At 37.1% G+C, this 62,884-nt stretch overlaps 3 protein-coding genes across 4 annotated transcripts; 2 read left to right on the forward strand and 1 right to left on the reverse strand.

Moving 5' to 3' along the window:
- Positions 1 to 14,396: 14,396 nt before the first annotated feature.
- Positions 14,397 to 15,344, forward strand: LOC137747816 (uncharacterized). Its single transcript, XM_068487957.1, has 2 exons — positions 14,397 to 15,231; positions 15,328 to 15,344. The coding sequence occupies exons 1-2, from the start codon at positions 14,397 to 14,399 to the stop codon at positions 15,342 to 15,344; spliced, it is 852 nt and encodes a 283-aa protein (XP_068344058.1).
- Positions 15,345 to 45,013: 29,669 nt separating this feature from the next.
- Positions 45,014 to 46,281, forward strand: LOC137747817 (uncharacterized). Its single transcript, XM_068487958.1, has 3 exons — positions 45,014 to 45,170; positions 45,392 to 45,605; positions 46,056 to 46,281. The coding sequence occupies exons 1-3, from the start codon at positions 45,014 to 45,016 to the stop codon at positions 46,279 to 46,281; spliced, it is 597 nt and encodes a 198-aa protein (XP_068344059.1).
- Positions 46,282 to 48,676: 2,395 nt separating this feature from the next.
- LOC137747101 (wall-associated receptor kinase-like 14) lies at positions 48,677 to 53,014 on the reverse strand. Of its 2 annotated transcripts, none has more exons than XM_068487111.1 (4): positions 52,717 to 53,014; positions 51,753 to 52,560; positions 50,533 to 50,622; positions 48,677 to 50,234 (listed from the first exon to the last, which is right to left on the reverse strand). In XM_068487111.1, the coding sequence occupies exons 2-4, from the start codon at positions 52,510 to 52,512 to the stop codon at positions 48,946 to 48,948; spliced, it is 2,139 nt and encodes a 712-aa protein (XP_068343212.1). In that variant the 5' UTR covers positions 52,513 to 52,560; positions 52,717 to 53,014; the 3' UTR covers positions 48,677 to 48,945. The 2 variants fall into 2 exon arrangements, with proteins under 2 accessions (XP_068343212.1, XP_068343213.1); XM_068487112.1 differs by having other exon boundaries at positions 48,678 to 50,234; positions 50,533 to 50,607.
- Between the last annotated feature and the right edge of the window lie 9,870 nt (positions 53,015 to 62,884).

A 62,884-nucleotide genomic window follows, 5' to 3' on the forward strand; every position in this document is an offset into this window, starting at 1 on the left:
ACGCTCTCATTTCACCAGTTTCTGATAAGATAACATAAAATAATTGATATAATACATATAATCACTTACAGATTTCAAAAGAGTAACAGGAGCATGCTCTCTTAGCTACGCTAGGCTTAGGGATTCAGTTTACTTTGAAGTCTGAATCCCCTTTTGAGCAGTTAATTAAAGATTTTGAGGGAGAGAAGAGAGGGGAACTGGTGAAACAAATTAAAGAGAAAAACCAGAAGAAGGATGGGGATGAGAAGAAAATTAAAAATGAACAACTTAATATTAATCCGGCAGTGGAAATGGGGAAGCTGACAGAAAGAGACATGAGCACGCAAAAGCAATGGCATACGCTTTATGGCAAGTGCCTCTGTGTGCTCACTCTCTTCTGTCAATTTCTACCCAAAGTCCCAACCAAATTAACACTCACCACAATAATATAACTACCAATTGCCAATTTCTTTTGATTAATAAGAAGAAAAAGTTTGTGAAGAAATCGGAACTCCGATTCGTATTGTTCATAGAGAAATCTCTGATCAACGATAGAACAAGATCCATTTTGCATCATGTCTAAGGAATTCCTTGGTTCGGGAAAGCAAGAAAGTAATAAAAAGACTGATAGAAACGAGTCGGATCTGAGAACACAGGAAGAAACAAAAATAAAAACCCATATAAGGAAAGATAACAAAATGTCAGAAAAATCTATGAGTAATACTATTTTGGTGGAAAATAAATTTAGGGTTTCGCTCAATGGCAAAAGATACAGACAACGAAGAAAAAATGGGAACAACCTCCACAAACCCCAATACCAAAAGAAGCTGTACCGCTGCTATCTACTACCCTCTCTATCTCTCTCTCCGTCTCTGTGTTACTATCTGTCTCTCTCTCTTCATTGACTGCTCTGATTTATGATCTTATTTCCTCCCAACCTTTCTCTTTTTCTCTCTCTATCAAGCAGAACGGGACGTACAGGTGTCCGTAACACGTAGCCAGAGAAGTGACCTGAGTGAATCCACAGTGCGGGAACGGCGAAACCCAGAACGGTCAAATAAGGGAAGTCCTCATGATTTGATGTTTTTAAAGGTTTGTGGTGGGAGGAGAGGAAGACAGAGGGATATGATTTGATTGGATTTTTGGGAAGACAATTCTATTTAGACAAATAAAGCTTTTTCGAATAAAAAGGAAAACCAAGTTTGAGACTAACCTAAAGATTAACCAAGGTAAAGAGACGACTCTTGGTTAGTATTTTGTGTGTCGAGATGAATAATTGGTTGGCTGAGATTGTTTCAGGATACGTGTAACGTACGTGTTCTTTACAACACATGGATGAGGTGAGAGTTTTCTCACCGCGTCTGTCACATCGTTATATAATATGTTATACTATTATTATGTAATATTATTATCACATATTATAGTATAATTGATATAGTTGATATTTTATTTTAAAAACTTAATTGGAATCTATCGAGTGTTGCCGATTCATATGCATAAATAAATATGAATTGGTAACACTTATGACAATTATCTGCTATATTAAAAAGAGTAATGCCATTGATACAGATTAATGTCACTGTATGTAAGTCTCCCTTCTTTTTACACTTTTACGAAACTACAGTAGTAAGGGTGATGAAATACAGCAAACACCAAAACACAAAAGCCGAAAATAAAATATGGCAAGAAGACATGAATAAAACCAGAACTAACTAGCGAAAACAATACAAGAAAAGCCGAAATGACTATATAAGAAACCCCAATCAGTCTCTATTGCAAAAATTCGACATAAAATTAGGAGCTGGATCCCACCAAAAAAACCTTGATCATATAGCACCATGGTTTAACAATGCATCCGCTGCAATTAAGCAGTGTAATGTGTTTAAACTTTAGCACCTATCAATATTTGATATTGGGGTTAAAAAACCACTATGGTGTTCCACATATTGATACAAGTTCTTAGTAAAAAGTTTTGATAGGGCAGTATAATTACGTGACTGCTACAAAAACATAGGATTTCTGTATATTGGTTTAACTAATTTCACCCTGGTTTCACCTCAGAGCTATCCGCTATCCTAGTGATGCAATTTTACTGAAGTTAGTTTCAACACACTTACGAATCGTTTGAAATTATTTTATGAAAATATTTTTAAAATAAAATTTTAATAAAAATGTAAGTAAATTATGTTTTTTATAAATATTTTCTTTAAAGAAGTCCTTAATTGAAATGATTTGTAGCCATTGATTATGACTTGGGGTTTGAGTATGAAACCAGCCGTATTCCCGGCCGTCAGATTGCAATGATCGTAGGGTGAGGTACTCTGGATGGGTATCTTCTTGGAAGTTGGGGTGAGTGGCAGATAGGACTACGCCATCGAGGGAGACAAGCGCCCTACCTTTGGTGCTTTTCCCTTCTTTGCCATGCCAACCGCCCACGTCCGCCATTCACTGTAGCCCTTTCCGAGGGCAATATTGTCAAACAATTGCATAAAACCCTACCCTTCCTCCTCCTTTGCTTTCTGGCTTCTGCTGTTTGCCGACACATGCCTGTATGATTCTTAATCGTCAATGCATGCGAGATTCACATTTATCAAGAATACAACCAAATGATCAATCAAGCACTAACGACTGTCTTTATCATTTTTAAACAGAGATTATACTTCTAGATCCAGATAAATTTGGCTCCACATAATCGTGGAAGAATTCCTACACAAAAACAGCTTGTTACCTATTTACTATACTTTCTACTTACAATGAATAATTATATACTTTCTACTTGCGAAGATAATTATTCAAAAGGAAAATTAATGATAAAAACTTGAAAATTTTGAGTTTTAATGATAAGCACAAAATAAAGAGTAAAGTGAATAGTACTATGATTGACTTTTTGGTGTAAAAATTGTTAAAGTTGTTGAGATTACCTAGCTGATAGGGTTAGGTTTTCCTAGTTTCTAGGTCGTAATAGTTTGCATTCATGCATAATAATCCCTAGTTTAAAGGGACGTGTTATCTTCTGTTTTGGACTTAGTCCTTCTCCACGATTCTAGGGCTGAAATATCGTGGTTGTTATTTCCCATTCAGTTTGCTTTGTAAGGCTATTTTAATAGTCATGTTTGTTCTCTATTGAATAAGAAATACTCTCCCTGCATATTGAAGTTGTCGTGCTTTTGTTTCTGTCCAAGCTCCTTGCTTTTGCATCTGTTCTTAACATCTGGTATCAGAGCCCCATCATGGGGCCTGACCAACCGTTTGTACCACTGTAATCAGCAAGAAGGAGCAACATGACAAGCGAAAGCAGCTTTGTGCAGCCGGCTATCCCACGATTCGATGGGCATTACGATCACTGGAGCATGCTTATGGAGAACTTTTTGCGTTCAAAGGAGTACTGGCATTTGGTAGAAACTGGGATCCCTGCAGTAGCAGAAGGGACGGATCTTAGTGAGGGTCAAAAGAAGGTGGTTGAGGACCAAAAGTTGAAGGATATGAAGGCCAAGAATTATCTGTTTCAAGCCCTTGATCGCTCTATTTTGGAGACGATTCTGAAGAAGGATACTGCAAAGGATATTTGGGATTCCTTGAAGCAGAAATACCAAGGGACAGCACGAGTCAAACGCGCTCAACTCCAAGCTCTTCGCAAAGAGTTTGAAGTGCTGCACATGAAAGAAGGAGAATTGGTGAATGACTACTTTGGAAGAACTCTTACTATAGCTAACAAGATGAGAATTCATGGTGAAAGGATGGAAGATGTGGTGATAATAGAGAAAATTCTACGATCCATGACTCCCAAGTATGATTATGTGGTATGTTCGATTGAGGAATCCAATGATTTGGATGTCTTATCCATAGACGAGCTTCAAAGCAGCCTTTTGGTTCATGAACAACGGATCAGCCGCCACACTGTGGAAGAACAAGCTCTTCAAATCACATATGGCCCTCAGCAAGGAGGAAGAAGTGGTGGTAGAAGCTTGTTCCGAGGAAGAGGAAGAGGTAGGGGTAGGTTTGATAAATCTACCCTAGAATGTTACAGCTGTCATGAACTAGGTCACTTCCAGTGGGAATGTCCCAAAAGAGCAAAGAGATACAAATGCCAACTTTGTCGAGACCGGTGAAGAGATGCATTTAATGGCATATGTAGATGGTGCTGATGCTGGAAGAGATGCTGGAAGGGACTACCTGTGGTTTCTTGACTCAGGATGCAGCAATCACATGTGTGGGAAAAGGGAGTTGTTTTCCCAGTTTGATGATAACTTCAGAGAAACAGTGAAGTTGGGTAATGACACAAGTCTTACTGTGCTAGGGAAGGGCAATATTCGCATGGAAATAAATGGGATCGTGCAGGTGATTACTGACATTTTCTTTGTGCCCGAATTGAAGAACAACCTACTAAGTCTCGGGCAGTTTCAAGAAAAGGATCTCACAGTCGTCATGCAACGTAAAAAATGCAAGATTTACCATCCTGAAAGAGGACTACTAATGGAGACCGAGATGGCATGCAACCGAATGTTCATCGTAATTGGTCGATGTTCATCAAAGGAGAAAAATTGTTTTTCCACAATAACTGCAGATCAAACACAACTCTGGCATCGTCGTTATGGTCATCTTAGTTGGACTGGTCTCAAGGTGATTCAACAGAAGAATATGGTGCATGGATTGCCTCAGTTGAAGGCCCTTGTGAACGTCTGTGAAAACTGCTTGGCTGGAAAACAACATCACGATCCTTTTCCAAAGGAAAGCGTGTGAAGGGCATCCGGAGTACTTCAGCTTGTGCATGCAGATATATGCGGACCAATAAATCCAATGTCGAATAGCAAGAAAAGGTATCTCATAACCTTTATTGATGACTTTAGCAGAAAAACTTAGGTTTATTTTTTGGCTGAAAAATCAGAAGCATTGGCAAGTTTTAAGTCCTACAAGGCTAAAGTTGAGAAAGAAATTGGTGCATTCATTAAGAACCTTCGAATTGATCGCGGAGGGGAGTTTACCTCACAAGAATTCACGCAATTCTGTGAAGTAAACGGCATTCAAAGACAACTAACAGCTGCATACACACCTCAACAAAACGGAGTCGCAAAGAGAAAGAATCGAACTATCATGAATATGGTGCGCAGCATGCTGTCAGAGAAACAAATTCCAAAGAAGTTCTGGCCTGAAGCAGTGAACTGGACAGTGCATGTTTTGAATAGAAGCCCAACACTAGTCGTAAGAAGCAAGACTCCTGAAGAAGCCTGGAGTGGTTACAAACCTTCAGTAAGTTATTTTAAGGTTTTTGGATGCATCTCTCATGTCCATATACCTGATAGCAAGAGAGTCAAACTTGATGCTAAAAGTTTGAAGTGTGTACTACTTGGCGTCAGTGAAGAATCTAAAGCCTACAGATTATTTGATCCAGTTGCTCAAAAAATAATTGTAAGTCGAGACGTGGTGTTTGAAGAAGACCAAAGATGGAACTGGGATGAAAGTCACAATGAAGCTATCTTAGCGGATCTCGAGTGGAAGGAAGAAGAAGAACAAGGTAAAGACTTTGGGGAAGTAAGTGATGAACAAGAAAGCATGGGGTCAGATGATTAAGGTGACTCATTCGAAGGAGGAGAGTCTTCAAATGATGGGAACTCTCTTCATCCAAGACGAAGTCGAAGACCACCAACATGGATGCAGGATTATGTAAGTGGTCAGGGCCTCTCTGATGAAGAAGGCCTCTTTGATGAAGAACACAGCAATATGGGTCAACTAGCCCTATTTGCTGATAGTGATCCCCTGACATATGTGGAAGCAGCAAAGAGTGACAAATGGAGACAGGCCATGGATGTAGAAATTAAAGCTATTGTGAAGAATAACACATGGGAACTCGTTGAACTTCCACCTGGAGTTAAAACGATCGGAGTCAAATGGGTTTTTAGAACAAAGCTCAACGAAAAAGGTGAAGTAGACAAATATAAGGCTCGACTCGTCGCAAAAGGATACAGTCAAAAGTATGGGGTAGATTATGCCGAAGTGTTCGCACCAGTAGCTCGTTTGGATACCATTCGAGCAGTCATCTCACTTGCTGCATGCAAGAACTGGACCATTTTCCAACTAGACGTTAAATCTGCATTTCTACATGGAGAAATAGATGAGGAAGTATTCGTGGATCAACCACCGGGGTATGAACAAAAGGGACAGGAAGCCAAGGTATATCGACTGAAGAAGGCACTGTATGGGCTCAAACAAGCTCCTCGAGCTTGGTACAGTCGAATAGAAACTTATTTTGGTCAAGAATGCTTTAAGAAATGTCCTTATGAGCACACCTTGTTCGTTAAAAGGGGCAATGGAGGTAAGTTATTGGTTGTGTGCCTCTACGTTGATGATCTTATCTTCACTGGTAACGATGAAATTATGTTTGAAAGCTTTAAAAAATCCATGATGGATGAATTTGACATGACTGATCTGGGAAAGATGAGGTTCTTCCTTGGGATTGAAGTGTTGCAAAGAGAGGATGGCATCTTCATCCATCAACGAAAATATGCTCGGGAGGTTTTAGTGAAGTTCAGTATGGATCAGTGCAATCCAGTGCACAATCCGATTGTTCCTGGTTCCAAGTTAACCAGAGATGAAGATGGAGAAAGAGTTTATGGGACATTCTACAAACAAATAGTGGGGAGTCTCATGTATTTGACTGCCACTCGTCCTGATCTAATGTTTGTCGTGAGTTTGATCAGCATATATATGGATCGACCTACAGAAATGCATCTGCAAACAGCGAAAAGGGTACTACGGTATGTAAAGGGTACAGTCAGCTTTGGAGTGTTCTACAAAAAGGGAGGAACTGAAGAACCTGTTGGCTACTCGGATAGTGACTATGCCGGTGATCAGAATGATAGAAAGAGCACATCTGGTTATGTTTTTACTCTGAGCTCAGGTGCAGTTTCTTGGTCCTCAAAGAAACAACCAGTTGTGACTCTCTCAACCACTGAGGCTGAATTCATTTCTGCAGCATCTAGTGCTTGTCAAGCTGTATGGCTAAGAAGAATACTGGAGCAGCTTAACCACGGATAGTGCAAACCAATAGTGATTTATTGCGATAACGTTTCAGCAATTAAATTGTCTAAAAATCCAGTCATGCATGGTCGAAGCATACATATTGACGTACGATTCCATTTTCTTCGAAATCTTGTTAAGGATGAAGTTATTGAATTAGTACAGTGCTCAACTCAGGAGCAAATTGCTGATATTCTGACGAAACCACTGAGGCTCGAAGTGTTCGTAAAGATGCGTGATCGCATGGGTATCTGTGAATGTCCAGGGGTAAGCTGAATGTTGATAGCATTCAGTTTAAGGGAGGATGTTAAAGTTGTTGAGATTACCTAGCTGATAGGGTTAGGTTTTCCTAGTTTCTAGGTCGTAATAGTTTGCATTCATGCATAATAATCCCTAGTTTAAAGGGACGTGTTATCTTCTGTTTTGGACTTAGTCCTTCTCCACGATTCTAGGGCTGAAATATTGTGGTTGTTATTTCCCATTCAGTTTGCTTTGTAAGGCTATTTTAATAGTCATGTTTGTTCTCTATTGAATAAGAAATACTCTCCCTGCATATTGAAGTTGTCGTGCTTTTGTTTCTGTCCAAGCTCCTTGCTTTTGCATCTGTTCTTAACAAAAATATGGTTTTTCGTTAAAGTGAACAATACCGTGGGCTTTTCGTTAAAACTCTCATATTCAAATTACAAAATCACAATATAAAAAGTCTCTTTTAAATAATAAAATTTAACATAGTTTAGTCATTGAAATCAAGTGTATAAAAATATATAGTCAAAATTAATAGAAGTATCTGAATCGTCTACCTAATCTACTACAATTGATTCATTGAATTTTAAATGATTTTCTGTTAAAAGTCAGAAAAAAATGATTTTAGCTCTCTAGGGTTTCCTAGGAGAGAATATTAAAAACAGGTGCTCGGTGACGATTCCTATTTCTATTCTGACGACGACAAAAAGGGTTTCTTGATAACAAGTTCTTTGGTGTGGATAGTTTTTCTGTATAGTTTTCAGGGAGGTGCAAGTTGTATCGGCGCTTGTGTGGAATTTGGGCCAAAGGCTATTTGGTTTGGTTTGGTTTTCAATGGAGGACATGGTATCTGGCTTTTCGAAATGATTAGTCCTCACAGAGGAGGAGCAACATTTTGTGGTAGTTGATAAGATAGAAGGTGTGTTATTAAAGACAACTAGGGTTTTCCTGGTTGGAAAAGTATTAACGAGGAAAACGTTGAATACTGAATGATTCAAAAGACAGATGCAGTTTATTTGGCGGCCTAGGGCTAGGTTTAGAATCGTGGAACTGGAGCAGAATTTGTTTTCCTTTGGTTTTGATTCGGCAAGGGAGAAGAGTATGATTCATAGAGGTGGTCCTTGGCCTTTTGATGGAGCGTTGTTGGTTCTCGCAGAGGCAGACAAACCCACTCACCTACACATGATTTCACTGAATTCACAAGATTTATGGGTTCAACTTAAGGGCATAACGTTGCCCTATATGACGAGACATATGGGTCATTTATTGCAAATCAATTGGGTGAGTATGTTGTGACAGATCATAGTAGGAAAGGTGAAGCCACAGGGAGTATATTATAAGTTCGCACAACAACATATATTACCAAGCCTCATCGACGGAGTGTCTGCCTACTACTTGAAGGGAAAAAGGTTGAAGTGGATGTGAGATATGAAAAGCTACCATTAACATACTTCTTATGGGGGATAATGAATCATTTGAAGATTAATGTGAGCTCTTTCAAGAACGAAATGATGATGATTTATCAAAACCTGATGGGAGATGGTTTCAGGCGGATGTCTGGCATAAAGAGTATTGTAAAACGACGGGGAAACGCTTTAGTTTAGATCCTTCTCTGGCCTGGTTTATCAAAGCTCCATCACTTAACGACGATGATGATCCACCAAAGCAAAGAAGGTCGTAGCGGCAGGAGAAAGCTCAAACAGTTGACCTGAATGAAGACCACGATAATTTGGACAATCATGATGAGATTGTGATTGGCAGGGTTCATGACCCTATTAGAACAAATATACTTGATTTGAATATGGTCGTGGATTCTAGTGATGAAGAGGTTGACTTGCTAGCATTAATTACTTTCCAAAAAGCTGGGTCGTTACTTGCCCAAGATTTACATGTTGAAAATATGGAAGTGGAATGTGATGTTGACATGCCCGACCCTGATATTCACCAAACACCAAGGTAGGCAGGTGATGGGCGACACCCGAAGGTGACGAAGCCGTATTAGGATGCATGAGGACTAGAAACAATTAATCGACCTAAATAAAACTTGTAAATTTAATTATAATGATTATGCAATTGTGGAACGTGTTCACGGCATACAACTAATCCGAGACACTAAAAAGGAATAATATTAAATTGAATGAACAAAAGGTTGGGTCTTACATCAAGAGGACTCGAAGATGCCGATGCGGGAGTGCCATGATGCCAAGATTGTATGCCTCGTTTCTAAGTCTTGAGGGGGCACAAAACAAAACATGAGTGGACCAAGTTGATATATAGTAATACTAAAACAGTTATTCATCAACGTACTAACCCCCAAAGTTTATGAAAACTCAATAGTATAATATGTAATAGGTTTTCCAAAACCCTAGCATTGCATAAAACCTTTCGTAAAACATATATCATATAGTGTTGTGCTTAGTAGTAGTATCACAATCGCCCGTAGGCATTACATCTTCCGGCTGAAGCCAATATATAAGTATCTTCCGGCCAAAGCCATCAACCAAATGCCCGATCGAAGCCCATGTAAGTATCTTCCGGCCGAAACCACCAACCAGACGCCCAACTGAAGCCAATATATGTATCATTAGCCCATAGGCAGTATCATAAGAATAACCACTAAATAAGCACATAAAACATAAACATAATATTTCTAATATATATATATATATATATATATATATATATCTCAAATTGGAGTTCAGTAACTAAAACATCATATTGTAAAACCATGTTCATAAGTGGGTGTATAGTCATCAATCATATATACCACAAAGAATGTAAAGTCGAATAAGCATGATAATGTTGGAAATATGCCCTGAAAGTCAATCTTTGGAAGAAACCTTTCAGGACAATGAATTGATGTATATATGACTCTTATACATCGGAAGGCAAAGATACTAATTAGGACTATCTCAATGAACAAAATATGTCCTAAATAGTGAATCCATGGACAATGGATCGATGGAAGAAGTAACCTAATGATGTTAGATTACAGAGACCTTCTTCTCATAACCATCATGTCCAAAAAGGTTCTTGGTCATAAGGATTGTCGGAGGGATACTGACAATCCATAGACCGGTACATACTATGTCTGCTTCAATTCGAAGGATGTAAAGTCTCATCCCATTCGTGTAGCGACACTAAGACAAGCATGTAGGTGCTCATTAAGGGAATGAGTTCACTGAACACAATCAAACGAGAGTACTTGCATGGAGGTCTACTCACATGTTAAGCAAGTAACTCTAATGGTTGGAATAATGTAAGTAATCCTTTGACCTGAGGCATCGTCGTTGTCTTGTGGTTAAGTACTTAATCTTTGATTATGTTAAAGTCATTCCATACGCGAGTGTCCAAGGCATCGTTGGGGTTAAGCCACTTAGCCATGAAGGCAAGTGAATGCGCAACAAGGAATCTCTAATCCTCGATAAGAAAGGATGAATACTCTAAGATATGATTCGGGAATCTTCGGCCGAAGTATCGAGTGTAATAAAGGAAAGCGTTCCTATACGTCTCAATTGAATCGTATAAGAAGGAATAATCACATTAGGGGTTTGACATTATAAATCCATACCCTAGTGATGTGATTGAGAGTATTGTTTTAGAGAAGGATCGAATTACATTGTAATTCCAACTGAATAGGTTCTCCGAATAAACTTCTACATTAGCTTGGGTAGCCATGATATATGTTTAGATGTCACTCATGGCTTGTGAGTTCTTCTAGATGATTAAATGTAGTCATCAAAGAAGAAGGTGAATTAAAAGTAAGTTTTAATTCACTAAGTGTATGGATTAAATATAATCAATTGGATTGGTGCCAATCACCTCACTGCCTTGCTAGTTAGAACCTAAAAGATTGTTCACCAATACACTCTTGTAGTGAGTAACTAATGCATGATGGAAATAATTAATTGGATTAATTAAGTGTTTTGATTAATTTAGAAAGTCTAAAGAAATCATAAAAGCGATAAAGATCGTTTTGGGCTTATAGAAACGTTCGGGTTTAATTAGGCCCATTGGGCCAAAACCCATTGGGCTTTTATTCAAGCATTGGATGACTTGAAATAATTAAAAGCCCAAAGCCCAAACCAAACACATATGGCCGGCCAAAGAGAGGGAGAGAGAAGGTCAATTGTTGACTTGTTTCTTTATGTAATAAAAGGAACATTATAGTGAAAGATTCATTAGGGTTTTGATGTGTTCTAAAATAACAAAAGAGAAAAAGAAAAACTCTCTCTAACAACAAAGGGCCGGCCACCATGGGGGAAAATTAGCTAATCATTTTATCACCCCTTTGGTTATTCCTTCATCTTTCTCATTACAAAGTGGGTGAGGATCTTTAGAGGTTTTCATATCTTTGGAAACTTGAAGAGAACCTAGGAGCACTTACTATACAAAGTGGAGGAAGCAAGGAGGGAGGCTAGGCTCAAGGAGTTTGAGGAGCAAAGATCTTGGAGGTGGTCCATCCTTGGTCTAAGATCTAGATCAAGAGGTATAAAACTAAACCTCTAGTTTGTTCTTCTTATAAATTTTGTTTTGATGCATCTTATATAAACCTATGCATCTTGAAGGGGATTTGCATGACTATAGCTTTGATAAAATGTATGACATGCTTCCGTTGCTTTCGTATATAAATTTTGAATTGTATATGCATGCTAGTCACTAGAAATCCCACATGAATCTCATAGATTTCCCTTCAAGTGGTATCAAGAGCCAAAGGTTTATGTATGATGTGTCCTTTTAGATTTTATGCATATGGGTTTTAATTTTATGTATGTCATATTATTGCCTCATTCAAAATATGTTTATCTTTTGTTTTTTCAAAGTGTTGAAAAATTGTAAATCAAAAGTTGAAAAGGATATGCAAGAAAAGTGTTTTTGATGCATGAATGAAGTTTGAGTTTAAATTGTTTTTCATTCAAAATATGTTTATCTTTTGTCTTTTCAAATGTTGAAAAAGGTGTATCAATAGTTGAGAAAGATATGTATGCAAAAATGTTTTGGATGCATGAATGAAAAGAGGGTTTAGAAACAAAAATTTTGGGGTTTTATTCCTTAAAGGGGGTTCGGCTAAATGGGGAATTTTTGTTAGTGTTTGTGTTTTGTTTTGAACCTCACACACACACCTTGAAGCTAGAAAGTAGTGATCTTGTCACTTTTGTTTTTTTGGGTTTGAAAAATCACCAAGAACATACAAATCTTGAAAAATATGTTCATGGTTTTGTTCTTGGTGTTCATGGTTTGGTTTTTGGGGAAAATGGTTTTACATGCATTGTTTTGTGGTTATGGATGATGTACATACCATCCATAGCCTACACCAAAATTTAAATTAATACCTAGACTTGTCTAGATATATATTTCCATCACCCTTTTCCCTAAAGTCCTTAAAGCAAAATTAAGTGGCAAACAAGATATATTTTTCTTCTTCTTTATGTTGAAATAATGCAAGGTGGGTGAGACCTACCCACTTCCCCCTTCATTTGGCCGGCCAACTCAAGTGGTTTTCCCACTTGAGGGTCCTTTTGTAATCATGAAAAGTTTGGTATTACTTTTAGTATTTATGGTTTGACCCCTTACTTTTTCATATTTGCATTAAGACTCCTACTATTTAAAAATTGAAATGTTTGATTTTAATTTTGTTTAAAGTTTAAACTCATCATTTAATTATGCCCATATGCACTAAATCTAATTGATTATGTTGCATTCCATTTAATTATTTAATGTGATTAAGTAGTTAGAAAATGGGTGACTATGGACTTATGCCTTAAACGATAATTGAGCTATGAGTTAAGGCGCTAAAATCAAATTGTTTGAACCTTGGGAATGTGTTTTAATTACTATTTCAATTGGACCTTGTCACGTTTCGACATTAATCTATCTCTCCCTCTTAGTATGTGTAATTTGTAGGAATTTGTACAAATCGGTTTGTAATTCTTATTACTTCTTAATCTCTTTTAGTTAGTTGATTCCCTCTAGTGCTAGACTAGAGTTTCTTTAACTATTGGTAAGGAGACATAACTAAAAGAGGGTTTTGACATGAGATTAAAGATTAAATGGGTCCAACGCCCTAATAAACAATGAATGATTGTCTTTCATTTCTAATGGCTCAATGAAAATGTTTTAATTGGATTGAAAAGCACGTAATTAAAATGACACAACCTCCCCGAGATCTTATTCAACAATGTTGGCTCGTTGTTGCAATAACCCAATAAGTCCATGGTCATCCAAGAGCCTAAGATAACTATAAAGTCCAATTTCAAAGGATTGCAAAAACCGTAGTAGTAGTAGTTACTTCCAATATTTAAAAAAAAATTCGTTTTTGATATTGATTTGTTTTTCTCAAAACAAATAGTGGGAGTATCATACGCTACTAAACTATAATGATTTCAATTAGTAGTTATATATATCTCCAATATTTTGAAAAATGTTTTGATATTGATTTGTTTTATGAAAACGAATAGTGGGGATATCATATGCTACTAATTTCATTAACTTTGGACTAGTAGTTGTAATAGGACAATTTATTTGAATATGTTTAAATAAATAAAATTGATGAGACCTTAAAATCCCTCAACCAACAAAGAATATTTAGTTGATAAGCGAGAGATGCTTTGAACATTTCTTCGTAGGCCTTCCACCGTGGTGGGCTCCAATCGTTTGTGACTCATGCACCAACTTCACCCTATAATGGGGAGGTACAAAGTATGTGCTTACATTCAGGAGGAGTCCATAAACATATGATGAGGTGAGTGTAGACAACGAGTATGACCAACATGATATAATTCTGAGGTTATGCTTGAACCTTTACATAAACTAAGCATGGTGGGAATAACTTAACTAAGTGCAATGGTGCCAACATGATATAATTCTGAGGCATTCATTCTCTAGAGGCCAAACTAGATGGGTAATTACAAGAGTTGTAAATGACTAAAGTGTTATTCTCTCATCATTATTTTTGCTAACCAACATGATATAATTCTGAGGTGGGCTTGGTAATGGTGAGTCTCCCATACCCCGCTAAGAGTTCAACGTAACTCTCGGATTCTATTGAGGGATATGGAATTTGCCAAAAATGGTGGGTGGTGTCATTCGGTTTAAAGACCCGAATCGTGTGACTTAATCAACAATCAAACTAATTTATTTTATTGTTTATGTATTTAGATATGGTTGGAAGCACGTTCGCGAAAATACTCGACAAACATTGCCTAGAGGGGCATAATTTCCCAACCTGGTATCGTAATGTCAAGATTCTCCTAACATTGGAGAAGATTATTTACGTACTTGATAAGCCTCTTCCTGACATACCTCTTGGCCCTGAGGCCACAGAGGATGAACGTGCTAAGTATGACAAGCATGTTGAGGATGATACACAAGCCAAGTGCTATATGTTGGCTTCCATGAATGAGGAGCTACAGAGACAGCACGAGGGCATGGACAGTGCATTTTCCATAATACTCCATCTTACGGAGTTATATGGTGAAGGGACGCGCAACCGTCGCTTTAACACTGTTTGTGAACTTGTGAAGACCAAGATGGTCAAAGGGGCTCCAGTGCATCAACATGTACTGAAGATGATAGGATTCATAGAACAACTGGAGAACCTAGGTACTCCACTTGACGGGGAATTGGCCCAGGACTTTATATTGGCTTCTCTTCCTGATTCATTTTCACAGTTCGTAATGAACTACAACATGAATAAGATGGATCATACTCTCTCTGAGTTACTAAACATGTTAGTAACTGCTGAGAAAACTATGATAAAAGAGAACGTTGTAGGGACTTCTGCAGTAGCCTACAACAAGCCATCCTCTTCCAAGTCTAAGCCGCAAGGCAAAGGCAAAGGGAAGGAGAAGAAGTCACCCACTCTTAAGCCGAAAGGGGGAGTGAAGAAAAAGAAGGCAATGGAGCCCAAGGGGGCTTGCCACCACTGTGGAAAGGAGGGACATTGGAAGAGGAATTGCATGTTATACCTTGCAACTCTTAAGGACAAGCCACAAGGTATGGTTTATGTTCTTATCTTCAATTCTAATTGTTAGATCTTCTAAATATTTATATTTGATATAAAGTGCTAATCACTTGTATAATTGTATATAGGTGGAGGAGCTAAGTAGAAGAGGAACAAGCAAATAAAAGAGTGGAGAAGGGTTCGGTCACCATGTTTTTGCTTACTACTTGGGAAGTTTGTTTAGGCATTTAAAGATTGTCTTTAAACTTTCTTATTGTGTTAAGAACTTATTATGTGGCTTCATATGATGGAAGACCACTATTAATGCCTAAATGTTTGAAGGTACTTAAATAAGTCTCTAAATGTTTAGAGATAATTCCTTTTAAGTTAAACATTGTGAATGTTTGTGTTATCATATTAATGTAATGTGACGAATGCCTTCTAAAATATTTCCTTAAAGTAAAGTTATGAATTGAAGATTGTCTTGTTGTATCCTAGATGAGATACATGATAATAATGATATTAGAAATAAGAAAAACGTTTCTTATATGGTTATCACTTAAACCACAATAATCAAGATCACTCTTGATTCAATTAGTAGTTTTGAACAATTAATTGGACATTCTTAAAATTGTTTTAAAATGTCAAGTGTGTTTAAACCAAAAATTTAAGTGTCTAAATCAATAAAATGTTTAAAGGTTTTAGTCACTTAATAACAAGACATCAACTTAGTGAAGAGTGAAACAAATGAGCTTGAAAGGTTTTAAAGCTACTACACAATGTCCTCAACCCGTATACTCCACGTTTATACAATTTTTGAATGTATGAAATGATTTCTCATTAAAGTCATGAGAAATAGTGGGAGGTGAGAAATTGGATATAAACTTGAATATGATTGGTTTATAGTTGTCTAAATAATAATAGTACTTGACTATTATTGAGAGTTTATAATTTTAATTGTTAAAAGACTCAAGCTCTACAAAACATTAATATTCTATGTTGTGTAACATTCTAAAGAATAGTCTTTGAATGTAGGTTTCGTCAACCTAGCATAAAATGGTTATATGTTGGGAGTTGTCCATCATTCTCTTTTATGAGAACAAGCTAAATTACAAAGCATATGGACAAGTTGATGAAACAAAAGGGAATAGTTTCAAAATGAGTCACAACATATAGTTTAACAACAAGACAATCCGAATTCGTCACCTTATGTAACTATAACGCTCCATGTAGTTTTTTGATAAAGAATTATATCAACCACCTAGAAGGAATGGTTGAGTTTCTATATCCTTAGTAGAAGCCTTGCTTTCACTAAAGACTTGGATAATTCTTATATGACTACATTAAAGTCTTAGTATGACTAAAACTTGAAGAATGGTGTATGACACCATTTAAATGATTCATTTAAATAACTTGTGTTAGCTAGTATTGTTGATAGTCTCAAAATTGTTGAGACATCATTAATAAGCTAATGGATCTCAATGATTGTCAATAGATCCAAAACAAGTTAGTGGGAGCAATATGCATTCAAATCAAGAAAAATTTAAGTGTTAAGTTTTGAATGAATGCTAAGTTACAACAAGCCCAATGGGAGTGATGTCATAATTTGAGCAACAAAATATGAATGAAGTCTATTTGATAGACTTGATCAAACCTAGATGTTACTCGAAAAATGACAAGACATGACACGGTTAATTTTAAGTATAGACTTGAATTGGACTTATTGATATAACAAAGGCTATCTCAAGGAAGTTATATGGGGAAATTAAATCTCAAATGTTGAAGATTTAAGAAAGCATTTTACTATATGATAGAAAATCACTTTCATAACCCTTATAATGAATGTGTCATAAAATCACAAAAAGGGACACATGTATGGACTTGTGAGTAGATATCCAAAAGTGAAAAACCATGGGTTATCACTTTAAGATATTACTATATCCCAGGATCAGAACCAAAGCAACTGATAGAGTATTATTGCCTTTAAGAAAGGAACATCAGAGTGGGACTTTGGAAGCGTGCATTCACTTAGGTTACGAACCAAAGTGAAAATAACCCATTTTAACAAATGGAACTTCATAATGGATGAAGAACTAATCATATGAATGTATTGTTAGTATCGTAATACAATGGTCTCAAGGTTGGAGCAAAGTTTGTATAAAGTATACAAACAAAATATATGTCGATATATTGTTTTAGAAACTGCTTCAAAAGGTGTTTTGAAAGGAAGGGGTTCTTTTAGAACCAATGATTGAATCCAAACCATAAGGTCGTTAGTAGGATACTAGGATATAATGGGGCGATAGCTCAAGCCATGGAATCAAGGTCTCATCAAAGTATTCGAACACAAGAAAGAGACATCATCAAAATGTTTTAGAAACATTTGATAAGTAAATCCCTTTTAAATTAAAAGGTGATTAATACATAACCAAGTTAACCTACGAGCATAAGCTCACTCAACTAGCATGTATAAGATACACTAGTGATTGACTTTAGTGCAAGTGGGAGATTGTTGGAAATATGCCCTGAAAGTCAATCTTTGGAAGAAACCTTTCAGGACAATGAATTGATGTATATATGACTCTTATACATCGGAAGGCAAAGATACTAATTAGGACTATCTCAATGAACAAAATATGTCCTAAATAGTGAATCCATGGACAATGGATCGATGGAAGAAGTAACCTAATGATGTTAGATTACAGAGACCTTCTTCTCATAACCATCATGTCCAAAAAGGTTCTTGGTCATAAGGATTGTCGGAGGGATACTGACAATCCATATACCGGTACATACTATGTCTGCTTCAATTCGAAGGATGGAAAGTCTCATCCCATTCGTGTAGCGACACTAAGACAAGCATGTAGGTGCTCATTAAGGGAATGAGTTCACTGAACACAATCAAACGAGAGTACTTGCATGGAGGTCTACTCACATGTCAAGCAAGTAACTCTAATGGTTGGAATAATGTAAGTAATCCTTTGACCTGAGGCATCGTCGTTGTCTTGTGGTTAAGTACTTAATCTTTGATTATGTTAAAGTCATTCCATACGCGAGTGTCCAAGGCATCGTTGGGGTTAAGCCACTTAGCCATGAAGGCAAGTGAATGCGCAACAAGGAATCTCTAATCCTCGATAAGAAAGGATGAATACTCTAAGATATGATTCGGGAATCTTCGGCCGAAGTATCGAGTGTAATAAAGGAAAGCGTTCCTATACGTCTCAATTGAATCGTATAAGAAGGAATAATCACATTAGGGGTTTGACATTATAAATCCATACCCTAGTGATGTGATTGAGAGTATTGTTTTAGAGAAGGATCGAATTACATTGTAATTCCAACTGAATAGGTTCTCCGAATAAACTTCTACATTAGCTTGGGTAGCCATGATATATGTTTAGATGTCACTCATGGCTTGTGAGTTCTTCTAGATGATTAAATGTAGTCATCAAAGAAGAAGGTGAATTAAAAGTAAGTTTTAATTCACTAAGTGTATGGATTAAATATAATCAATTGGATTGGTGCCAATCACCTCACTGCCTTGCTAGTTAGAACCTAAAAGATTGTTCACCAATACACTCTTGTAGTGAGTAACTAATGCATGATGGAAATAATTAATTGGATTAATTAAGTGTTTTGATTAATTTAGAAAGTCTAAAGAAATCATAAAAGCGATAAAGATCGTTTTGGGCTTATAGAAACGTTCGGGTTTAATTAGGCCCATTGGGCCAAAACCCATTGGGCTTTTATTCAAGCATTGGATGACTTGAAATAATTAAAAGCCCAAAGCCCAAACCAAACACATATGGCCGGCCAAAGAGAGGGAGAGAGAAGGTCAATTGTTGACTTGTTTCTTTATGTAATAAAAGGAACATTATAGTGAAAGATTCATTAGGGTTTTGATGTGTTCTAAAATAACAAAAGAGAAAAAGAAAAACTCTCTCTAACAACAAAGGGCCGGCCACCATGGGGGAAAATTAGCTAATCATTTTATCACCCCTTTGGTTATTCCTTCATCTTTCTCATTACAAAGTGGGTGAGGATCTTTAGAGGTTTTCATATCTTTGGAAACTTGAAGAGAACCTAGGAGCACTTACTATACAAAGTGGAGGAAGCAAGGAGGGAGGCTAGGCTCAAGGAGTTTGAGGAGCAAAGATCTTGGAGGTGGTCCATCCTTGGTCTAAGATCTAGATCAAGAGGTATAAAACTAAACCTCTAGTTTGTTCTTCTTATAAATTTTGTTTTGATGCATCTTATATAAACCTATGCATCTTGAAGGGGATTTGCATGACTATAGCTTTGATAAAATGTATGACATGCTTCCGTTGCTTTCGTATATAAATTTTGAATTGTATATGCATGCTAGTCACTAGAAATCCCACATGAATCTCATAGATTTCCCTTTAGATAATTCATAAAGTGTGAAACCAATTTACTCATAAATGTTTCATAAAACATAGACATAAAATCATGCTTTTCATGTATGCATTTCTAATAATAAAAATATGCATTTTAGAAGGGGGTCCACTCACAGATACTTCACCGTCGAAGAGGCATGCAAACAAGAGATGACGAAAATGTCATACACAATTGCACCTAAGCACATAAAGGTACCAATTAATAAAACCTTATCATAACGATTGAATTTCGGAAACCGGACGTCATAAAAAGATTCAGGATGTCAAGAAACATAAGAGGAGACCTCGAGTACCTCCACGTGCTGCATCATGTGTCGCCGCAAACACCGAGTTGGGTCGCCGGAAAGTTGGCCAAAAAAGTCGTCAGTGTCATCATGGTATCTGTTTGGACAGCAGTGGAGCACAGTACCTCCAGTGGAGGCGAGTGTGCTCCACGCGCCAGCCAAGACAAGCGCTCAAGCATTGGCCAGAGTTCTGGGTTCTGGGTTAAGCCAGGGGTTTTGGGCCGTAAGGTTGGGCCTGAGAAACTGGTTTTGGGCTTGGCTTAGTGGGTTAGGTCTTTAAGTTGGGCTTGGTTACATAGGCCCAAGGTTTGGGCCGGATTAGGGGATTTGGGCTGGGTTGGGTTAACCCGTTTTCAGGGCAACTTGGTTAGTTTCCATGGAGAAGAAAGCCGGAGTTATCTAAGGTCCGCTCAACTACAAAACGTGACTAAAACCTATCATGCCAATTTCAAGGGGTTTGTACCAATTTCAAGATAAATGGTGGTTGGAGTTGGTCAGAAAATGGCCTAGAAGCCACGATTTCTCGCCGGAATCTGGGTTTTCATACTTTCTTTATTCCTGAGCAAAACCAACATTTACCAAACACAATCTAGGTTATAGTTAAACCCCTAACATGAAAAAGTAAAGATCAAAAGCATCCCGAGGCTTACCTTGAGTTGGGAAGTTGAGAACTCGCTGGAAAGGGTTATTGGGTAGTCTCTATGCTTCACAGAGAATGAGGAAGGGAGAAGGCATATCACTGGTGATGGGTGATGGTGTTTGTCAGAGGGAATAATTGTATGCCTGTGTGTGTTGTGCTCGGGGAAGAAGAGGGAGAACATAGAGAGTAGAGAGGGATCCAAGAATGGTTAACGGGGAGGATAGGGAAGAGAGAAGAAGGAGATGGAAAGAAATGATGGGCCGGGGGACAAAACCCAAAGGGTGGGCCCCACATGGCTCACCAATTAAGACCAAATAGTAACCCAAATCAAAATATCTTAAACCCAAAGTGAAAATTATGAAAATACCCATCCGTTCTGTAAATTCCAGGACAGGTCATCATAATCTCGTCCTGAAATTTGAAATAATGTACTACACATAAATACTCGAAGATAGGAAAGAATATATGTATAAAGAAAAAATCAAGTCAGAGTGGTTGCATCAAAGAGAATATGCCACACAGTCGCAAGCGGGTAGTAAACTCCTATTTTATGCCTCCAAGCTCCTATTTTCTTCCCTCATCAGTATCAAAGTAAAAGCATACTTTATAAAGATATAAAGTCGAAATTGTATAATAATGTAAGGTCAAGAATAGATAAGTATGATGCAATAACGTCAAAATAGGTACGTATTAACATAGAGGTCGAAAAACTCGTACTGAACTTAACAGTGAAAGTGGAAATGACTCGACCAAACATTTGTAACGTAAAAAATACAAATATAACTATAATAAGGTAACTTAAAATACTTGTACTAAAACTCGAAACTAAAAATAGAAGTGGGTCTTGCCTAAGCATTCAAAACGTCTGAGAACAAATCTGTCTTTGGGTCGAACCCCAACAATACTAAATAGAACAACTATCACAGACGAGTCTACCTACTCATTTGCTTAACAAACCCAACAAATAAGCCATTGATATCATAGTCAGCCGCTCGCGATACCTGCAACATATTGTTGTCTCGATAAGTAAGTAGTAATTTCCTAAGGGTGCAAACATACCAATTTGTCCAAACTCAAGTTAACAACAACATAAGCACACAATTTCCTATAACGAAAAGATATCAAACATCCGAAAACCAATTCGTAAAACTCCATTGTCCAACTAGTGTTGCCAATAGAATCTATCAAACAAAGCACATAGTGCCATACTCAAACTGAAAATAAAAACTATCGTCCTAACTACTCCAAAAGAGATCGGTGCAAAATCTTATCATTCAGAAAACACAAATCAAAGAAATGCTATCTAGATTGTTTGTTCAAGACTATCTAATGGTTTGTAAATAAAAATGCGTTACAGGACAAACAAATTAGTACCCAAGACCTTCACGAAAACTTAGAAGTGAAACGCGCTTCACGATGAGGTACAAAAGTGACGATACACCGAGAACCAGAACAATGTGATTCACAACGCCTATGCGAGCTGATTCATTGAAATTTTTTCTTGGATTTAGCGAATAGCGATGCTGAGGAGGCTAAATGAACACTCACATTTTTAAGGTTAAAACAAGTCCAACAAATCTAAAGCATATGATAACTAGAGTGAATGTGTAGCTTTGATACAAGAATACGTGTAAGTACCTAACTTGATTCTTGTGGTGGCAAGTCGAAATGGTTGAGTGCGGACTCGACTCGGGTGGTAGTCAAAAGTAATCTGATTGACGGGAACTCAAACTTTTTTCTTATTCCAACTTTCACAACAACATGTTATAACAATAACTCAGGGATGATAATCTCAGGGATATTCAATCACCAGTGGTAATGATTCGCTCAATATGATGTTAATGGGTGATTGAACGACTGATGGTTCCAGATAAAACTTTCATATATGAGTGATTCTCCTAAACAGTCTGTCCACATTAGAAATGATACGAAGTGTCGTAGGGTAAGCATGAATCCAAAGTTGACTTAAATGCCTTCCAGTACCAGGAGGTGAAACTGGGATCACGGTCTTAATCGATATAAATTAAGACGTCAGCCTAAAGAAATCTAGAATTAAGAATTTTGCTAAACGGTTAAAGTATAGTCTTCTCGTACTAGTAGATAATACGACAAGTGAGTTGATCAACAAATATCGAAACGTCATCATAGTCTCCACGTGTACAAGATGGTTTGTACCAAAAATCTATGGTGACATTCACCTATTTCCATTCTCATCCTTACTAGGTCTCCGACAACCCAAAAAGGATAATCATGGGAATTTCTTCCCACCTCTAAACAAGACTAGAAGGAAATTGAGATAAGCCCAATGGCTTCTATCTCACCGCTTCCACTTACCAGTAAATCAGACGTCTGCTCACATATTCAGTGACATCCCATTCATAAAATGCCAGTAATAAAATGGATGAAAACAATGGTACAATTTAATATTGCCAGCATGCATGGCATATGCTGAAATGTGAACTAATAACACTCACTGTGGGTCAAATGCCAAAGTAAAACTAATTATTCAGAGAAAAAATAATAGCAGGATATAGATAGCTCGAATGGAGGTAAACTGTCCATTGGATTTCCAACTAAGAACATCAACTACGACAGTTGCCTGGCCATGATGGTACTAAAGTTACAAACAACTCACTAATGAGCTCCATCCACCTTTTTAGTTACAAACTCAACTATTTCTGTGTGAAAACACACTACAACTTCTTTGGTAAAAAGGATGCAACATTTCTCACTGAATAGAAAATATCACCATATTTTATAGCAAGAAAGATCGTTATCAGCTCTAGATCAAAGATACGATGGTTCACATCATGCGGTTCTAATCGTCAAGAGGTACACGCATTACTCGATCCTGCTGCATCAACGTGCATCCAACATTTAATAATACACCACCACAGAAATTTGAAAAGTGTAAAAGCTACGATCAGATGCGATAATACCCCGTTGTTAGAAACTTCGTTCGCCGTTAGCATCACAATAAGGTTGACTGGTTTCTTAGCCAAAAATGAAGTAGGTCTAAGCCCAAAGAATAGTTAAGAACTGCTAATAGGATTTGACAAGACCAAAGACATTTCTTACTTCACAACATCTTGTGAAGATTTTCAATTTCCAATGGTCGTAACCCTTTTTGGAAATTGATGAGAATAATGTCTGTTACCAAAGAAACTCCCAAGAAAAGTATCTACCATAAACAAAAACATCGTTCAAAGAATTTGACGAACAACTAATTGTTAATGTTTAGTGAACTTGAACTTGTGGTTGGAGTAAGCAAGAAGGTTATTGATAGAACAATTGTTAAGAATTACTTTAAGGGTCCATACGAATTTCCTTAGCTGGAACGAGTCCGAGAGTATTGATCTAATCCCACCAAACTACCACTTACTAAACTTCATAACAACTAGCGTTTACTCGCGTTCTCCAACACAAACTTTGAATGTTTTGAATAATTTTCATAACGATATGACTCTGCCCGCCATTCCTAGGGAACGCATGTCGCAGAGTGACATCACCGATTCAGGTCTTCCAAATTCAAACCACTTAGATTTTTCCGTTTCTCCACATTCCTGTGTAGATACGACTCTGCCTGCAATTCCTAAGGAACGTATGTTGAAGAGTAGCATAACCGTTTCGGGTCTTCAGCTAGTCTTAACCAACTCATACCATTAAAAACTTTCAGTTTCCAAACACTCATATGCAGATTCGACTTTGCCCGCAATTCCTAAGGAATTCATGTTGCAGAGTGGCATCGCCACTTGGGATCTATAGCTGGTCTTAACCAGACTTCCTTTTATTGAGATTTCTAATTTAAGTCACTTCAATGTAAAACCAACTCATTCATAGGGAATACATGTTGCAGAGTATCAGTTCGATGTTGAAAGTCATCTAACAATCGATTTCGTCGTTGATGAGGCATAATCCCGACACGAATCCTTGTATTTCAACCAGAATGGGAGAATTCATAGAGGGAAAAATTTGTACAACTACGCCGAATGGCACCAAATCTGGAAGTCGTGACATCCAAATGATGTCATGACCGACACACTATTACAGTAACAAAAGATCCTAAGTACACTCTGTACAAACCACCATCTGATACCAAATTGACATGCCCGACCTTGATATTCACTAAATACCAAGGTAGGCACGTGCTAGCCGACACCCGAAGGTGATGAAGCCATATTAGGATACATGAGAACTAGAAACAAATAACCGACATAAATAAAACTTGTAAATTTAATTATAATGGTTATGTAATTACAAAACATGTTCATAGCATACAACTAATTCGAGACGCTAAAAAGGAACAATATTAAATTGAATGAACAATGGGATGGGTCCTACACCGAGAGGACTCGAAGATGTCGATGCGGGAGTGCCATGATGCTAGGATTGTACGCTTCGTTTCTAAGTCCTGAAAGGGCGCAAAACAAAACATGAATGGACCAAGTTGATATATAGTAATACTAAAACATTTATTCATCAACGTACTAACCCCCAAAGTTTATGAAAACTCAATAGTATAATATGTAATAAGTTTTCCAAAACCCTAGCATGCCATAAAACCTTTTGTAAAACATATATCATATAATGTTGTGCTTAGTAGTAGTATCACAATCGCTCGTAGGCACTACATCTTCCAACCAAAGCCAATATATAAGTATCTTTCGACTGAAGCCCATATAAGTATCTTCCGGCCGAAGTTACCAGCCAAACGCCCAGCCAAAGCCACTAACCAAACGTCTGGCTGAAGCCACCAACCAAATGTTGGGCCAAAGCCAATATAAGTATCATTCACCTGTAGGTAGTATCATATGAATAACCACTAAATAAGCACATAAAACATAAACATAATATTTCTAATATATATCTCAAATCGGAGTTCAGTAACTAAAACATCATATTGTAAAACCACGTTCATAAGTATGTATATAATCATCAATCATATATACCACAAAGAACATAAAGTCGAATAAGCATGATAATTCATAAAGCATGAAACCATTTTACTCATAAACGTTTCATAAAACGTAGACATAAAATTATGCATTTCTAATAATAAAAATATGCATTTTAGAAGGGGTCCACTCACAGATACTTCACCGTCGAAGAGGCATGCAAACAAGATAGGACGCAAATGCCATACACAATTGCACCTAATCACATAAAGGTACCAATTAATAAAACTCTATCATAACGATTAAATTTCGGGAAACATATATCATAAACAGATTCAGGATGTTGAAAATCATTAAGGGGATCTTGGGTATCCCCACGCACCATCACGGAGTGGCAGCTTTGATGGCCACGAGCCGTCATCCATTGAGTTGGGTCGCTGGAAAATTGGTCAAAAAAGTCGTCGACACCGTCGTGGTCGCCGCTATGGATATTGGCGGAGCACAATACCTTCAAGGAAGGCGCGTGTGCTCTACATGCCGGCCAATAACGATGCTCATGCACTCCCATGCACAAGCCCACGGGGGGACCCACATGCTGGCCAGGGTTTTGGGTTGGGTCGGGGCTTTTGGGCCGCAAGGTTAGGCCTGGGCAACTAAGTTTGGGCTTGGCTTAATGGGTTGGGTCTCTAAGTTGGGCTTGGTTACATAGGCCCAAGGTTTGGGCCAGATTATGGGATTTGGCTTGGGTTTTGGTGGTTGGGTGGACCCGTTTTCAGGCTAGGTTGGTCAGTTTCAAGGGAAAAGAAAGCTGGAGTTATTCAAGCTCCATTCAACCCTGAAACATGATTAAAACCTATCATGCAATATACCAAATTGAAGCCCAAGGAACAAGGAAGAGGTTAGTACCAATTTCAAGACGTGTCGTGGCCGGAGTTGGTTGAAAAATGGCCTGGAAGCCACAGTTTCTCGCTTGAATCTGGGTTTTCATATTTTCTTTATTTCTGAGCAAAACCAACGTTTACTAAACACAATCTAGGTTATAGTTAAACCACCAACATAAAAGAGTAAGGATCAAAAGCATCCCGATGCCTACCTAACTCGTCGAGAACTCGCCAGAGAAGGTTGTTGGGTAGTCTCTATGCTTCATCGAGAAGGAGGAAGGGAGAAGGCCTATCATTGGTGGTGGGTGATAATGTTCGTCAGAGGGAATGAGTGTATGCATGTGTGTGTTGTGCTTGGGGAAGAAAATGGAGAGCACAGAGAGTAGAAAGAGATCCGAGAATGGTTAACGGGGAAGAGAAGGAAGAGAGAAGAATGAGAGGGAAAGAAATGTTTGGATCGGGGGACAAAACCCAAAGGGTGAGCCAGAGGGAAAGAAATGTTTGGATCGGGGGACAAAACCCAAAGGGTGAGCCCCATGTGGCTCACCAATTAAGACCAAATAGTAACCCAAATCAAAATATCTTAAACCCAAAGTGAAAATTACCAAAATACCTTTCGATTCCATAAATTCCGGGACTGATCGTCACAATCTACCCCCATTAAGAAAATTTCATCCCGAAATTTGAAATAACATACTATATATAAATACTCAAAGATAGGAAAGAATATATGTATAAAGAAGAAATCAAGTCATAGTGTTTGCATCAAAGAGAATATGCCACACCGTCACGAGCGGGTTGCAAACTTCTCTTTCATGCCTCCAAGCTCCTACTTGCTTCCCCCATCAATATAAAAGTAAAAACATACTTTATAAAGATATAGATAAGTATAGTACAATAATGATAACGTCAAAATAGGTATGTACTAACATAGAGGTCGAAAAACTCGTACTGAACCTAACAGTGAAAGTGGAAATGACTCGACCAAACATTTGTAACTCAAAAATACAAATATAACTATAATAACGTAACTTAAAATACTTGTGCTGAAACTCAAAACTGAAAATGGAAGTGGGTCTCGCCCAAGCATTCGAAATGTCACATACTCCGAGAACAAATGTGTCTTTGGGTCAAGCCCCAACAATACTAAATAGTAACTATCGCAGACGGGTCTACCTACCCATTTGCTTAACGAACTCAACAAATAAGCCATCGATATCAAAGTCGGCCACCCGCGATACTGACAACACATTGTTGTCTCGATAAACAAGTAGTAATTTCCTAAGGTTGCAAGCATACCAATTTGTCCAATCTCAAGTTAACAACAACATAAGCACACAGTTTCCCACAACGAAAAGAAATCAAAGATTAGAAAACCAATTCATAAAACTCCACTGTCTAACCAGTGCTGCCAATAGAATCTATCAAAGCAAGTCTCACATGGTGCCATACTCAAATTGAAAATAAAAACTATCGTCGTAACTACTCTAAAAGAGATCGGTGCAAAATCTAATAATTTATAAAACACAAATAAAAAAATGCAACACGTCCTTCAAGATCAAGATAGTTCATTCTAGATTGGCCAACAATCTGCAAATAAAAATGTGTTACAGGACAAACAACTTAGTACTCAAGACTTTCACGAAAACTTCACAAAACTTAGAAGTGAAACGCTCATCACGATGAGGTACAAAAGTGACGATACACCGAGAACCAGAACAATGTGATTCACAACGCCTATGCAAACTGATTCATTGAAAATTTCTCAAGGATTTAGCAAATAGCGATGCTGAGAAGGCTAAGTGAACACTCACGAATCTAAAGTGTATGATAACTGGAGTGAATGCGTAGCTTTGATGCAAGAATACGTGTAAGTACCTAACTTGATTCTTGTGGTGGCAAGTTGAATAAGAGACGTTGATTACTGGCGGATCACATATTTCTATGGTTTTTCAGCAGTTCGTGATAGGTACAAATCTTGGCAACTGTTTGATGCGTTGCGAGAAAATGGGGACAAACCTTGGTTGTGCTTAGGCGACTTTAATGAGATTCTACAAGCTAGCTAATAGGAAGGGGCAACCCTTGAAGAACATCTCAAATGGAGGGTTTTCAAGATAGTGTGTTGTGGTTTAATTTAAATGACCTTGGTTTTTTTGGCAATAAATTTACTTGGTTTACTACTAGGGATAGGGGCATTAAGGTCAAACTAGATCGAGCAATGGCAAACCATGTTTGGATGGACCGATTTTCGAGATTCAAGGTATTTCATTTAAATAAAACCACTTCGAATCATATTCCGATCTTGGTATGTTAAGATGGGCGGGTCCAGCTAGGAGAAAGAAAGTATCCAACTATGAAAATTGGTGGAGATCTCAGGAGGGTTGTGAAGATTTTGTCAACCAAGGATGGGCATGTTAGGTGCAGGGTGTTCCAATGTTTCAGATTACCGAAAAAATTAAAGCTACTCGGTTAAAGCTGTCTCAGTGGGCTAGACAAAATGCATGACTGTGGCCTAACGAGATTAAAGAGATTGAGGATAAGCTTACAAGTCTTCTTGGTCAACCATTCACGAGAAGAGTTGATGGGTAAGCTCAATATGTTACTTGAACAAGAAGAAAAGTTGTGGCGGCAATGCTCGAAGGAAAATTGGTTGAAATCGGGTGATCGTAACACAAGATATTTCCATCAAAAGACTAATCGGAGACAAAGAAAAAACTTTTTGCATGTGCTTCAGAATGGGAACGGTGATCGGCATGATGATAAACCAATAATGGAGAAAGTTATGGTGGATTATTTCTCGAGATTATTTGATACAAATGGGGGAGAGAATACGGCCGCATTACTTGAGAATATTGCACCTAAAGTCACACCTGAAATGAATGAGGATCTTATGCAACCTGCAACGGATGAGGAAATCACGTCCGTAATTTTTCAAATACACCCTACGAAGGCTCCTGGTACGGACGGTTTAACACCAGGGTTTTATTAGAAACATTGGGGGATAGTTGGTGTCGACGTTTGTAATGGAGTCAAGTTTTTACTGCAATCAGGGAGGATGCTTGGGAAAGTGAATTTTACACATGTGACTTTAATTCTGAAGATTAAAGATCCAAAGGATATAAGTCATCTTTGGCCTATCAATTTATGCAATGTATTATACAAGATTATGGCCAAAGTACTTACGAATATGTTGAAATGTATTCTTCCTCAGATTTTATCGCATTCCTAAAGCGCATTTGTTCTGGGAATAAAGACCGTTAACGATGTATACGATGCAATGTTTCTTACTTCCAAAAACCTTTTGTGAAGAGCTAAACATGATGATCGCTAAGTATTGGTGGAACGGTGATCCAGGGAAGAGGACAGTGCATTGGTTAAATTGGCGTATATTATGTAAGCCCAAGATTGAAGGTGGTCTTGGCTTTCGAGATTTTTATGCATTCAATATCGCACCACTATCCAAGCAGGCTTGGAGATTTGTCCGGGGTATGGAATCTCTTGCGTAGAAGGTGTTCAAGGCAAAATATTTTTTAATGCAATTGTTAAAGCTAATGCTTCATATTGCTGGAAGAGCATGGCGACAACAAGGAGTGTTATACGCAAAAGTTTGAGATGGCAAATCTGTAGTGGGAAGGAGGTGAAGATTTGGAAAGATAACTGGATTCCTATGGAAAACTTCTTTCGCATTATTATCTATGCCCAGCAACTTGGGGATTAGAGACCACGGTGGATCACCTAATCTACCCTGTTACGCGACGGTGGGATCGAGACCTGCTGGACACTGAATTTAACGTGGAGGAAGTGGCATTGATTCTAAGCATCCCATTTAGCTTTCAATCCACTTGTGATGGAATTATATTGTATCATGAGAAAAAATGGCAAATTCTCGGTACGTAGTGCTTATCATGTTGCTCGATAAGATGTGTGTTTAATGGGTGTTGAAGCTGAGCGTTCCAGGCTAGTAGAGATAAGCAAGTTCTGTGGACTGCTACAAGATATTGAGTATGCTTTTTGTAAAAGCAAATGTTGTGGACTGCTACAAGATGTTGAGCGGCTATGAGGAGCTCAGGTTCCTGGAAAGGTTCAAATTTGTGTGTGGCGGGGACGTCAAGCTAGTCTCCCCACATATACAAAACTAGCAAGAAGAGGATTGCTACAAGATGTTGAGTGTGCTTTTTGTAGAAGCAACCCGAAAACCATTGAACATGTGCTACAAGACTGTGATTTTGCTGCTGCGGTGTGGTTGGTGGGATTAGGGCTACGAGTTCGTGAGGCACCTGTAACTAGTTTCAGAGCATGGATTTTGAATGTTGCAAAAAACGTGTCAAAGTAGGCATTCGATTTATGTCTTATGTTGGTGTCAAGTACTTGGGGTGCAAGGAACACACTACTTTGGCATGGAAATCTTAACCCATTCCCCAATGAAGATTTTGATCGCAACCGAGAGTAGGCTTCAGGAGTATCACAAATGTCATTCTCCAAATGGATCAAGAAAAGCTCAGACATGACAACGGTGGACTAAATCGAACTTAGGAGGGTTGAAGTGTAATTTTGATGGAGCGTGGCATGAATGGTTCCATCAGGGAGGATATGGTATGGTTATACGTGATTGGGTGGGCAGTTTTATTGCTGCAGTTTCTGGGCATTTTTGCCATGTTAATTCACCCCTACATACTGAGTTACTTGCGGCTAAAAGAGCAACATAGCAACTAATGGAATTCCAAAGTGCTAGTTCGAATTCGGTTTTGGAGGGAGACTCAAGTGTTGTGCTTGCAGTTGTGAATCGTGATGATGATTGTTCATTATTGGGACCTATAAGTAAAGCCATCAAAGGAGTTTTACGCAGTATGGAGGGAGCATTGTTGAACTTTATGCATCGGGAAGCAAACAACGTAGCACACAGGCTAGCTCGTGCTGGTTTGGGTGTTTCTAGTGAAGATAGGTGGGTTAAATCTCCCCTAGTTTTTATTTTGGATGCCTTGTTAGAAGACAATCAAGTGTAACCGTTTACGTTACGGTGATGATAACTATTTGTGTAGGACAATCTTTTTCCCTTAAACCGAGTTGAAATCCCTAGCAAGGTATTTATTGAGGCCCATTTAACACCCTATCCTCTCTTTGTACGTGCTTTTCGTATTTGGAGCCTTCACGTTCATTCTCTGCATTGTACATAACGTTCTAGCGTCACGTACGTAGCGCTCTCGCTCTTCTTTTGTTGTTTTGATGTGTGGCGGGCTGTGTTGGCTAAGCAATTTCTCATTCTACTTCTGTGGTGTGGACAATTCCATCACTACTAATTGACCTGACTAACAAATCTCCCAAGTACAAAGCTAGCTTGACTGAGACTCACAAGATGGCTTATCAAAAGCCTTAATCTGCTAACAATTTTTTTTTAAATCACTTTGTAAACTTTATTACACAAGCTAATAGGTCTACATGGACATTGGACTGGGAACTTTAGGAACCAAGGCAATAATTGTGTCATTAAGAGTCTCCGGAAGAGAGACAGCTCAAAACCAGCTTAATAATGTCATCCTCACAACTATTCTAACAATTATGGAAGAAAGTAGCAGGGTACCTATCAGGCCCTGGGGCCTTAAGTGGGCCAATAGAGAATAGAGCATCTTTAATTTCTTCTTCAGACACATTCTTACCTCAATTCAACAGGCTCAATGATAGAAAATAATCTAAGTAAATCCACAACCATGGAATCAAAATTAAGCTCAAGAAAAAGGTAAAGTATTCCAGAGCTAAGTTATTGATAAACTCCTTATCATTAACCCAAATTCCATCACTAATCTTCAACCTTTCAATCTTGTTTCTTCTTCTCCTTAAAATAGTGGAAATGTGAAAGAACTATGCATTTATGTCCCCACCTTGTAACCAAGGAGTTTTGTTTCCAAAACAAGTTCTCCTGATCCAGAAAAATTTCATACTCCTTCTGATAATTATGCTTTAGTTGAATTAAGAAAGGAGAATATCTTCTACAAAGAGCCATCCCTTGCATTATGGCCAAAATCCTTTTCTTTTTATGGACCAAAAACTAATTTATTCTATTTATACAACTTCCTAGACAAATTACTCAACTTGGACACAATGTTCAAGTCAGAATCATTCCACTCCTCATCAACAACCTGCTTAAAATTATCATTCCACTCCTTATCAACAACCTGCTTAAAATTATCATGCTTAGTCCACATAGAAAAAAAAACCTAAACGGTTTGAGCCTAGGATCATGAATTTTTTCACAAACAAGGCTAATAACTAGAGGGCAATGGTATTTCTTTCAAAACCTTGGCTAAGTAATCACCATCGCTAGCTGACTCTCTTTCAATTGGTGGTGTTGGCAAAACATCCTTAGAAGAAATCACTACAAAGTACAATAGCTACTTGAGGGACTAAGAGGAGCCAATAGACCGTAGGCTATTAGGGGAAGCCCAAAGCCCCCAGATAACCGCCGCTCAACCAGAATAAAGAAGGACCACAAAGTGGCATACATATATGGCCAATCAAGAACAATTACATCACCTATCCCGGCTCAAATTTAGGCAATCCAAAGCTATCTGGATCTTCCATAGCCTTCTCAAGAATATATATTTGTGAAAATGAAACAATCTTTGTGAGGTTGGATAGCCTTAATCTATGTTTGGGCTCAGGCCAAAGACATCTCATGAAGAATTAGAGGTTCAAACCATGCCGATTCCTCGATTCGAATCATTCTTTCTTTTGATAGTAAGCATGATTGGTTCAATCGCAAATCCATGGTAACCTTGTGTGTGCCTCTTCCCAAGACAAGAGTAATATAAGGCAAGTAAGTTATAGGTGTAAAGCCAACAAGTCTCTTTTACACTAGAAAAGATGACTGGCAATACCTATCATTCGCCTTCTTCTTGTTCAGTAGAGTCATTTTCATCCCCCTTTACACAAGTTATAGTGCCTTGTAATCAAGTTGGATTCCCTTTTTGTTTCATTCTTCCTATTAGCTGAGTAGTTTAAAGTGTAAATTGCAAACAAAATAGCTAAAAAGTCAGTGTAAGAAAGAGAGTAAGTGGGATAATCAATAGAAAATATCCATTAATTCGAACTCCCAGTAAAAAAACGTATTCATATTGCTTTATATTGGGCCATAGCTAGGAACTCACCGTACCAAGTGCATTTACCTCAGAAGGATACCATTTTTCTATGTTAACCAAACTAGATGGGACGAGATTAGTCCGGTTAAGAGATAAAAGATTATCATCTAGCTATAGCTCTTATTATCTTAGTTGCTTTTTAGTCTTCACATGAAATGTGCTATTAACTAGAAATAAGATCAGTACAAGCAAGACTTTCATTTTCCTTTTATTATCCCATGAGCACATTCTATTTTAGAATAATTAGTAAGACTAATTCAAGTAAGCAAGTCTGGTGTTATCGATTACAAGTGCCTTTTTCACTGTTACCCAGGGCCTAATGGGTACCCTGCTACTTTCTTTTATAACTGTTGGAATAGTTGTAAGGAGGACATTATCAAGTTGATTTTGAGTTGTTTCTCTTCCAGATACTCTCAATGACACAATTATTGCCTTGATTCCCATAGTTCCCAGTCCAATGTCCATGCAGACCTATTAGCTTGTGGAATACTGTTTGCAAAGTGATTTCTAAAAAAAATTGTTAGTAGATTAAGGCCTTTGATGAGCCATCTTGTGACTCCCAATCAAGCTAGCTTTGTGCCTTGGAAATTAGTCAATTGGGTCAATCAATAGTGCTGGAATTGTCCACAATACAAAAGCAGAATGAGAAATTGCTCAGCCAGCACAACCCGCCACACACAAAAGCCGCAAAGGAAGAGTGAGCGTGCTACATACGCGAGCAGCACATTACGCTAGAACATTATGTACAATGCAGAGAACGAACACGAAAGCTCCAACCTCGTGGCATCGAGTTCGCTTGCATATCTATCGCCCCCTCAATCGCTTTAAAGGGCGTGCTTCCATAATGCTTGACCCCTTTAATCATGAAAGAAAGTGAGTTAAATTCGTTCTTCTCTTCTCTATTGGATTAGCCTCATTGGATGTCGCAACCCATGCTTCAATTTGGTCAAGGCATTGGCATTGTTAACCAAAGACTGAACCGAACCGAGCTCTGTTGCATCAAACTGACGCTATTCCAACCGCTTACAAACACTAATAGGTAGCTTTACTAACTGCATAGTATATATAGGAATGGAAGATGTCACTAATTGAATCAAAGTAGCTCTCCCAACCAAAGATAAAGATTCGACTTTCCAAGGAGCAAGCCATTTTTGGCTTTTCTCAATAATCTCCTTGTAGGTGGACTTGGAGACTCGAGAATGGATGAGGGGCACCCCAAGGGAGATACTTAGTCAAAACCACAAACATTACTTATTTGATGGGCAAGACCATAACCAATATTAGGAGAGCAAAATATCTTGGACTTCTCAAATAAATTTGTTGCCGCACAAAACCAATCCAAACAAACTCGCTTTTACTTCCTCCATAAGCACAAGTCTGCCAAGAGCAATTATCTTACTTGGTTTATAATGATGTTTATTATATTGGATCGTGTTTACAGTACACTTGAAAATGTCTCCAAAAGTGGAAGGCATAGATTTTGGTGGATGCACAATTAATAGTTTAAAATCTGTTTAGTTACATTACTACTTTTTTTAGTGCAGGTGTATTACCATGGATCCTTAGTTATAAATTTAGGGTTGAATTTTCTTGTTATAAAAACCCAACAATATATTGACCATGTATAACCACCAAATCGTATTCTGACTCTCTTTCAAGTATATCAATGGCAATCAAAGTGCGGCTGGTTTTGTATTGCATGGTCTTCATAACCATGTTGGCTCTTACCAAATGTAAGTATTTTTAAAGGAAACGATTTCTTCGCGTCTTTTTTTTTGTTTTTCTCTATGCAATTTAATTATTGTTTTTATTTATTTATTTATTTTGAAAGATAACAATTATAAATATATGCATGCAGAATAAAAATTTTAATGTGCAAATTCATATCAATATATATATATATATGCATGCCAATTGAAATTACATGTTTTTTTTTATCTTATTCTTTAATTTACAAATTAAGTTTATATTTCTTTCTATTCCGTTTAGCATTACAACTAAACAGGCAATGAAGGCATTGGTATTAGTAGCAGCAAGTACGATATTGTTGTGGTGAATTTAAGAGTGAGAGGTGATGTTGAGAACTTAACATTTTGCTCATAAGAAACTTGTAGCTCAAGCACAGAATCGGATTGATTAGGAGAGAATTAGAAAATTGGTATTTGGCTTTCCAGAATACCGCACATTCCCAATAAGCATCGATAACTATAAGAAAGATATACAAAGGACCAAGAATTTGACTGTCACAAGAATCAATATTTAAAGGAAAATTTTTTAATTTAAAATTGGGAAGAAATAATGAAAATTCCAATGTTCTACGGGAAAAAAAAAATTAACATTTAGTTCTAACTATTGAAATCGTTTGAAGGTTTGAGATTAAAAGATTAGGTGTAACATCCCACATCGTTCAGGGAAGTGGATCTTGTAAGCCTTATATGTATATTCCCATCTCTACCTAGCACGAGGCTTTTTGGGAGCTCACTGGCTTCGGATTCCGTAGGAACTTCAAAGTTAAGCCAGTAGCGCGCGAGAGCAATCTCATGATGGGTGACCCACTGAGAAGTTCTCTTGTGAGTTCCCAAAAACAAAACCGTGAGGGCGTGGTCAGGACCCAAAGGGGACAATATCGTGCTACGGCGGAGTCGAGCCCTGGATGTGGTGGAGCCCGCCTCGGGATGTGACAATTTGGTATCAGAGCCTAACCCTGGCTACGTGTGTGCTGACGAGGACGTCGGACCCCTAAGAGGGATGGATTGTAACATCCCACATCGCTCAGGGAAGTGGAAGCCTTATATATTCTCATCTCTACCTAGCACGAGACTTTTTGGGAGCTCACTATCTTTGGATTCCGTAAGAACTTTGAAGTTAAGCGAGTAGCGTGCGAGAGCAATCCCATGATGGGTGACCCACTAGGAAGTTCTCTCGTGTAGCTTCACCACGTGCCGCTGAGGTGAAGCAGGCAGAAATCAACAACTGCTCAAGGCACCTCTGCCCGTAGGAAAAGTCAAAGGTATTTATGATAAAATAATCCCTTATTCTTATCATAAATGCACTCCTAATTAGAGAAGACCTCTTTCAAGTAAGTTATCATAATCCCATTTATTTATGATATTTACCTAATTATTCTAAGATATCTATTTACAAAAATATCTTAGAATATTCTCGCCCGAATTCCACCCTAGGGTCGGCCACCTCTAAATCCTAGAGGGCCAGCCCATGTCCTCTCTTTCTCTTATAAATACTCTATTTATCTCCAAAATTTAGGGAGTTTGAGCTACCCCTAAAGAGGCTTTTTGCTACCCACAAACTCTCAAACACATTCTTTTTAAAATTCTAACTTTGACATTAGAAATTCTTCGGCCAAAGCCCCTCCCCCCAATTCATCGTGTGCTCATAAGGCTTTTGGCCTTAATCTTATGTGTTATTATTTTGCAAGTGTAGATTCGTCAATCAAAAGAAGGTGAAAATTTGTATCCACATAAACTACATGATTACTTTTTTAAGGGTGTTAATAACATTTTCCAGAACATAATCACAAATATTTAGTCAAAGGCACATCAATCAAAGTTCAAAATGCAACGTGTCAAAAGCGTTTCAAAATGCACAAATATCTAATAACACTCATTATACTTGGTAAAACTATAAAGATTTCAACTATGCATATCTATTTAAATTTTATGACACTTCCAAAAGTATAAGCGTTATTATTAAATTTTAAATCTCCTTTTTTAAATTTATTTTGTTTCCAAAAATACCACACATTCAGAATAAAGATTGATAAGAAAAAAGGAAAATTAATGAAAATGGCTTGAAAAGTTTTAGTTTTAATCAAAAACCATGTTATAAGTTTTGTTTAATGATTAGTACAAGGCTCATATTAAAGTAGTCCAACTAAAAATGACCCAACTATAATAAATTATGATTTGTCGATTTTACCCCTAACTTTTTTAGGTTGAGTTCTAGATTTTCGTCATTAATGGAGTTCATCGTTGTTTTGCAGACCTTCTTCTTTTTCTTTGAAACAAAAATATAGATCATCATGCTATTTAATTTATATTTTGTATTATTTCGTTGAAATGTGATCGTCGTTATTATTCATAGTATATTCGAGATACTGTTTTTCAATTTTTCTTCGTCAGTGGAATTCATTGTTTATTTCTCTAGAAAATAAATTTGAGATCTTCATGCTATTCAATAATAACGACAGGTCACTGTTTTTGAACTGTAAAAATAAATTGTTTTTGGTTTTTAAGTAACACTGTTTCTGTAACCTAAGTCACTGTTTCTGGAATCTAAGTTACTATTTCTGGAATCTAAGTCACTGTTTCTAGATCCAAATAAAATAGACACATTGTTTCTTAAATGTAAGCTAGAAAAGAAATAGTGAAATTCACTGTATTTGGATTCAAAGCAAAATAAGCACCCTATTTATTAAATATAATCAATTGATGCATGAAAGAAAAAAACAGTCAAAAGTTAAAACATAAACTGTTTCTGAAATTTAAGTCACCGTTTCTAAAATTTAAGTCACTGTTTCTGGATTTTGGTTCTTTTCTTTCCAAATATAGTGTTTGTTTGTGCACAGACAAAACAATTCTGATTTTTTTTTTTTTTCCAGAAACAACGTTATGTTTTGGGTTCTCCAAAAACAGTTTTGTGATTTGATTCCTTTTTTTTTTTCAGACACTTTTTCTCCGGTTTATGCCATTAAACTTCTCTGAACTTGTTTTGTGGGCTTCGTTCCGATGAATCCTTCCTTTTTCAACTTTGATTCGAACTTTGATTTGGTTGTTTTTTAAATGGGGGAATTCGATTTGATAGGAAGACAGGAAGTTATTATAGCAGTTTCGTGCTGGGTTGAGGTTGGTGAAGAGTCAGGACAATATCAAATCATTTATGAGTATTTACGGAAGTATAAATTTGTAGTGGGTTGGGCTTGTAAGTTTGACCCATGAATAATAATTTTGGATGATTTTTTATTAAACTTTGAGCATTTTTGGTTAAATAACATTTTGGGATAGGTTTTGGTTAAATATTTGTTGACCCAAGCCCTTTTCATTAAAACTCCCAAGATTGTGCAAAATGCGGGAAGACCATAAAACTATGTACGATTTGCTTTTATGATGGTAGATGTTGGGTCAATGGATTTGATTGCTTGGCTCATTGCGAAACGCTTCGTCCTCTAACACCGGCTCCTAGTCCAACCATCACCTTCTAACCTTTGCATGCAAGCACCTGATGGTAATATGTAAACAACAATAAGACTTGTGGGAATTCAATGTTATAAATTGGTGGGTGTATTGCTCTTTTGAGTTTCGAGTAATGAATAAGATATTGATTTTCTTGGTATTTTATATGAAACATCAAGCCATATTTTGGGGAAGAATTTTGGTTAGTAGATTGTTTTAGAAAATTAAATATCAAATATTACATTATTTATTTTTATAATTGTGAATGGAAATTAAAATGGGATCGATTAAGAGTTGGGACTGGGTATAGATGTGACTGGTTAATTTTGATACATGATGTAACTCTTCATCTCCAATTGTTTCGTTGAAATGGTAAATGGTGTTTGATTATTAGAATTATTAATTAAATAATAGTTCCATTCCCAAATGCAATGGGAAGTGACGGATAATATGAAATATTTGAATGGTACAAATTAGCCTGGACGTTACTCATTGTGTTTCATTTTGATTTTTGTACCATATAAAGTGATAAGCAAGTTTGATCGATGTATGAACACTCAAAACATATATTGGTACAGACGCATGTAGCTAAAGTAACGAGATCATATATCAACTACAAACATGTATGCAACGATAAACGTACCTAACAGACATCAAGTTATCATCCATGAATGGATGTGCCGCCCTTGAAAGACATTTTGTCTTCCTTGCTTGAAATAGTGATGTCAAAATGATATGTTATTGTATAATGATTCAAAACTTGTTATAAATGTTTCCTATTATATGTTGTCAAATGCTATGAATTGTACAAAAATGCTATAAAAGCTATAATAGTATTTTTCTAATAAGAAAATTGCTATGGAAAGTCATTATAGCATTTTGAAATTGTTACAGTAAAGTTTTCATAGCTTTTTTTTAAATGCCATAAAAGGTGCTTATAGTATATTTGTATAGCAATTAAAAAATGTTACAAAAAGTTAGCACGATCGAATATGGCATTGGAGAAAATGATATGAAACACTTCCTAAAACATTTTTGGGCTGCTATAAAAGTAGTTTTGTAGTGTGGTGCTTTATATAGTTACTCCAACCTACAACTTATATGTGGCCTTATTTGCAAAATTTAGGAACATATCTACACTTCAACGATAAAATAATTGTGGAAAAGGAGGCATTATATATCGGCCCTCCAAGTAAAGTATTCACACGCCTCCGTCCCTCCCAGAAAACATATATATTGTCATGATAAACCCCTTAGTCCAATCCGTTTAGGAAGAGTGAGGAAATAAGTTAAGTTTATAATCAACTTAGGAGTCGATTTAAATTATAGCATATCCAAGAGTAAATGTCAAAAGTGAAATGTTAAACTTCAACTTGATACTCCACCTGAATGGCTGAATGTCAAATAAAATTTATTTATTTAAAAAAAATGGTTGAGATGTAACAATGTGAACAAAATTTAATTGTATTAAATTGTAAAGTGGTTAAACCATCACAAGTGGGATAAATTTTTCAGTTTATCAAGAATATTGTCCAGTATACCAAGTGTCATAACATAATTGAAAAGAAGTTTAATTGTTTAGGTGTCCAATCACTTATATAACGACACTTAGTGTATCAAATCATGTTCTCGGCACACTTGAAAATCTCACAAGTGGAAGGCATAGAGATTGCATTAATGGATGCTTAATTAATAGTTTAAAATCTTTTTAGTTACATAACCACTTTTTTTTAGTATTGTTGGATTCTAGGTGTACTACCATGGATCCTCAGTAATAAATTGAGGCTTAAATTTTCTTGTTATAAAAACCCAACAATATTTTGACCATGTACCACTAAATTGTATTCTGACTCTCTTTCAAGTATATCAATGGCAATCAAAGTGTGGCTGGTTTTGTCCTGCTTGGTCTTCATAACAATCTTGGCTCTTACCAAATGTAAGTATTTTTTAAGAAAATGATTTCTTCACGTCCTTTTTTTCTTTGTGCAAATTTACGTTTTATTTTTGTTCATTGTTTTTATTTATTTATTTAATTTGAAGGGTGACAATTATAAATATATGCGTGCAGAATAAAAAAAATGAATGTGCAGATGTAAGATCCCACATCGCTCAGGGGAGTGATCCTTATATGTGTATTTCCATCCCTACCTAGCACGAGGCCTTCTGGGAGCTCACTGGCTTTGGGTTCCATGGAAACTCCGAAGTTAAACGAGTAGCGTGTGAGAGCACTCCCATGATGGGTGATCCACTGGAAAGTTCTCGTGTGAGTTCTCAAGAACAAAATTGTGAGGGTGTGGTCGGGGCCCAAAACGGACAATATCGTGCTACGGTGGAGTCGAGCTCGAAATATGGTGGGAGCTCGGGCCGGGATGTGACAGCAGAACTCATTATTCATTACATGTGTGTGTGTGTGTGCGCGTGCGTGCGCGCGCGCAGATATGCATGCCAATTGAAGTTACATGTTTTTTTTTTAATCTTCTACTTTAATTTACAAATTAAGTTTATATTTCTTTCTATTCCGTTTAGCATTATACTAAACAGGCAATGAAGGCATTGGGATTAGTAGCAGCAAGTACATATTGTTGTTGTGAATTTAAGAGTGAGAGGTGATGTTGAGAAGTAAACATTTTGCTCACAAAAAACTTGTAGCTCGAGCACGAAATCAGGTTGATTAGGAGAGAATTAAAAAATTGGTATTTGGTTTTTTAAAGGGAATTGTTATTAGCATTTCAAAAATCTCATTATACATTCCTTACAAATGTATTTTTCTTTCTAATTATAGAAAATTTGGAGTGTGAAATAAGATTTTAAGAGTACTAATAAAAATTCCGTTTTTAAAATACCACACATTCTAAATAAGCATCGATAAAGATAAGAAAGTGATATAAAGGACCAAAAATTTGACTGTCACAAGAATCAATATTTTATGGAAATTTTTTTATTTAAGATTGTGAAGAGAATGCGAAAAATCCAATGTTTTATGGAAAGAAACAAAATTTAGTTGTAATTATTGAAATCGTGTGAAGGGTTGAGATTAAAAGATTAAGCATTAAGAGGAAGTTGATTAAGAGAGGAGGAGACAATTCGTTTTTTATTTCCTACTTTAAAAAAAAAATAACTTTATTTTCCAAAATACCACACATTTCAAATGAATATTGATATAAAAATGATATAGAGGTCTAAAATTTTAATTGGAGTCCATAATGAGAATTTTGGAGTACCAATACAATTTGTATTTAATTTATAATATCTTTAAGATAGTTCTCTCTTCTATCCAATAGATGACACATCTTGACAATTGAATGTCAACACATGGCATGGAAAACCTACATATGTGGTCAACCCTAACTCTATAAATACCTTATTCTCCACCAAATTATGGTAAGCTTTCACTACACAATTAAGTCATAAACACTCTCTATTTTAAGAGAAACCTATTGGTCAAATCCTCCCACGCCGTGAGAGCGTGGCTATGATCATTGATCAAAGAAGTTTAATTACTCTATAGATATAAATTTGTCAAAATTGAAAATGCAAATTTTTACTACGACAAGTATCTCTTATTTTTGCCGCCCAAATATTTTGTTTTTCAAAATACCACACCTTCCAAATAAACATTAAAAGAAAGTGATATAAAGGTCCATGAGAATGAATTGTAATGTAAATCAACATAGATATCTAGGAATAGATTGCATCCTCTAGTTTGTAGGAATCTCCAAGAATATAGGTAACTTATCTAAGATCAGGTTTTCATATCTTGCGAAACAAAAATGATCAGTCTCGGTGAAGTCAGCATACTTGGCCTACCTTTCCTGAACACAAGATGTGGAGGCATCACTGATCTGTCTTTGCAACTTAGTCTAATAGAAGTTATTATGTTCATTACGGAACTTCTAAGATATTCATATTCTGATTTGTCTTACTCTAGCTCTGAAAAATCATGGTCCCACAATGCATTTCTGCAAGATCAAATTCAAAATTTTATGTAATTCAGCAAGATCGGTTTTGAAATTTATGCACTTTTACAAGATCCATTCAAAATTCCACTAATTCTGCAAGATCGATTTCAAAATTCCAACAGTTTTGTAACACCATGATCAAGAAGAAGAGGAGGAGATAGAAATATGAAGAGAGAGGTAGGAAGAAAGAGGAGAGAAAAAAGAAAGAAGTATTGGGGAAAAAAAGAAAAAGAAAAAAGAGGAGAGCGAATACAAGAGAGAACTAACGATATAGAAATGCATCTTCGAATATTGGGGGCATCCAAAATTCCCTTAACTCAATCTGCAATTTCATTTGGAAGGCCACACAGTAATCCCATCAGTTCTTAGCAAGCTTAAGGTTCCGAGGAAATACGTATTGCCACACCCAAAAAACAAGTCAAATTATTTTATGTTTTAGTTAAAGGGTATATTAATATTTTTACATCATGTTTTTTCATATTTATAATAAAATTAAAATAATGGCTATAATTCAATATGGAGTCCGAATTTTTGTTATTTTCCAAATTTCATTGTCAGAAGAATCCAATACTTAATGGAAACTGAAGAGAAAAAAGTGTGAACAAGATTAGGAGAGAAGATGAAAATTCGTATTTAGTTTCTTACTTGAAAAAAATATTTATTTAGTTTCCCAAAATACCACGCATGCATCCCAAATAAGCATTGATAAGAAAGTAAAGGTCTAAGAATTTGATTGTCACATACATTAACATAGATATTCTCTCTCAAACATAGTGGTCATGGCAGCAACCAACTTATTTGCACTTTCTTGCATTGTCTTTATAAATTCTCTTTGCTCAAATTGAAGGTGAGTATCTCTTATTTTTGCCACACCAATATTGTTTAAAAAATAAAAAATAAAAAAATAAATTTGCTTCGCTCGTCAGTCTACAATTTCAGGGGTTGGAAAGACTCACGCATTTCAATCTTATCAATAACAGGAATCGAATCTAGGATAAGCCATGTGAAATACGGGTCTAGAATTCGTCTCCAACCACTGGTCCCTCCCATGTTGGTTACACCAATATTGTTTAAAATTTGACACTTTTTAACATAGTGTGACAATAAGACTGAATTTCGGTTTATTTGTGTTGAAATCAAGGAAGTTTTTTTATGTCGATTTGTTTCGCAACAAATTTTGTTTAATTGATATATTATTTGTTTTTCTTGTAATGACAGGCGATGAAATCCCTGGTCCTTTATGCAAGGGATTTATTGGAGGAATGTGCACAAAATATTGCGGACAGAGCGTATGTGCGGTTTGCGCTATTGATAAAAAGTGCTGGCTTAATTTAGACGACTGCTTGGCTAATTGCCACCCTCCTTCACCACCGATTCCGACCATCACCTTCTAACTTTTACATGCAAACACCTGATGCTAATTTGTACACAACAATAAGAGTTGTGGCAATTCAATCTTATATATTGGTGGATGTATTGCTCTTTTAAGTTTCGACTAATGAATAAGACATTGGGTTTTTTGTTATGATATAGAAGGTTGTTATTGCCGTTTCAAAATATTTTCAATATTAAGATTAAGTCGATCAACATTTATTTTTTTATTTTTATTTATTTTTTTGTTTTAAAGAGAGGTCAAGCATGAAAAATTTTAGTATAAATGTATTGACCACACATTTGTTTTAATACACGGATATACTTACACTAGATGTAATGGGATAAATTGGTTTGAACTCACCGATCATGAGACTAAAATCCTAAGAGCAACTTCATCCCTAAAGATTTTGCGTCAGCACTCAGCGCATTTATCCACTCAAGTGAACAGTAATAGACCCTAATGAATAGTAATAGGCCAAAGCATCTCCACCCCTAAAAAAATGTGCTGGCACAAACGATCTCCACCCCTACAAAATGCACTGGCATCCAGCCCATTTAAAATATTTTAAAATTATTTATAAAAGAATAAATAAATAAATAAAATAGTTTTAATTTCGGATAAGATTTTTCACCAATCTCGTAACGCCACGTGTCATTATCCGAACGTACTATTTTGTGAATAGATTTCCGCTAAGATTTGCAACCAATCCCGATACGCCACGTGTCACTATCTATTTACAATAATTTAGCCAAGATTATGATAAGATTTTCAACCAATCTTATTACGCCACATGTCATTATCCAAAGTACTATTTTGTGGATAAATTTCCGATAAGATTTTCAACCAATCCCGACGCGCCACGTGTCACTTCCTGTTTGCAATAATTTAGCCAAGAACCTCATCCTTTCTTTTTTTTTTTTTGTCCATATAAACCCTACATCTCTACATCCATCCTCACACCAAACTCAATCCTTCTTTTTAGCTCAAAATCCTTCTTTATCGTTTTCAAATCTTGAGTTTTTTTTACAATGTCTTCTTCAAGGAGAGTGCATAAACAATTTATGGAGCAACAGAAAAGATTGTTGGCACAACAAGAAGAATTGATCAATCTCCAGGAAGGTGGAGATGGAGATGAGGCTTTCGCAACGGAGGAAGACTCGGATGATGACCATAGAAGGCAGAGGGCCTCACATTCCCGCCATGTCATGGAAGCTGTGGGTCAGATAGCCAAATCCAGACGTGCCGCAAACTTCGATAGAAAAAGGGAAAGACGAGATAAAGATCTCTTGGAACATTATTTTATTCCCAATAGCGTATTCCCTTATCATGTTTTTAGACGCCGTTTTAGAATGCAACGAAGTTTGTTCAACAAAATCATGAGTGATATTTGCAACCATGATCCATATTTTGTGCAAAAAGAGAACTTTTTCGTGTTCTAGGTCTTTTTCCAAAGCAAAAAATTACGGCTGCCTTGCGAATGCTTACATATGGAGCACCTGCATATCAAGTGGATGAGATCACGATGATGGAAAAAACAACTGTTCTGGAGTCCTTGATGCAGTTTTGCTCTACAATTAAAGCCCTGTACACCAATGAGTACCTCCGAACACCCACACCAAGGGACATGCGAAGGCTTCTGAGGAAGAGGGAGATGTAAGGCTTCCTGGCATGATTGGAAGCATCGACTGCATGCACTGGACTTGGAAAAAATGTCTAAGTGCTTAGCAAGGAGCTTATGTCCATAGAAAATGACCCAAAAGCATCATTTTGGAAACGGTGGTTCCATTTGATACTTGGATTTAGCATGCTTTTTTTGGTGTTCCAGGAGCTCAGAATGACCTAAATGTCATTGCTCAATCTCCAATGTGTTCCACGATCTGTTGCAAGGAAAATCGCTGAGATGCACATATTGGGTTACTGGCACTAAATACGACGACCCATACTACCTTGTAGACAGCATTTACCCAAGGTGGTCTACATTTGTCAAAACAGTGCCACATCCACAGACTGAAAAAGAAAAACACTTCGCAAAATGTCAAGAGGGTGTAGGAAAGATGTGGAATGCTGTTTTGGTATCCTGCAAGCTCGTTAGGCGATTGTCAGGTCTGCTGCTAAACTGCTTGATGTCAAGGCTCTTCGGTCCATCATGATGACGTGTATTATTCTCCACAACATGATTGCGGAAGATGAGTATGATTATGATGCCGTCGATGAATATGAACCAGATCCGATGAACAACTCAAGAACACGTATCTACTATGTTCGTGACCAGATCGAAGACCCGTGCAACACGGGCCGTTGGAACGGGATGGACGTTACAATGAATTGATCGTTCAATGGTACACTGATGTGTAAGAGCCATACTGGCACGTAACTCGCCAGAATGACTTGATTGAGCACCAGTGGGGATTGCAAGAAGGTGAAGATAATTAAAATGAGCTTGTGGTTGAAGAATAGTGTTTTTTTTTTTTTTTTTAAGTTTATGTAATTTTATTTGGTGTGTTTTTTTTTTTTAAGTTTATTTGGTGAGGTTATGTAATCTTATTTGATGTGTTTAAATAAAGTACAAAAAAAATTTTGAAATTGCATAAAGTTCTAAAAATAAATAAGAAATTACATAAAGTACTAATAATAAATAAGAAATTATTCAAAGTACTAATAATAAATAAGAAATTACATAAAATACTAATAATAAATAAGAAATTACACAAGAAATTAAATAAAGTACTACAAATAAATACGAAATTATACAAAGTCTTTGGAGTTAGGATATATGGTGCTAAGATCTTCGTTGCTAGGATTTGTGTAACCCCCTCGACTTGTTTCCGCATCTCTTTCACGCCTCCTTCGCAAGACATCTCTTTTTTCCAATGTCCAAAAATATTTTGAATTCGGAGACAATCCTACTAGAGACTTGTTCATAATGTCACGATCTGCTTGAGCTATCCTTTCTTCTCTAAGCATCTTATTTTCTCGATTAAGTGCTTCTCTAATCATCTCGTTCTCTCGATTAACTATTTCTCTTTGTCTCTCAGCCACCGCATCACATCTCTCAATAGTTGCTAATCTTGCTGCCATAGTAGCAGCTTTTTCCTCATCTCTAGCCACTTCCCGCGTCATGTTCAATTCACCTTGGTGAGCAAGTTTCTCCATATATTTAGTGTAGTCATTTTTGGAAGAACTACCTTTTTTCTTTGATGCCTTTGACCTTGAGGCCTGAGGGATTAACGAGTCGGTTGGGTCTCCAACACTTCTTCAGGCATCATTTCCGTGTCTTCAAATGTGTCACCTTCTTGTTCTGGCATGTCTGGTTCTGGCGAACTGTGTAGACCCATGCCGTGCATGATAACTTCTGGATCGGTTGACACAATTTTGTATCCGGGGCAATCTTTGACAATTTGCCAACATTCTCATTTGCTGAATGATTTGTTGTGGCTCTTCGCATTGTAGAAAGCTTGTGCTTGTAGTGTCTATAAATGTGGGATAAGACAGTATTATAAAAAAATGTGGGTGTAACACAAATAAATAAATTAAAATATTGATGCGGGTGGAATACATATAAATAAATGAAAATATTGTCACTTGATCCGCTAAACTTGTCCCACTACGTAGATTACCGGAAGCATGAGAGATGGCTCCAACAAGTAAATGATGCGTTGAGTTTTTTCCAACAACCTTGAAGACCTTGACTACTTCTGGCGTCTTTTCCATGTACATCGCAAAACGCTTTCGTAATTTTACTCCACATTTCTCGCTTATCCATCTCATTACCCATAATCGGGTCATGAGTTGTGTGAACCCAACATTCACACAATGTAACATCTTCAATGAGTTTCCACATAGACTCTTTTTTTTCTCTCGAAGTGTAGAAAATATTGAAATGTAGAAAGTGTAGAAAGTGTACAAAATATTGAAATGTGGTGTAAGGTGGAAGATGAAGGTTAGGTATTTATAGAAAGAAAAAAATTTAATTTTCTGTATTTTTTAATAATTTTTCTGCATTTTTTTCATAATTTTTAATAAATTTAAATGTAGTTAATTAATCTAAACCGTTGGATTTGAAAAATATCCAAATCCAGGAGCCAAGGAGCTGCCACGTGGCCAAAGGTCATAATTCTGACCGTTGGGCCTTTTTTTTTAATTTTGGGGAAAAAACATGGACCATTGATCTGTGATCGGACGGTCCATTTTAAAAGTAAAATTTAAATTTTTTTTAACCGTTGGATCCAACGGTCTAGAAAAACTAGCCGTTGGAAATCCAACGGCATTGAGAAGGCCACGTCGCCTACTTTCGAGTGAAGAACAAGTGGCCTGACAGCGGGCCTCGCCGCCTGCACCCATGTCCCCTACTCGCGCCCACTCGCGAGTGAATTGCACTCGTAAGCCAAATAGGCCGATCCCTGGGTCTGTCAAAAATGGGATGATCTGTTGCCTGACGTGGGCTGGGTACCAAGCAAGTTTGTGGGCTGGAGTGAATGGACTGACCCCCAACTTGGTTTTTTGACTAGGTGCTGGTATATTTGCACCCCGGTGGAAGTGCTCTAAGATGTGGAGCCAAAAATAATCTCAGAACATAAAACACAATAGAGCTAGCTGTGAGATTAGATACTAAATTTCAATTAGGGTTTTTTTTTTTTTTTTTTTTTTTTTGGTCAAACGATAGATTTTGTTAGATTAAATGTTAGACTAGCAACTGACAAGATTTGAACTCATGCCGTCATGCAAAGGCTCAAAACCTTTCCACCACTGTGTTAAAGGGTCACTTGCAATTTCAATTAAGTTTTAGATTAATTAGTAATTTGATATAATTTTGTTTTTAATTAGTTGCTCTGGTGCTGTGGTTGAATTTTAGTGGGATGCATACAAAAGAGAGCACCTTGTAAGGAAAATGTAGGGAGGCAGCAAAAAGATAGAAGAAATTAAAATATAATAGTCAGAGTTTGCAACTTGTTTCTTCTTCTTTTTCTCGTTCGTTGATTTTTTTTTAATGACGTCACTTAACTACATTGCCCAATAAGCTGTTTGTTGAAGGTGAACTCTGTTCACTCAACCAAGGATCATGTACAGACACTGGGGAGGTATCCTTGTCCTCTTCCATGGAAGCTAGAGAACTATCTACCCTCAGTGAAACTATTGATCTCTGGCTTCGTATACCGGCCTTCTTCGCCATCACGCCTCTCGACGATTTCTCACTTCCATTATACGGTGATGAACATGACGACGCCACTGATGATCCCATGCATATGTTCTCCTCCATTGTTGCCCACCCGCTGCGCCGGACGTACTCTAGTTCTTCTGCCACCTCTGTCATAGAAGGCCTCATGTCACTGTGAAAAGCAAGGCATCGAAATGCAAGCTCAGCCACCTTGTTAACAGAATAAAGAGTCCATGCGTCCCTATTTGGCTCCAGAAAGGGATCAACTATCTCGTCCAAGCTTCCCTTCCCAATCCTATCGATTGCAAGTGCAGCCAAGTTGACATCAGATTGAGGTCGAGCGAAATCAACCACCTTCATCGCGGTTATAATCTCTACTAATACTACCCCGAAGCTGTAAACATCACTTCTATCGGAGAGGTGGAAGTTTTGATGGTATTGAGGATCCACATAGCCCGGAGTCCCTTGTGGAGCCGTTGATACGTATGACGATTCTGTCATCCCAAGTCTAGAAAGGCCAAAATCCGCTACCTTTGACTTGTAGTTGTAATCCAGGAGTATATTGTTGGATTTGATATCTCTGTGATAAATTGGTGGATTCATTTCAGAATGGAGATAAGCTATAGCATTCGCAGTTTCAGAGGCGATGGTGAGCCTTATGGTCCACGGAAGTCCTTGGCCCCTCTCTCGTTGAAGATGTTCAGATAATGTTCCATTAGGCATAAATTCATAGACGAGGATCTGTTCACCTCCCTCTATGCAGCAACCTAGGAGGCGCACCAGATTCGGGTGGCTCACAGAGGAAAGGAGCTTGATCTCATTCATGACTTGATCAATGCCATTGGTGTCTCGACGGTTGATCTTCTTTATGGCAACCCACTCATCGTTGTGGAGTTTTCCTGCATAAACTGTACCAAAAGCCCCCGTTCCCAGCCTTTGTTTTTCAGCAAAGCAATTAGTGGCTCTCTCTATTTCTTTATAGGGATATAATGGAACACTAGAGTTGCCTGCTGCTTCACTTAGAAGGCGCCTTGCACTCATTTGGTTTCTCAAGCAAGTTGAACGATGTCGAACAAAGTAACAGATGAAAAATAGACCGGCCATTATGAAAGCTCCAGCAATAACCCCTAAGACAAAAACCAATGCCGCGCAAGTATTTAGAGAAAACACAAGATAACCAAACATATGAAATTTTATGAAGTCCCGGTCATATTTGATCAATATATCAGTTAAGCAACAAGGCCATACGGCATTGTATCACCAGTGGAATTACAGTTCACGCTCTTATGTTTTTAAGAGTTATCATGTCTAAAAATGAGATGTGGAGAAAGAAGAAGCGGAAACAACTGAAGCAGGGGGAAAAAAAATTAACATAGCTGAGCATATGATAAATTTTGAAACAAGTGTAAAAAGTAGAAAATTTACCTCCAATAAGAACACCAACTCTTGTTGTTCCCCCACAGCGACCAGACATATACTTTGAAGGATTGCACTTGGATGCTAGAGACACGGCAACTAGTATAAAAACAATTAGAACAAAACGAAGCCAGCTTGAGATTGTGATACTATGCACATTTCAGTTTCAGAATATTAATAGGTCAAGCAATTGGTAAAAGTTACAGATGCATTTCAATTCACATAGATAAAAATGGAATGGAAGCAGAATTCAAGGCTCGAGATCAGAGAGTAAATCACCCGCGAGTTCTCACTTCCTATGTATGGTATATTCCAACTATAACAGTTTGTACAGGTCATTGCAAGCTTTTATTTATTCAACAAGAACTCAGTACAAATCCAAGTTTGCTACATCCCCCGTGAGGAATTAAGATGCGAAATAGGAATTCAGTAGAACTTGTAAGTTTGAGAGACTATCAGCCTAATTAAACAACTTGTGCTATCAAGGTTTACGTTAGTTAATGTTATAACTTATCAGGTCCACAACATTCGGATAGCAATAAACACGAACAGTTGCACCGGAAAAACTTGTGATGTAACTTTACAAGTCTTCTCTCCCCCCCCTAACTTGTATTGATCCAAGGTCCTACATATAATACCTAGTAAAGGCATGTGCTTCACCTAATATCCTCTATAAACAAACAGGGGAAATTGCACAAAGGCTTTGACTTTCGGTGAATTCCTTCGTTGGGATAGCGACCATTCGACTCAAAACAATAAGAAAACATTAGAATAGTGCAGATTCATTTCAACAATGCTCAAATTATGCTCAAAATACTCAGATATATTCATAAACAATTTAAGCCTCCAGCTTTTCGGCCTATCGACATTGCCACGACCAATTCAAATCCAGTGTGGCTGCCTGCAAAGTCCTCTTATGAATAATTGAGTGTAACAAAATCAAACTAATTGACATTCTGTCTCTACACATTACCAAAATTAATTGCAAATTAGACCCTAATATAGTAATGCAAGCCAATTTTATTTAATTCAACCCCATTTTTCCCTAATTAATTGACCTTTTGGTTATCTCGCTAAACAAATCCATAGAAAAACATAAATAGTGACGTGGCAGCACATCATTGGCCAAGTCCAAAATCCCCACCGAAACGGAATTGTCTACTTTTCCACTGCTCGTCAAAGACGATGACTAAAAGTTTACAAAGACTAAAAATAGCGCGTTGACTAACCTCTCCGGCAGCCCGACCCGTCATTGAAGCCGTCGCCGTCGAACCCATCGACGCATCTGCATCGGTACCCGCCCGGCGTCCTCTCGCCAAGCTTTACCCGGGTACACGTGGCGTTCGGATGGCAGTTGCAGGGTCCCTCGACCCACCATCCCAACTCCACCGTTTCGAACTCCAGCGAGAGCGGCGACTCCCCATCCGACCGAAACGAAATCGACCCGAACAAGTCCTTGCACCCGGTCCGAGTCAAGTCCTCGAATCGCATAACTTCTGACTGGTTGTGCGGCTGAGACAGGCAGCTGATGTTATCGGCGCTGGACTTGCAGCTCTCTAAATTGAACTCCTTCCGAACGAAATCGGCCGGAATGAGGCAGCCATTTTGCGGCGCCGAGCAATTCTGGAGGAGGAGGCTGTTATTCCGAGTCGGGCCGAAGTTCGGGCCGAAGAGTCCAATCACGGATTTGAACCGACGGTTGCAACTTGCAGGGAGGTTCACGAAGATGGCGTTTGGGGTCACCTTTTGGACTCTGAATTCGCCGAGTGTGATCTCGTTATTTTTAGAACAGTTCAATGGGATTTTGCAGCTGGGTGAGAATCCAAATGGGTAGCGAACCGTTTTGGCGGATTTTCCCGATCCGCACGTGAGCATGCGGCAGCTTGAGTTTTGAGCTTTGGCTATGGCGGATGTGGAGGTTGAAAGAATAAGGACGGTGACGACAGTGATCAAAGTCAGAGACTTTCGGTGGAGGATGTGGAGAATCATATCCAATTGAGTTCAGATTAAACTGGGTTTTCATCAGTCATGGACTTTCTGCAAATTCAAACATCAATTGGAGTGACAATTTGAATAAAAGAAATTGAAATTTTGAGATTCTGGGTTTTATTAAAGAAGAAGAAAGCTTGAGAGTTGAGAAATTAAATATGGCAGATGGGAAGCCATCTGCTTCAATAAATGCAAAATCTTTACCTCTCTGAGAGCTTCTTCTTCAATGGTGGTTGGATTAATTGATCTGCCTCTCCTGTATGATTAACTGATTTGATAAATAAAATTGCATGAAATTTAATGGACTCTGCTTCTTCTTAACTCAGCTATGTTGAATTTCTGAATTTGCAGCTGTCCGCAACTCCTAAAACGTAAAATACAGGTTGGGTTCTCCAATGCCTTCTGCCTCTTGATGTTTCTGCAACTATAGGAAACGTTGTATGACAGAAATGACCTTGAAGAGAATGGGAAATTACTGATATGGGACATGTTGCCAAATTATAAAGGGTTTGACTGACACAGAGGTTGTGTGCGGACAGCATATTTACACACTCATATTTTTTTAATTTTTTAATTAAAAAATTGTTTGATTTGATGAAGGTGGGGAGGTGGGGGTCTAAGTATTGTGTTTGTGTTCCCACAGCTTCATCTTCCACTATATTATTCCATATGCTTTTTCCTTTGAAAAATTATCAAACACAAAGCAAAAACAAAAATGCATATGCATTTGGCATGTGCATATTTTTAGTTTGGTAGGATCATATGGATAACACGTTTGGATGATTTATACTGCCACATGAGAATGCATCATCCAAAAAAAGCATACCAACCTACCAAAAACTAGTCTTCTCATGTTTGTCTGGCATACAAAATAAGATTGATGAGGTTTACATGGATGAAATGCTCGTAAACATATATATTCGATGTATGTTGTTATGAAGAAAGACGAATAGGCGATGGAGGAGATGAAATCTCCTTAGATATTGAAGAAAGTAGAGAGTGTTAAGGGGAGCAATGAAGTTATAATAAACAAATTTGATTAATCATTCTAGTGAAAATTTCTTCACAATGCAACCCCGATTAACATGTTCTTTACCATTTATCGCACTTTGTAAGAAACGGGTGTGCGAATGGTTTAATGCAAATTATTGATCTCGGGGATACAAGGAAGCTCAACTTATAAGTATATTTTGAGGGTCCGTTTAGGTTGGATAGGGTTAGGCCTTAGCAACAGGATTAGATTGATAGGGACTTGTAAAATATGACTTGTAACTCATGTATAAGGATATGTTAGATAACCCACTTTGTAGTGGCTTTATAACTCATCTTGTTCATTCATATTCATCTCACATTTTAGCACAACAAACAATCAGACTGAACTCAAGTCCATTCTAATTAATCGATCACAATATATCTCGCCAGAGGGTTTTGAAGAGCTTCTAGATCAATGTCTTTAAAACCCATGCAGAATAAGTGTGATCAAAATCTTCCCCGTTGTTGTTGCTGTAGATGAGTTTGACTGTGTCAAATGGTCGTTTTCGAAAACGAAACAAGGTAACTAGTATAATGCAAAATACGTACAATGTCAAAAGATTGGTTTTTTGTGTTGCATTTTCCACAAACGCCTGCCGTGAAGGATAAGGAGGTCCAATTGTTTGACGATAATACCCATAATGGCCGAAATTGTTGACCATCGAGCCCCACACTCCAAAACGATCACGAGAGAGGCGTCTAGATGATATAGGATCTATGAGTGGATGTATGATGCTTTATCTAGGTTTTGGAGGAGGATTATAATAATAAAAACCAATGAAAACGATTTGAAAATTTTGAGTTTTAATGATAAGAACAAAATAAAAGATAAAGTGAATAGTAACATGATTGACATTTTAGTATAAAAATATAGTTTTTCGTTAAAGTGAATAATACCGTAGGTTTTTCGTTAAAACTCTCATTATAATAAGGACTTGTTGTGAATAGGAGTCATTTGCCACGATAAAACAGATTTCTAACTACCACCACAAATTGACATCGTGCATGAGATCTCGTATTTGGTTTTAATCATTATATCACTAAACATAATGATTTGCCACCGCAAAGTGTGCACAATGATTTGCCACCACAAGTGTGAGAAATTAGCCACCACATATGCGGCAAGTTTACCACATTACCCAAATTATCGGAGCGGATATCAACAAAAGTAGCGTATGTTAGAGAAATTTCAAAGTGTAGTAATAGTACATTATCCTCAAATAACAAGCGAAAGTGAGAAAAGAATACGCATGTACATAACGAACATACTACACTCTTTCTCTAACAGCGTGCCTTCTCCCAATGGTTTGCATAGTGTAGATTGGCACAGAGGATGTCACAGCTTGAATAGGGGTCAACCGCCCAGCCAATCCGGCGAGGACAGTTGCCTTCTCTACAGCTTCTCCCCCCGGGGTCTGGAGGGCCTCGACTTTTTTACAAAATTAGAGTTCGACCGCGGCCCTTTTTTTTCCGCATCAAGGTTCAACGAATGAATGGGGCTATGACTGTACCCGGATAGAAAATACGGTCTTGCTCAATTTTCCTTTTCTTATTGAAAGTAGCAAGCCACTCCACTACTAGTACAGATTAAAGAAAAACCCTAACCTCCTTTCTAGAGTGTCACCAACCTCTCGATCCGCCCTGAAACCTTTCTCTACAAAAGTTCGTGTTGGAGCTAGATGCAACACTGGACTACGTACATTCCTATTTCTCAAGGTTTTCATTGATTTATGGATTTTTGGCTGTGATTTACATTCCTAGACTTTATCATACTTTCTGACCAATTCACCACCAGAACTCACCCTCCATGTTCACTGCCCCATCCTCTAGATCTCAGCGGTTGCCTTCTTACCAGAACCGATTCACCTTGATACCCCTCCCATAATTGGAATACCAACTCCTCGTAAGAATCCAATACCTCCAACTTGAGAAATAATATTTCTTATTTCGTGTGGACCCTATTTTTGTTTAGTTTCCTTAATGAGCAGTAAACACATGAATCTCAACTTCTTATTTTAATTTCCGTCATGGATTAGTAAACATGTCATAAAAATATTTTACATGCAAAATGTTTACTACGTCATTAACTATATTCCTTATATATCATATATGCATTGCAAGTTATGGAAATAATATTATTGCTTGTGAGAATCTGATGCAAAAAAATGTTAATCTGCATGGCAAGTGGCAATCGTGAGGCGTGATTGGAGAGAGTATGACTTCAGAAATTTGTTCTGAGACTGAGAGTGATCCTGCAGACTGATATCTGATCATCTAGTCTGTAAACATTATTTTGTTTCTATCCATTTTAAAAAAAGTGGCAATTTAATTAGGAGAAAATCGGCACTTAGTACTACGATCTAATGGTGTTTTTCTTTACTTATAAATGAAGTCTTAGGTTTGATTTTCGCGCAAAGGTGAATTTGAACCACATTATTATGGCAAGCTCAGTGTGAAGCTTAGCCCATTCTCCTATTCATTAGTGTAGATAATATAGTTTGGTAGAAAAATTAGGAGGAAGTCCTTAGGAATCACAATGAACAAACCTCTTGTAATTGGTTTGAACAGCACATAGTATGAAAAGTCTTATATTTGATTCTCGCGCAAAGGTGAATTTAAACCACATTATTATGGCTAACTCAGTGTGAAGCTTAGCTCATTCTCCTATTCATTAGTGTAGATAATATCGTTTGCTAGAAAAATTAGGAGGAAGTCCCTAGGAATCACAATGAACAAACAGCTTGTAATTGGTTTGAACAGCACATAGTATTGTGTATGAATGTGGGATGTATATTGTATGAATGTGGGATGTCTATTTCAAATATGCGTAGGGCACTTTATCCCACTAGTATAGGGATGAAGGGTCGAAAGCAAACTTCTCGCATAAATAGTGTTTTCACGGAGAATACCTTTCCGGAAAGTACTTTTTGGTGTCAGATTTGGGTTGAAAATAAAAATAAACGATGAGGTGATCCTGAATGGCGCTTTTGCCACGACCAAAGATTTTTGGCATTTTATCGACGTTTAGTAGGTCTAGATGAATTTTAAGTTCTATGGATCGTTTTGGAAATTTTGTAATTTCTCATTTTATTTACCTTTCACATATAGACTATTTAAACACTTTTAGGGTTAATAGAAAATCGAGAGTTTCTCCTAAACGTTTGGAGCACTAGAACCCTTCAAGGGTGATTATTCGTAATCCGTTTACTATATTGTATCATACACCAGCGAAGCATCAATCGCATCGCCAAATGAGGATTCTCTTTGGATTCTCTTTGTGAGGATTCCGAGAATCAGAAGAGAATGCTTTGAATGATACGTTTATTCTTCTCAGGAAGAGATATAATATACAATCTTGAGCCTAATCAAATAGGGAAGAATAATTACAGGAGATTACAAAGAGATTTCTCCCAAATTACACAGGATCCATCCTAAACTAGGAAATCCTAAATTATAGGAAACTATACAAGTCAACAGAATCCTCCAATCACATATGTTCATCGTACATTATGCAGTTAGTTTTTGTCAAGTATTATTTATATTTAATTTTAAATAAAAAATTTACAATGATTTCTGATCGCACAATATATGATGAACGGATGTAATTGGATGATGCTCGAGATCCTCACAAAGAGAATCCGAAGAGGATCCTCATTCCACATCGGCATACCACTCTCACTCGATTCAGTTAAAAATAGTGTCTCTTAATTAATTTAGGCCTAATCAAAATAGCAACTTTTATTTTAACCTAACATTTATGTGATTCGATTTCAATCCTAACTTTGTATTTATTTCTTATTTGTATGACTATTTTTCCCTTAATAATAAATATAAAATTAAATGGTAAAGAAAATTAGAACTTAATTAATTGCAATTCGTAATTTTTTTACTTGAACGTTAATTTCTTTTTACAAAACATAGCATTAAACTTATCCAAAAACTAAATAATAGTTAATACAATGAAAAGAAATATATGTTAATAAGGAAATTTTATCAAAAGTAGAACTCTTCATGAACTCTCTGACACCATATGTTTTTTGCACAATTTCCATGCCAATATTATAAATCATTGTGCCAAAAACATGAGATGACAGAGATGTTAGAGTGGGAGAGTCTAGGGCTGGGTTCGGTAGGCAAACTGTGCCAAATTCCTTGTGCCACCTGCCAGCCACATATACATAATTACCGAAAATCAGTTATCGTTAGCCAACCGTCTTCTTACGGTTGCCAAAAATATGTTCAACCAAAATTATTGGCTGGTTTGGTTGGTAAATGGCACAATCGATGGTTTCCACTTCTTCCTCTCTATCTTCCAGTTCCAAGGGCTCATTTTGATTTTCAGATTGGGGTGCTTGTTCGGTTGCATTGTGTGGTTCATTTTGGGTTAATCCATGTTGTGCATTAGCAGTTGTTTGGCTAAACTCCATCATTCTAAACATAAGCAACGCATATACATTCAAAATCATATATATATATATATATATGTATGTATGGATGTATGTATGTATGTATGTATGTATGTGTATATATAGTATCAGTAATCATCATGTTATCAATTTTGTTAACAATATTTTCTATATTTATTATGGCATGAATCATATACATATTATACATATATTTTTTAAACCCTAAAACTAAGGAGTCAACAGTCAAGCATGTAAAAAATACCTAAAATATCTAAATAGAATATATATATATTGGTAGGTATGGCATACTGCCGGCATACAAAATCAATTACCAAAGCCATGCATGTCATTAATTGTCGGTTTCGTAAAATGCCAACCGATTATGAAAAAATGCCAAAACTATATCATACCATTATAAGCCGATCGGTATGGTTCGGTCAGTAAATCGATTTATGGTAAAATTTTCCACCCCTAAGAGAGTCCATGGAGAGTCTCACTTTGATAGAGTCTATCTCTACAATAAATTAGATATATATGGAGGGTAAACATGGTATAAAAAGAAATGAGAAATCATGACCTAATCAAAGGAGGAAAGTTTGCATAGTTGTAATTTTGATCAAAAGGTTTAATTTATAAACAAAATAAAAAATTTAGATTATTCATAAAATACATTGATACATCTGGGTGTATATCAGCTTTTCTTAAAAAAAAAATTATAAGAATAATACTTGCATCTCCCCTGTAAGGGGGATGCACATATCTTTACATTTGTGAATATCTTGAGCATATAAACTCAATGATCGGAACCGTTCAATTTACTCATCATCTGTAGGATTTATCCTATGGGAGAAATAAATATTATTCCACCCACATGAGGATATTAACCTCCTAATTATCTATGTGATAATTAGATGAAAATCAAGAGATATTCATATTAGAATATACTTGGGATTTTCATGGGCTTTTCAGTATTTGTACACTCTTCCCAAACACTATATAAGGAGGCATTGGGGAAGAGAGAAAACACAATAAACACAAGCTTTTCCATAGTTCAAATATTCTAGTTAGGTCTTTAGAGCTATCACTTTCGGTTCTAGGTCTTGGGAGGCAAAAACCAAGGGGCAACTTGACATACCATAGCCAACCCGACGACCTGCAAGGTTCTAGACTTGCACGGAGGATCAGAGCAGTTGTTCGTGTTTGTAGAAGTGTGTTGAGATTCAAGCTTCTGAATAAAAGATACACACGTCCTTTCGAATTTATTTATAGTCTTCCAACAGTGGTATCAGAGCCACTCACACACTCCTCACATGAAAGCATGAGATATATATATATGAATATGCCATGAATGTTTGTCTTTAAAATTTTCGTTTTTGCCATGCTTATTTTTTCTGGTTTTAATGCTTGGGTTATGTTCTTTACATTCATATGAGACTATGTTTAAAATTTGGTAAAGAAAAATCAAGTGGTTAGAAAGATAATTGAAACCCTAGTTTCATAATAGCATGAAAAACGAATTTTTTCAAGGTTTTTGCGACCCTTTTTTCATGAGGTTAGAGTTGTTTTTGGATTTCATCAAAGAATTTAATTGTAGATGGTAATCTGATCTTTCTAATGACATAAAATGCGCATAAAACGGATGCATATTCGCTAAGTTATGGCCTCTGTAAACAGGCCTCGCAAGAGTGAAAAATCTGAAAATTCCAGATTTTTTGGAAGAAAATGATGAACAATGGTTCATCTCTTCCACTCTCGGCCTAAGTACATCGCTAGGTTTTTGTGGATGTTAGCTACACTGTTGGATTCATCTCAGGGAGTTCAATCCAACGGAGGTCAAAAGAACGGCATTGAACCGCCAGAAGGCTGCCAGTGTGTGTCACGCACCATCCACGGCGAGTGGGTTCGCGCAATATTAAATTAATTATTTAAAATAATAATAACAATAATAATAATTTTGCACCACCGCTTTGGGCGGCACGTGAGCCATGTTTTTTGGACACAGCTAACCAGTGAATCATTGTGGTTCACTTACCTACGTAAGTGTATATTTAGGTTTGGTATTAGAGATGTTTTTAATTTACTAAAATTAAGGAAATGTTCTTAATTAACCTTTAAAAAATGTCTTAAGACATGCCAAGATTTTAGGAAAATCAAAAAGAGATAATGTCGATCAAATGTGCTCATGTTAATTGAGCATTTTAAATTAGAAAGGAATATTCTTTAGGAGAATATTAAAAATAAAAAAATAAAAAAATAAAAAAAAAGATTAGCTAATTAATAAAAAAAATAATAAAATTAGACTGGGGTTCACTAATGGTTACCTCTTATTTGATGTGATGTCTAGGAAAAATATTTAAGGAGACACTTTGGGTGTCAAAGAGGTTCGGTTTTTAAAAGCTTCATGTTGCCACCCCTTCTAGATTTGATGTGGCCGCATTTACGGAGGCACAAATGTCGAGCCCATTGTCTAAAAACGCTAATCGTTGTGCACTCAATTGGATGTTGCATGAAAAAATGGATATGCTTAAAACATAAGAATGTTTAAATTAGATTTATTTCAAAAATAATTAGAAAATAGGACCTTGACTCTTAGAATTGAATGGTAATTACGAACGACTTAGTGGATTTTTCAATTTCAACCTAGAAGAAAAAGTGAAATATTTTCTCATGAGTTTTTGAAATAAATAAATGTAAGAAGTGTAATTCATAATGTCAAAATTATTTCGCCCTTGTAGAAAGAAATGGCTGCCAAAAATGTTGTTGATTTGACCAAAGAAGAAACGCTAGTTGGAACCAGCTATGATATTTGGCATAGGAAGATCCAATATCTTCTCAATGAACAAGAGCTCTTGGAACCTTTGGAAGCTTCGATGGATAAGCCTGATCTTAAGAAAGTTAGAACCACTGTAGCTCAGCATATGGCTAAAGTAAGGTCTTATGAATCTTGGTTCAAGAAAGATTAAAGTGCGTGCTTTACTATGTTAAGCAGCATGCATAATGATCTTATTGGTGAGTCTGAAGGGTACTTAACCACCACCAAGGAGATGTGGGACCAGCTAAAATTTTCTTTTGGTAGAACCTCAACTACTAAGCTGAGAAGTATAGTGTTGAAGTTTAAGGTTTACAAGGTGAATCCTAAGCACTATGTATTTGAACATCTTAGGAAAATGTCCAGCATGATACGAGATTTGAAAGCTGCTGGGAGTATCCTCATTGATGAACAGTAAGTCCAAGTTGTGATTAGGTTCCTTCTAGACTCGTGGGATGCCCTTAAATAGATCATGACACACAATGATCAGATTAAGAACTTTCATGATATCTCGAGTCATGTTGAACCGAAAGGTGAGCGCCGAGTAGCGACCTAGAGTACTACCCTTTTAACTCAAGGTGGGTCTAAAAAGGGTAACCAGTTCAAGGGAAAGGATAAGACCAAGTCTGAGAAAAATGATGCAAAGTTTGCTCCTAATTCTAATAAGATCAAGGCCCACAGAGGTAAACGTGGCAAGAAAGACGAATCCAAGTCAATGTGCTTTAACTGTAAAAAGAAAGGACACTTCACTCGTAATTGCACGAAGCCAAATAGAAAGGTAATCCCTAACCCTAAATCTATCATTATTTGTGTATGTTCACATATACATGTTGCTCACACGTCCGACAATTGGATTTGTAGACACAAGAGCAACCAAGCATGTGACGCGAGATAAAAGAGGGTTTGAAAATTATCAACGCTTTCCAGCAAAGTCACACTGGGAGTACGTAGGTGAAGGAAGTGGTATAGAAGCTTTGGGAGTTGGTTCGTATTGACTTCAACTAAGCATTGGGTGTCAATTACTTCTGCATAATGTCTTGCACACCCCTGGAATGCAATTTAATTTACTTTCAGTTACTGCACTTTTATATGAAGGATATTGTTTTGGATCAAGTTGAAATTGGATATGGTTCAATAAAGAATGATTTTGTTTGCTTGGATTTGATTGATTCTTGTTCTTATACTTCTTTAGTAAATGTTATTAAACATGTTAATTCTGAAACATGGCATGCTAGACTAGGGCATATAGGCAAGATAGAATGACAAGGTTAGTTAAAGAAAGCTTGTTGGGGTCACTCACTAATGTCAATATGCGTGTATGTAAACCTTGTTTAGCTGGCAAAACAGTTAGAAAACCTTTTGGAAAGGCTGTTTGAGCTACTCAACCGTTAAAGTTAATTCATTCTGACATTTGTGGACCAATGAGTGTGAAGGCCCGTCATGGCGCCCCTTATTTTCTGACTTTGATTGATGATTGCACACGATATGGTTATGTGTACTCAATCGCTCATCTCTATGAAGCTTTAGATTGTTTCAAATGCTTTGTAGCTAAGGTTGAGAATCAAAAAGGGAATATTATAAAAGCTCTTCACACTGATTGTGGACGCGAGTACTTGTCTGACCAATTCAAGGTTTTTTGTGAAAGTAAGGGGATACGCAGACAACTTTCTGTTCTTTACACACCACAACAAAATGGTGTTGCTAAAAGAAGAAACAGAACTTTATTAGACATGGTCAGGTTTATGATGGCGCAGGCAAATCTCCCCATATTTTTCTGGGGTGATGCATTATTGACTACAACGTATATACTTAACTGTGTGCCTTTAAAGACGGTTCTCTTAACCCCATACGAACTTTGGAATGATGCAAAACCCAATCTGGGTAATTTGCGTCCTTGGGGTTGTGTTGGATTTGTTCACAAGCAATCACATAAGTTTGGAAAGTTGGGTCCTAAAGCAAGTAAACATATCTTTATAAGATATTGTGAAAACTCGAAAGGTTATATGATGTATGGTGAACATCCAGATGGAGAGAGAACTGAGATTGATTCTCATGATGTGGAATTCATAGAGAATGACTTCCCAAAACTTGGCAATACTGTCAAAAACATTGATCTCCATGAATT

Source organism: Pyrus communis, chromosome 10 (genome assembly GCF_963583255.1).
Source record: "Pyrus communis chromosome 10, drPyrComm1.1, whole genome shotgun sequence".
NCBI classification, from domain to species: Eukaryota; Viridiplantae; Streptophyta; class Magnoliopsida; order Rosales; family Rosaceae; genus Pyrus; species Pyrus communis.

What these genes read in the sequence shown, in the direction of transcription:
- LOC137747816 (XM_068487957.1), top strand. Translation starts at nt 14,397, where the DNA reads ATGGTTGGAAGCACGTTCGCGAAAATACTCGACAAACATTGCCTAGAG.
- LOC137747817 (XM_068487958.1), top strand. Translation starts at nt 45,014, where the DNA reads ATGGAGCAACAGAAAAGATTGTTGGCACAACAAGAAGAATTGATCAAT. An exon ending in CCATGTCATGGAAGCTGTGG is followed by an intron (nt 45,171 to 45,391) that starts GTCAGATAGCCA and finishes TTCGTGTTCTAG; the next exon opens with GTCTTTTTCCAAAGCAAAAA. An exon ending in CTTCTGAGGAAGAGGGAGAT is followed by an intron (nt 45,606 to 46,055) that starts GTAAGGCTTCCT and finishes GGCGATTGTCAG; the next exon opens with GTCTGCTGCTAAACTGCTTG.
- LOC137747101 (XM_068487111.1), bottom strand. Translation starts at nt 52,512, where the DNA reads ATGATTCTCCACATCCTCCACCGAAAGTCTCTGACTTTGATCACTGTC. An exon ending in CGGGTCGGGCTGCCGGAGAG is followed by an intron (nt 50,623 to 51,752) that starts GTTAGTCAACGC and finishes TTTTTATACTAG; the next exon opens with TTGCCGTGTCTCTAGCATCC. An exon ending in AGTTGGTGTTCTTATTGGAG is followed by an intron (nt 50,235 to 50,532) that starts GTAAATTTTCTA and finishes TTTTTGTCTTAG; the next exon opens with GGGTTATTGCTGGAGCTTTC.